Raw genomic sequence first — 68,972 nt, 5'->3', positions numbered from 1 at the left:
CCTTTTGGTGTCCCTACCTAGAATCCGGTCAACTGTTTCACTATCTAAATTGCAGGCAGCATGAATCAGAATCTGTCTGCACTATTACAGCCAGGTATATTTTTCTAATTTCAGAGAAAATATGCTTTGAAGTTGCAGATAAAGACGAGACTATCCCGGCTTCGCTCTTGCCCGACTTTTCCCAGCGCCGCAACAGATGATTGTCAGGTCTCTTGCTATAGGAGACACCTATCAATCACTTCTAGCAGGCCATAGGTGGAGCTGGACTAGCCTTGTCACCAGCTATGTTCCTCAGCTGAATCTTTAACCCCCGGGGCCATTTTCCATTTTTCTGTTTTTGTTTTTTGCTCACCATTTTTCCCAGAGCCATAACTTTTTTAAAAAGTTTTCAGTCAATATGGCCATGTGAGGGCTTGTATTTTGAACAACACCATTGATTTAACATATTGTGTACTGGAAAATGGGAAAAAAATTCCAAGTGCAGTGAAATTGCAAAGAAAATGTAATTCCACAGTTTTTTTTCATCATGTTCACTAAATGCTAAAACTGACCTGTCATTATAATTCTCCCGGACATAACGAGATCATAGACACCAAGCATGTCTAGGTTCCTTTTAATTTATGTGGCAAAAAAAAGTCCGAAATTTGCAAGGAAAAAAAAAAAAGACATTTTCCAAGACCTGTGGCATCTCCATTTTTCATGATTTGAGGCTGGTGATGGCTTATTTTTTGCGTGCCAAGCTAACATTTTTATTGATATGATTTTTGTGTAGATACGATCTTTTGATCGCCCATTATTGCATTTTATTGAAATGTAGCGGCGACCAAAAAAAGTAATTCTGGTGTTTTACAATTTTTTCTCAGTAAGCCATTTAGCTATTTGGTTAATTCTTTTTTATATTGATAGATCGGGCGATTCTGAATGCGGTGATACCAAATGTGTGTGTATGTCATTTTTTTTATTGTTTCATTTTGAATGAGGCGAAAGGGGGGTGATTTGAACTTTTATATTTTTTAAATTGTTTTATATTTTTTTAAATATTTGTTTTACTTTTTCATGCTGCAATAGTCTCCATGGGAGACTAGAAGCTGCAGTACTTTGATTGGCCATGCTACATATTAGCCCCGACCACCGGGCAGTCCTCATAGCAATCTGGCAATGACAACCACAGAGGTCCGCTGCAGACCTCTGGTTGTTATGCCGACCAATCGGTGACCCACAATCATGTGATGGGGTCACTGATGGGTGGGATTAGTGACACACTTCCTGTTTACCGCTAGTTAAAGGGAATCTGTCACCCCATTTTTGGCCTATAAGCTGCAGCCACCGCCATCAGGGGCTTATCTACAGCATTCTGTAATGCTGTAGATAAGCCCCCGATGTAACCTGAAAGATAAGAAAAACAAGTTAGATTATACTCAGTGCGCAGGCGACGGGAAAGGTCAGAGAGGCCCGGCGCCTGCGCATTGCAGTACTTTGCTCTGCCCTCAACAGGACAGACAAAGTACGCCTGCGCAGGAGCCGTGACAGGAAGTAAAGAAGAGGACGTCATCATATGAAGATGGGAGGAGTCGGACCCGGACCACGATGCCCATCAGACCGGACCGCCCCTGGGTTAGTATAATCTAACTTGTTTTTCTTATCTTTCAGGTTACATCAGGGACTTATCGACAGCATTACAGATTGCTATAGATAAGCCCATGATGCAGCTTATAGGCCAAAAATGGGGTGCCAGATTCCCTTTAAATGCCGCTCTCAGAGATTGACAACTTGCTAACAGCCGTGGGTGAATCGCGATTCTACCAGCGCCTGTTGCGGGCACGTGTCACCTGTATAGATCAGCTGACATGTGCCCAGAAAGTTGCGAGCTCGGCATCGGAGCCCACACTAAACAGGGGGATTCCGACATGTGCGTACTATTATAATAATCTTTAATAATCTTTATTTTTATATAGCGCTAACATATTCCGCAGCGCTTTACAGTTTGCACACATTATCATCACTGTCCCCGATGGGGCTCACAATCTAAATTCCCTATCAGTATGTCTTTGGAGTATGGGAGGAAACCGGAGAACCCGGAGGAAACCCACGCAAACACGGGGAGAATATACAAACTCCTTGCAAGGTGGGATTAGAACGCAGGACTCCAGCGCTGCAAGGCTGCAGTGCTATCTATTTACTATTAAAGTAAAGTGCATTTTTTCTGACGTGCCAAAGTATTTCGGAGAAAAATATAACTGTCTGCAATCGTGCTGCCAGGCTCTGATTCATGATGTCAGGTTACCTTTTTCTGAAGTGGAAATTAACTGTGTAGAGTGTTTAGCTGCTCCAGAGGACCTGACATGTATTTGCAATGCACAGACTGCTCATTGACACGAGTCTAATGCTCAATTTTCCCTGTGGCAGCACTGCAGGCAAATTGAACAGCTGATTCTTAAATAAAAGAATTAAATATTAACAACTTGTAGTTGTACTATAGTGATTAACCCCTTCCTGACATCGGACGTACTATCCCGTCGAGGTGGGGTGGGCCCGTATGACCGCCGACGGGATAGTACGTCCAGCGCGATCGGCGGCGCTCACGGGGGGGCATATCGCAGCTGACATCCGGCACTATGTGCCAGGAGCGGTCACGGACCGCTCCCGGCACATTAACCCCCGGCACACCGCGATCAAACATGATCGCGATGTGCCGGCGGTGCAGGGAAGCATCGCGCAGGGAGGGGGCTCCCTGCGGGCTTCCCTGAGCCCCCCGCAGCAACGCGATGTGATCGCGTTGCTGCGAGGGTCTTACCTCCCTCCCTGCCTGCTCCAGACCCGGATCCAAGATGGCCGCGGATCCGGGTCCTGCAGGGAGGGAGGTGGCTTCACAGAAGCCTGCTCAGAGCAGGCACTGTGAAGCAGCCTGCACTTCTCGCAGATCGGTGATCTGTCAGAGTGCTATGCAAACTGACAGATCACCGATCTGTATTGTCCCCCCCTGGGGCAAAGTAAAAAAGTTAAAAAAAAAATTTCCAAATGTGTAAAAAAAAAAAAAAAAAAAAAAAATTCCAAAATAATGAAAAAAAAATATATATATTATTCCCATAAATACATTTCTTTATCTAAATAAAATAAAAAAAACAATAAAAGTACACATATTTAGTATCGCCGCGTCCGTAACGACCCGACCTATAAAACTGGCCCACTAGTTAACCCCTTCAGTAAACACCGTAAGAAAAAAAAAAAAAAAACGAGGCAAAAAACAACGCTTTATTATCATACTGCCGAACAAAAAGTGGAATAACACGCGATCAAAAAGACTGATATAAATAACCATGGTACCGCTGAAAACGTCATCTTGTCCCGCAAAAAACGAGCCGCCATACAGCATCATCAGCAAAAAAATAAAAAAGTTATAGTCCTGAGAATAAAGCGATGCAAAAATAATTATTTTTTCTATAAAATAGTTTTTATCGTATAAAAGCGCCAAAACATAAAAAAAATGATATAAATGAGATATCGCTGTAATCGTACTGACCCGACGAATAAAACTGCTTTATCAATTTTACCAAACGCGGAACGGTATAAACGCCTCCCCAAAAAGAAATTTGGAATAGCTGGTTTTTGATCACTCTGCCTCACAAAAATCGGAATAAAAAGCGATCAAAAAATGTCACGTGTCCGAAAATGTTACCAATAAAAACGTCAACGCATCCCGCAAAAAACAAGATCTCACATGACTCTGTGGACTCAAATATGGAAAAATTACAGCTCTCAAAATGTGGTAACGCAAAAAATATTTTTTGCAATGAAAAGCGTCTTTCAGTGTGTGACGGCTGCCAATCATAAAAATCCGCTAAAAAACCCGCTATAAAAGTAAATCAAACCCCCCTTCATCACCCCCTTAGTTAGGGAAAAATAAAAAAATTAAAAAATATATTTATTTCCATTTTCCCATTAGGGTTAGGGTTAGGGCTAGAGTTAGGAATAGAGTTAGGGCTAGGGTTATTGCTAGGGTTATTGCTAGGGTTAGGGCTAGGGTTGGGGCTAGGGTTGGGGCTACAGTTAGGGTTGGGGCTAAAGATAGGGTTAGGGTTTGGATTACATTTACGGTTGGGAATAGGGTTGGGTGTGTCTGGGTTAGAGGAGTGGTTAGGGTTACTGTTGGGATTAGGGTAAGGGGTGTTTTTGGATTAGGGTTTCAGTTATAATTGGGGGGTTTCCACTGTTCGGGCACATCAGGGGCTTTCCAAACGGGATATGGCATCCGATCTGAATTCCAGCCAATTCTGCTTTGAAAAAGGAAAACAGTGCTCCTTCCCTTCCGAGCTCTCCCGTGTGCCCAAATAGGGGTTTACCCCAACATATGGGGTATCAGCGTACTCAGGACAAATTGGACATCATCTTTTGGGGTCCAATTTCTCCTGCTACCCTTGTGAAAATACAAAACTGGGGGCCAAAAAATAAGTTTTGTGGGAAAAAAAAGATTTTTTATTTTCACGGCCCTGCGTTGTAAACTGTAGTGAAACACTTGGGGGTTCAAAGTTCTCACAACACATCTAGATAAGTTCCTTGGGGGGTCTAGTTTCCGATATGGGGTCACTTGTGGGGGGTTTGTACTGTTTGCGTACATCAGGGGCTCTGCAAATGCAACGTGACGCCTGCAGACCAATCCATTTAAGTCTGCATTCCAAATGGCGCTCCTTCCCTTCCGAGCTCTGTCATGCGCCCAAACAGTGGTTCCCCCCCACATATCGGGTATCAGCATACTCAGGACAAATTGGACAACAAATTTTGGGGTCCAATTTATCCTGTTACCCTTGTGAAAATACAAAACTGGGGGCTAAAAAATCATTTTTGTGAAAAAAAAAAAAGAATTTATTTTCACGGCTCTGCGTTATAAACTGTAGTGAAACACTTGGGGGTTCAAAGTTCTCACAACACATCTAGATAAGTTCCTTGGGGGGTCTAGTTTCCGATATGGGGTCACTTGTGGGGGGTTTGTACTGTTTGCGTACATCAGGGGCTCTGCAAATGCAACGTGACGCCTGCAGACCAATCCATTTAAGTCTGCATTCCAAATGGCGCTCCTTCCCTTCCGAGCTCTGTCATGCGCCCAAACAGTGGTTCCCCCCCACATATCGGGTATCAGCATACTCAGGACAAATTGGACAACAAATTTTGGGGTCCAATTTATCCTGTTACCCTTGTGAAAATACAAAACTGGGGGCTAAAAAATCATTTTTGTGAAAAAAAAAAAAGAATTTATTTTCACGGCTCTGCGTTATAAACTGTAGTGAAACACTTGGGGGTTCAAAGTTCTCACAACACATCTAGATAAGTTCCTTGGGGGGTCTAGTTTCCAATATGGGGTCACTTGTGGGGGGTTTGTACTGTTTGGGTACATCAGGGGCTCTGCAAATGCAACGTGACGCCTGCAGACCAATCCATTTAAGTCTGCATTCCAAATGGCGCTCCTTCCCTTCCGAGCTCTGTCATGCGCCCAAACAGTGGTTCCCCCCCACATATCGGGTATCAGCATACTCAGGACAAATTGGACAACAACTTTTGAGGTCCAATTCATCCTGATACCCTTGTGAAAATACAAAACTGGGGGCTAAAAAATCATTTTTGTGAAAAAAAAAAAGAATTTTTATTTTCACGGCTCTGCGTTATAAACTGTAGTGAAACACTTGGGGGTTCAAAGCTCTCAAAACACATCTAGATAAGTTCCTTAGGGGGTCTACTTTCCAAAATGGTGTCACTTGTGGGGGTTTTTTAATGTTTAGGCACATCAGGGGCTCTGCAAACGCAACATGGCATCCCATCTTAATTCCAGTCAATTTTGCATTGAAAAGTAAAATAGCGCTCCTTCCCTTCCGAGCTCTGCTATGCGCCCAAACAGTGGTTTACCCCCACATATGGGGTATCGTCGTACTCAGGACAAATTGCACAACAACTTTTGTGCTCTAATTTCTTCTCTTACCCTTGGGGAAATAAAAAAATGGGGGCGAAAAGATCATTTTTGTGAAAAAATATGATTTTTTATTTTTACGGCTCTGCATTATAAACTTCTGTGAAGCACTTGTTGGGTCAAAGTGCTCACCACACATCTAGATAAGTTCCTTAGGGGGTCTACTTTCCAAAATGGTGTCACTTGTGGGGGGTTTCAATGTTTAGGCACATCAGGAGCTCTCCAAACGCAACATGACGTCCCATCTCAATTCCAGTCAATTTTGCATTGAAAAGTCAAATGGCGCTCCTTCCCTTCCGAGCTCTGCCCTGCGCCCAAACAATGGTTTACACCCACATATGGGGTATCAGCGTACTCAGGACAAATTGCAGAACAATTTTTGGGGTCCAATTTCTTCTCTTACCCTTGGGAAAATAAAAAATTGGGGGCGAAAATATAATTTTTGTGAAAAAATATGATTTTTTATTTTTACCGCTCTGCATTATAAACTTCTGTGAAGCACTTGTTGGGTCAAAGTGCTCACCACACATCTAGATAAGTTCCTTAGGGGGTCTACTTTCCAAAATGGTGTCACTTGTGGGGGGTTTCAATGTTTAGGCACATCAGGGGCTCTCCAAATGCAACATGGCGTCCCATCTCAATTCCAGTCAATTTTGCATTGAAAAGTCAAATGGCGCTCCTTCCCTTCCGAGCTCTGCCCTGCGCCCAAACAATGGTTTACACCCACATATGGGGTATCAGCGTACTCAGGACAAATTGCACAACAATTTTTGGGGTCCAATTTCTTCTCTTACCCTTGGGAAAATAAAAAATTGGGGGCGAAAAGATCATTTTTGTGAAAAAATATGATTTTTTATTTTTACCGCTCTGCATTATAAACTTCTGTGAAGCACTTGTTGGGTCAAAGTGCTCACCACACATCTAGATAAGTTCCTTAGGGGGTCTACTTTCCAAAATGGTGTCACTTGTGGGGGGTTTCAATGTTTAGGCACATCAGGGGCTCTCCAAATGCAACATGGCGTCCCATCTCAATTCCAGTCAATTTTGCATTGAAAAGTCAAATGGCGCTCCTTTCCTTCCGAGCTCTGCCATGCGCCCAAACAGTGGATTACCCCCACATATGGGGTATCAGCGTACTCAGGACAAATTGTACAACAAATTTTGGGGTCTATTTTCTCCTGTTACCCTTGGTAAAATAAAACAAATTGGATCTGAAATAAATTTTGTGTGAAAAAAAGTTAAATGTTCATTTTTATTTAAACATTCCAAAAATTCCTGTGAAACACCTGAAGGGTTAATAAACTTCTTGAAAGTGGTTTTGAGTACCTTGAGGGGTGCAGTTTTTAGAATGGTGTCACACTTGGGTATTTTCTATCATATAGACCCCTCAAAATGACTTCAAATGAGATGTGGTCCCTAAAAAAAAATGGTGTTGTAAAAATGAGAAATTGCTGGTCAACTTTTAACCCTTATAACTCCGTCACAAAAAAAAATTTTGGTTCCAAAATTGTGCTGATGTAAAGTAGACATGTGGTAAATGTTACTTATTAAGTATTTTGCGTGACATATGTCTGTGATTTAAGGGCATAAAAATTAAAAGTTGGAAAATTGCGAAATTTTCAAAATTTTCGCCAAATATTCGTTTTTTTCACAAATAAACGCAACTTATATCGAAGAAATTTTACCACTATCATGAAGTACAATATGTCACGAGAAAACAATGTCAGAATCGCCAAGATCCGTTGAAGCCAGAGTTATAACCTCATAAAGGGACAGTGGTCAGAATTGTAAAAATTGGCCCGGTCATTAACGTGCAAACCACCCTTGGGGGTGAAGGGGTTAAAGGGAACCTGTCACCACGTTTTTGGAAGATGGGATAAAAATAGCGTTAAATAGGGGCAAAGGTGGGCATTACATTAGTGTGTTTGTTATGCGTTTATTACCCACCTAAGTTGCCGAAATACGTTTGCAAAGTCTCCGTTTTCGCCTGTCAATCAGGCTGGTCTGGTCAAAAGGGCGTCTTGTCTTCCCCCAGATTTTGCGTAGTTTTCCGTTGGTGGCGTAGTGGTGTGCGCATGCCCAAAGTCCGGAATCCTCTGCCAGGGGATTTAAAAGAGCGCGCTGTTCGTTTTCATTGGTGATCGGTGGGCGCGGCCATCTTCCTTTGGCCGCGCGTGCGCAGAAGCGGCGCTCTGCTGGCCGCGGCTTCAGGAAAATGGCCGCGGGATGCCGCGCGTGCGCAGATGGATATCGCGGCGGCCATTTTCCTGAAGCCGCGGCCAGCAGAGCGCCGCTTCTGCGCACGCGCGGCCAAAGGAAGATGGCCGCGCCCACCGATCACCAATGAAAACGAACAGCGCGCTCTTTTAAATCCCCTGGCAGAGGATTCGGGACCTTGGGCATGCGCACACCACTACACCACCAACGGAAAACTACGCAAAATCTGGGGGAAGACAACGCCCTTTTGACCAGACCAGCCTGATTGACAGGCGAAAACGGAGACTTTGCAAACGTATTTCGGCAACTTAGGTGGGTAATAAACGCATAACAAACACACTAATGTAATGCCCACTTCTGCCCCTATTTAACGCTATTTTTATCCCATCTTCCAAAAACGTGGTGACAGGTTCCCTTTAAAGATCAGTGAATAGATTATAAACAATTTGATTTCATTATGAATTAACTTTAATGATATTACAATTAATACAATTTTTTGTTTATTCATTTATGCAATCCAGAGCAGGCCAGAGTGAGCCGTCCCCTTACCCCCACAGACGGCGTACGTGCAGGCCGTCATGACAGGGGTTTGGGAGGGGAGGAATGGAGGGGGTGGGGGGTTTATGGTGGGAGGGGGGTGTAATGCATGAGGCAAAGGTTTATAGGGAAAGGGGGGGGGGCTTACCAGTTCCCGCTCTGAAGCCTCAGGAAGATAGCGGCACCATGTCTGGAATCGATGGCGTGCTGCAGCAACTGCGGGCGGCGGCGGAACATCAGCCTCCTGGCTGGCTAGAGGCCCAGGTGGCTGGTATATTGGGCAGCGGCAGCGGAGCTGCGCTGGAGGCGTCCAGTGGTGAGCGGCACTCCTGGCGCGTGCGACCTCCAGAACGGCTGTCCCCTGATGTTATCCATCCCCAGCGACGGCGCAGGAGCCCCTCCAGGGACCCTCCGGACCGAGCGCCCGCACGTAAGCGCCCTAGCAGGGCCCGGTCCGGGAGGAATCCGGCAGCTGCACTGGGGCCTGCGGCGGTGGAGAGGCCTGCTTCCTCCTTATCCCGGGGGCGGGTGTTGTGAACTCTGTTTTTGGGCTCCCTCTTGTGGTCACAACTGGTACTGTGTGAGTGCTGTCTTTGGGCTCCCTCTGGTGGTTCTTTGGGTCATTCTGCAGGTCTGAGGCTGATCAGCTGTCTAGTTATCTGTTAGCTGGTTCCTATTTAGTTCACCTGGACTCTCAGTTGTTGCGTGCTGTCAATGTCTTCAGTGCTATTTTGGAGCTCTCCTGCAGTCCTTCGTTATCAGTCTCTTCAAGAGAAGCTAAGTTTTGCTTGGTTCATTTTTTGACCATCAGTGGTCATATGTTTCTTGGTTTATTTATGTTTCTTGTCCAGCTTGCTAAATATGTGATTTCCTTGCTTGCTGGTAGCTCTAGGGGGCTGAGTTTCTCCCCTCACACCGTTAGTTGGTGTGAGGGTTCTTGTATTCTCAGCGTGGAATTTTTGCATAGGGTTTTTTACTGACCGCACAGTTCCCTATCTGTCTTCTGCTTTCTAGTATTAGCGGGCCTCATTTGCTGAATCTGTTTTCATTTTTACGTTTGTGTTTTCCCCTTACCTCACCGTTATTATTTGTTGGGGGCTTCCTATATCTTTGGGGTGATTTCTCTTGAGGCAAGTGAGGTCTTGCTTTCCCTTCAGGAGTAGATAGTTTCTCAGGCTGCGTCGAGACGTCCAGGATTTTAGGCACGTTCACCGGCTGCCTTTAGTGTGTTGGTTAGGATCAGGTTTGCGGTCAGTCCAGTTACCACCTCCCTAGAGTTCGTGTCTATGTTCATATACTTAGCTAGTCCGTTTTGTGATCCTCAGCCACTAGGATCATAACAGGCGGGGCCTTCACGCGCCGGAGCTCTGAATGTCATTGACGTCACGGGGGGGCGCCGGGCTGCAGCTCACTCTGGGCGGCCTGCTCCTGCCTCTGCACCGAGACAGCGTGGGAGAGCCAGCGCCGCTTCTCCCTTTGGGCTGCCGGGCCCGTCCAGCACGCCGGGATCACCTGGAGGGTTGTCAGAGGGATCCAGAAGGAGTCGTGGTCGGGGGTCCATTGACCCTGGAACGGACGGTGGGCCTGCACCGGGCATTCTTCCCCACCGGGCCGCATCGGGATCTCCAGCACCAGGCCTGGACGGGGCCAGATCCTCACATTCTTCGTCACGCGGCGAGACGCAGCCTCACGGGGTTCCACGGAGCGGACCTGGAGCCGATGTCAGCGGGACGTCTGCGGCTGGGGGGACCTCAGCTCCCCTGCAGCCTGGTGAGCAAGATTCCATGTTTGTTTTCTCACCGACATTATCTTTTTCCACGGTGGTAGGGGTAAGTCAGGTGAGTGGGGTGGGGGTTGCGGGGGAGCAGGCGGGGTTTCGGTCGGTTTCAGGGAATGAAGGGGTTGGTGAGTTATTGTCCAGCGTCCGTGAGTTGCTCGCACAGTTAGGCGGTGTAAGGTCGGTGTCGTCCCCTTTGGCTGCGTGGGTTGGTCCTACGGATTTGGGTCTTGGGGCGTTTGGAGGGGGTGTATCGGTGCCCAGCGGTTCAGCTGAGCATGTGCCGGTGTCGGTGCAAACTGAAAAGGAGAAGGATGGCGGGATTCGGTTGGACGACAAAGCGCGGGGCGAAGTTTATGTCTGTTTTGAGGGGCCGCTTGGGGCCCATTTGAAAAAGGAAGTGAGGGAGAAGATCTGGAAAGATGAATACGTGGAAATATTTTCGCTTCTTCCTTTGGAAAAATTCAATTTAGATAAGAGCAAAAAGGAGGACAGTAAGAAAGAGGATGAGGAAAAGCTTATCCCGCAGACTTTTATGAATTGGTTGCAAGCGTTCGCAATTCTGGCGAGCGTAGTTGGCGAAAAGGCGCCGGAGAATTGTTCGGCACTTTTCTGCTACATGGATTCGATAGGCAAGGCGTACAGGGCGTACGGGGGTCAGGCTTGTCTCCGGTACGACGAGCAGTTTAGGCAGCAGAAAGCGGTCCGTCTGGTGATCCGGTGGGATCAGAAAGACATTGGTTTGTGGCTGCGGGTAATGGCGCCCACGAAATTCGGTCATTCCTTTCAAGGGGGTGCCGGAAATGTCAGCCAGTCCGCAGGGCAAAGCAGTTCTTCGGGATCAGGTAGTCAGTCTGGCCAATCGAGCCAAAAGCACGGCTTGTGCCGGCAGTTCAATGACGGCCAGTGCAAATTTGGGGCCACCTGTAAATTCAAGCACACATGCTCGATTTGCAGTGGATCATCCCATGGGGCCGCAAAGTGCTTCAAGAAGAAGTCTAAGCCTGACGGCAATTCAAAAGGGGGTGACGCCAGTGAGGTTGGACGCGATGGCCTTCTTTCTAAATAGGTTTCCGGATAGGCCGAAAGCGGAGTTGTTGTTTTTAGGTTTTCGTGACGGTGTATGGAATCCCGCCCCTACTTTTGCTATTCCGCAAGTTTTGAGGAACTTGAGATCGGCAATGTTACACGCGGCTGTGGTGTCGGAAAAGTTGAACAAGGAAGTGGCGATGGGTAGGATGTCCGGTCCTTTCGCTATTCCACCCCTTGATGATTTGGTTATTTCCCCGTTGGGTGTGGTTCCGAAGAAGGAGCCTAATAAGTTTAGGCTAATCCAACATTTGTCTTACCCTAGGGGGCGGTCGGTGAATGACGGAATAGATCCGGAGCTTTGCTCTGTGGTTTATACGTCTTTTGACGAGGCTACACGCTTGGTACGTAGCTGCGGCAGGGGCGCATTGTTGGCTAAGACCGACATCGAGTCGGCGTTTCGGTTACTTCCCGTTCACCCGGATAGTGTTAGACTGTTGGGTTGTTATTGGGACCAGGGGTTTTATGTTGGCAGATGTTTTCCAATGGGCTGTTCGTTGTCTTGCGCTTACTTTGAGGCTTTCAGTTCTTTTCTGGAGTGGGTCGTTCGGGATGTGTCTGGTTTGGATTCAATCATCCATTATTTGGATGATTTTTTGTGCATCGGGCCTGCTCAGTCCGGTTGTTATGAAATAGCCTTACAGACAGTAATTTGGTTGGCTGAGCGGTTTGGCGTTCCGTTGGCGCCTGGTAAAACCGAAGGGCCCAGTACGTGTATTTCATTTCTGGGCATTGTCATTGATTCTGTTGCATGGGAATTTCGGTTACCTGAGGAGAAGGTGGTTGGTTTGAGATGCGAGGTGGCTCGAGCGCGTCGCTTGAAGAAGTTGCCCTTGCGGGAAGTTCAGTCCCTTCTCGGCAAAATTGAACTTTGCGTGCAGAATTATCCCAATGGGGAGGGTGTTTTCTCAGAGGCTGGTAGGTGCTACAGCAGGGGTCAAGGCCCCCCATCATTTCGTGCGCTTGTCTGGCGAGCACAAAGCTGATCTGGAAGTGTGGGATAGTTTCTTGGCACAGTACAATGGCCGATCGTTGCTGATGGAGGAGGTGGTGGGCAACTCTGACTTAGATTTATTCACGGATGCGTCGGGTGGGGTTGGTTTTGGTGCCTTTTTTGGCAGGCGGTGGTGTGCCTCCAGGTGGCCAGATGACTGGTTCGGTGCCGGCTTGGTTAAAAACGTGACTTTGTTGGAAATTTTTCCTATTTTGGTTGCCGTTTATTTGTGGAAGGAAGATTTGCGCAATCGCAGGGTGCGGTTTAATTGCAATAACATGGTGGTCGTCTGTGTTATTAACAGTTTGATGGCATCTTCCCCCCCGGTTGTTCTGGTTTTGCGTCAGTTGGTGTTGTTCTGCATGTCTATTAATGCGTATATTTCAGCGACTCATGTGCCCGGTGATGAGAACTCCATTGCTGACTCTTTGTCTCGGTTCCAGTGGGAGCGTTTCCGTGCTTTGGCTCCGGAGGCGGAGGAGAAGGGTCGGGACTGCCCGCAGGAACTCTGGAGCATGGTATCCGGGCTGCAGGACCTTTGATTCATGTGTCTTTGGCACCCAGCACACGGGCAGCGTACCGGTCGGTATGGAGTGATTGGGAGTCTTGGTTGATGTCTTGTGGGGCTGGTAATGTAGGTGATGATCACGTGGGGGCCCTGTTGTTGTGGTTGAGATGGGGTGCTGACGACGGGTGGTCGGCGTCAGAGGTAGAGAGAGTTCGGTCGGCTTTGGCTTTCGGTTTTCAGCTGAGAGGATTGCGGGATTTGACGAAGTTGTTTTTAGTAAAGCAGGCGGTGAAGGGTTTTAGAAGGAAGGTGGGAAGGGGGGATCAGAGGCGCCCGATTTTCTTTAGCTTGCTTGAAAGAGTTGGTGTGAAGCTCGGTGAGATTTGTACATCGGGCTTTGAGGTGGCACTTTTCCGTTTAGCATTTTCCATGGCATTCTTTGGTGCGTTGCGGGTCAGTGAGATCGTGTCTCCTAACGTGTACAGGCCAGGGGGGCTCTTGGCTAGGGACGTGGTACTTACTGAAAGTGGTTTGCAATTTTGGCTGCGTAGATCAAAGACGGACCAGGATGGTAGAGGTAAACATGTGGTTTTGGGCGCTGTTGTGGGATCGCTCATGTGTCCCGTCAGTTGCTGGCAGGTTTTCAATGGTTTTCAGCCGCCTAGGGATGGACCTTTGTTGTGTCACGACGATGGGTCCTTTTTGTCTAAGTTTCAGTTCGTGGCGGTACTTAAGAAGGCAGGGGGGAGATGGGTCTGGATGCCTCTTGTTTTGCGTCTCACTCCTTCCTCATTTGGGCCGCGACTGAGGCGGCTTTGGGAGGTTTAGCACCGGAGGTTGTGCGACGGATTGGGAGATGGGAGTCGGGGCGTTACAGGAGCTATGTTAGACCCTAAAGCTTGGGTGGGGTTTTTTACGTTGTTTTGTTTTGTGGTACAGTTGTGGAATTTAAGTTAAGTTAAGTTGTTTGTATTTTCAGGTTCCCATCCCCTCTTGGTCTGGATCGTCGGCCACTCGTAAGTGTATTGGGGCGCGAGACGTGCGGACGTTCGGCGTGACGGTCGTCAGCTCGGGTTTTCCAAAGAGGTGGCCGTGGTCAGGTGGTTGGGTTTTCGGGGATTGGGTTGGAAAGGGGTTATGCGGGAAGTGCATAACAGTGCTCGTTTGGACAGACCTCCGGATATTTTGGTCCTACATGTTGGAGGAAATGGTTTAGGGGTCCGCCCTTGTCGGGAGCTGATCCGGGATATCAAGCACGACCTTCTTAGGTTATGGGTGTCCTTTAAGGACTTGCTGGTAGTATGGTCGGATATTGTCCCGAGGAGGTGTTGGAGGCACGCCAGATCGGTGGATAAGGTTAATAAAGTTAGGATTAAGGTTAATCGGGCGGTTTCTAAGTTTGTGGTCAGGAATGGAGGTTTGTTTGTCCGTCACCTTGAACTTGAACAGGGTGGGGATGATTTTCTCTTGGATGATGGTGTTCACCTGAACGCTGTGGGCATCGATTTGTGGGCCCTGGGTTTGCAAAACGGTATTGAAAGGGCCATATCGGTGAAGTGTGGGGGGGTCTCGGGTATTTGAGGTGTGCAAATACCCTCGTCGTGGTGGTGGGAGGGGTCCTTGGAGTTGGTGATAAATTGGCCTGGGGGATCCGTCGGGGTACGGATCCTTGATTTGGTGTAAACTTTGGTTTCAGGTCTGGTGGTTCGGGGGGGGGGGATCTTGGCAATGGTGGGTCGGATCCCCAGGTTTGAAGTGGACACGGTTAACCCTTCGGGGTATTTGGTGCTCCCGAGCCTGGGTGGTTACGGCTGTGGGTAAATTTATGGAGTAATTTTATGGTATGTTTCTGTCCACTCTCTTTATGGTTGACCACCAGTTTGGAGCTTCAAGGACTCCTCCCTACGGTATTTTATTATTGTTGTACATTTATAATAAAGGCCCCTGTGGCCATTTATAATCCAAGTTCTGAGTCTGTCGTTATTTGGTGAGGGGTCATCCAGCAACAAATGCCGGAATTCAAAGTATAAAGGCGGCGTAATTCCTTCTAGGGATCAACCAATAGCAATGTCATGTACAAACAAGCAAAACAGGTAGCACAGAAGTAGCAGCGTCAGGTGTGTGGATACACAAAGTAACAGTAACTGTATGAGAAACTGGTGTCATTCAGCAGAGAGAGACTGGTAATTAAAGGAATACAGTCTGCTACATTCCTGCATGGCAATGGTTAATCACTTGATCAAGAGAATAAAGTGTAGTCTTGTATGTTCTAACAGGGTAATAGTTAACAGGATCACTTTATGCACTTGGACTTCAAGCAAATAAATGGTTGACCATATGAAAGTAGTGAAGAATAGAACACTAGGAGATTTGTATAAAGAGATGTGTGACCTTGATTACAGAGGCCAGGTTTTAACAGGAACAAGAATATTTGTGAAATGTTGGTAATTTGCTTGGAGGACGGTGTGGACGAGAACATGTAAACTGGACTGAGCTTGGAAATAATGGTAATTATAGAATGGAAGTCAGGGGAAGTCAGGAGAAGCTGAGATAAACATCTGGCCAGAGCCAAGTCAATTGAAGAAGCAGCAAAACTCCTGACAAACTTAAGCTAAACTGTGGAAAAACTTGAGCAAAATTCCCAAGCACTTGGTCTCTGTCACAGTAAGCCTTAAAACGTGATGACATCAGAGTAGTTCACCAGGTTACCTAAAAAAACTGGTGTGGACTACTGAAAAGGGAGGCGGCCATTGTCCTGCATGTGTCCCATGACAGTAGATTAACAGTTGGGAAGGAGTGAACTGCCAAAGAGGAACAATTGGAGGAACGCAGAGCTATTGAGATGGGTTTGGGACAGGTGAATATAAGAGTTTCATTTTCTTAATTTAGTCTTAGCATATTAGAATACTCACCCTCTTGAATTGAGGGAGGGAGAAAGGAATTCGCCTGCATGAAATTTCAGGAGATTGGCTCAACTTTAATAAGGACAAGTCCAAGGATGGTCCAGAATTTACACCATCCAGTTTAAAAGACCCAATTTCAGACCCTCTATCTGACGCTTCTGAATTTACATATACTGTGGCTCCAGAATAAGGAGTGGTAGCAAAGAGCGTCTCTCACACTGGAGCACCTGTCCTGTCCTACATTACAAAGAAAACCCATCAATGTGCCTAAGCATGGTGCATTATTTTGTTTCCCCTGTGGGGGCAGTGCAGGTAATTTAATCACTTGTTACTAGATTTTCTCATAGATTACAGCTGATAACTGGAGATCACTTTGGGCACTTTCTAATTTGCTTATTGTCTAAGAACCCTTCTAAAATTAGTGATTATCCACAGAAAAGAACCCTTTTAATGTATCTATGTGAGCTCCTAAAATATTTGTGACAATGTGCTTCTTCCCCAACCAAAGGCATTGCAGTATTCTGTACAAATCCCAAACAGTCTTGGTCCTTTTCAAAGTCGTCAGTGGAACAATATCAAACACTGAGCAACAATATGGGGCACATACCCATGAACTAACTCATACATCTGAACCCTTCATGTGAACAAAGATTACCTCATAGACTAGAAAGCCAGTGGAGATGTAATAAAGATGCTGGACTCATCCACTAGCTTAATTTAGAGCATTGTGTTGCTCATTTTAACCATATATCACTGAATCTCATGTCCACTTTGACCAAGAGAAGATTTGGATATTGGGAGGAAGCACATATTTAGCTTTATATTGACTAATATTGACTTTCAGACAAATGTGAACCTACATCCCGTAGTTAACGTGGTTAATGATTACAGAAAACTCAGCTTACGCTACGGGATGCATCCAATGTCCTATATAAAGTCACCTGTGAAGCTATAGACATATGCAAAGTCTGGAGGATCCAAAAAATTGTGAGTATGCCTCTTCAGACTTATATTTGGATGACTGTTTTTTTTTTCGTGTTCTCTTTCTTTATCATCCAATATAAAATGATTTGATATTATGCAATGACACAATTAAATTTCCATTTATTCTGAATTGTAAAATGTATCAAAAACATTTGCCAAACTGGATAGATTTTGTCATAGTTTTGCGATTTCTACTTTCTTTACTTTTCGAGGTGTAGTCTATTTATGATAGACAGGTTCCTCTAATGAGCTAAGGGTGCCCGAAGCAATCATTCTTCATCGGTCAGGAAGCTTTGCAGAAAATGTTCAGTTATTTTCCAGTGCCACCAATTAGCCATCTGTGGAATGCATGGAAATGTCTTGTCTTCCAAAAGTAGAGATGGCACCCAACACCATATATCCTACCCAGCTACTTTCATTTGAAGAATGGTTAAAGGGGTTGTCTTCAAAAACAAATTATCACCTATCCTTTAGATAACTAAAGGGAAAGCAACAGAACTGGATATTTGAAAATGGAGGTGCACGCCTCTTTGACTTGATCCAAATGTCATCACCATTAAACAAATATGGAGAGTGTGGTGGTACATCCAGTGCAAAGAACCTTTTGTTAGCATTAGCATGGGATAATAAAAAGTTAATTTCACTGAATGGGCCACCACACTCTCCATATTTATGCTTAGGATTGGTGATAAAATGTATTGGTTGGAACCAGCACCGATCAAAATGGAGAAGTCGCATTCCTGCTGGAATGGAGCGGTATTGTGCATTCTCTGCGCCATTTAATCCCTATTGGGCTATTGAGCACCGCTCTTGTCATTTTCCGGCAACCCAATGGAAAGTGAATGGAAAGGTGGTTGGGAAAGTGCAAGGCATCGTCATTCAAATGTGAGTAAAAGTGCCTAGTCAGGGATATAAATCCCCCGTTCTGCAATCAGTATGAGTCCCCACCAATCAATATTTATAGGTGGTAACATGTTTTTTTACCATGTAACCTCTTTAAGAGCATTGACAAGGAGATCAATAGTATAGAAATAGTGCAACTTAATTTCAAAATCCGCACCAAACCTGTCTAGTTTGTCTGGATATTCAGTCTCATTCGTTATAGGTGTTATTACAATCCAAAGCCAAGAAAGCTGAATATACTGATATATAACTTTGTGCTCAATATGAGGTCCTACATCAAGACATAAAGTCTATGTTATTATTAGTTTTTTACATCGAAAAATGTTTTTTCTTTTTCTTTCAGAGACATGAGGATCCTTTTGCTTTTGGGAGTAGCTCTACTTTGCACATTGGCCTTTGCTGATCATCATAAAGGAAAACATAAACATGACAAGGATGACCATTATGACAAAGATGACCATGACCACAAAGATGACCATGATCACAAAGACGACCATGATCACAAAGACGACCATCACAAGAAAGGGAGGCACCATGGCAAGAAGCACCACCATCACCATAACGAGTCCATGCCTTGCCACAAAATAGCTCAATACAATTCCAAATTCTCCTTTGACCTGTATCGGCAGGTGGCCCTGGATCATCCTTCTGAGAACATTGTCTTCTCCCCGGTCAGTATTTCTACTGCTTTTGCTTTCCTGTCACTTGGTGCAAAGGCTCAGACCCACTCACAGATCATTGAAGGAATCGGTTTCAACACTTCTGAGATCTCAGAACAAGAAATCCATGAAGGTTTCCACCATCTTCTGCATCTTCTGAATGATGTGGACAGGGAGCTGCAGCTCAGCGGTGGAAATGCGCTCTTCATCTCCCAGGAACACAAGATTCTTCAGACGTTCTTAGATCAGGCCAAGAAGCTCTACCACTCTGAGGCATTCTCTACTGATTTCAAGAACACTGAAGAAGCAAAAAATAAGATCAACAGCTACGTGGAGAAGAACACCCATGGCAAGATAGCCGACCTGCTGGACAGTGTAGATAAGGATGCCATTTTTGTCCTCATCAACTTCATTTATTTCAGAGGTAATCACTTAAAACACATAGCTCACCACACCTGGTAAAATTTGCCTCATTTTCCTGCAGTAGTGTTCTGAGGGTTAAATTGTTGGAGACATTTCTAAAACATCTAAAATGAGAGAGATGATGTGACCTGGCCTGGAGGTATCACTTGGATGTTGGGCTTGGCTTTCAGTCAAGTTCCATATTGGGAATAGTTTCTGCCATCCAATATCATCGCTCAGCTACTGATATTTCACACATTTCTGTGATATAATATTATGTTACTTTTTCTTCGTTTCTTTCTAGGAAAATGGGAAAAACCATTTGAGGAAGAATCGACCAAAGAGGGAGATTTTCACGTCAACAAGAACACAACTGTGAAGGTGCCGTTCATGAGCAGAACAGGGATGTACAAAGTGGCCTTCACCGATGAGGCCATCGTGGTCTCCATACCTTATAAAGGAGATGCCAATGCCTTATTCATTCTGCCAAATGAGGGGAAGTTGTCCGAAATAGAACAGAATTTTGATAAAGAAATAATTATCAAGTGGAAGAATTCAATGCAGAGGCGGTAAGGAGATATCTGTCCCTTTTCCTTTTTCATCATAGAGGCTACATTAGGTCTTACTCCAAAGCTGATGAAGAAGTTGTTGCCATAGTTAGTCATTAGAGGGGTTATGGAGGACAGTCTTCAGTCACCTGGTCATCCATTTAATGTATCAATTTGTTCACAGCCTCTTCCTTACTTTCAACTTCCTCTCATAATCACATCACGACTATAAGAATTTTTCTGGGGGATATATTGTACTTTATTATAGTCATGTAGGTGTGTCCCCCTATGACTTATAGATACATCTATGCCTAGCAAAATACATATCTCTACCCCTGGGAAACTGATCTCATCAGTGAGGGCGGCTGTGTATATAAGTTTGGTCATTTTCACTTTATACAGAGTGGTGGACTTATTCCTCCCCAAATTCTCCATCACCGGAAATCTCAACCTTAAAGAAACGTTAAACAAGATGGGAGTAGTAGACGTCTTCTCAGACATCGCTGATCTATCAGGTATCACCGGAGATGCCAACGTAAAGATTTCTAAGGTAAGTTTTATCTATTTATCTATTAAGGATGAGCAAATCAAATCAAAGTTGCTTTTAATTTTTCAAAATTTATAGATTCAAGCGATTATGAATTTTTGGGAATTGGATTTGCATAAATTATGCCATAGAGCTGCCACCAAGCTACCATTTTACTGGATTCAAAGGGATAAAAATCAATAAAATATCAAACTCACCTCGACCTGCGCCTATCCCTGCCTCTGCCGGTCCTCAGCTGGCTTCTTAAGGCGCCTACTCTTCCTATGGTATCCTCTACTTTGTTAGCGACTCCAGTTAGACTTTCATGCATATTCTGACGTCAAGATTTTTTCATATTTGGAGTGCTGCCTTTTTTGTCTTCTTGAGCTATCTGATATCTGTTAGAGATGAGCAAATTGATTGGATGCAAAGGAAATTTCTATAGAATTTTTGGTAATTCCCTGAACCTTGAAAATTCCAATAATATTTGATTTGCTAAAAAGGTAAACGCTATTTTATACATTGTAGAACATTACACCATCCAGACAGCAGCCGTGTGGACTTTCCCATCATACCTTGTAGCTATCACATCACATAGTATAACAACCAATCATTAAAGACTGTCATAACCTATATAAAAGCTGAGGCAGGGAATTCAGCAGCAGTATTATAAGGAATCTGAATAGTGAGAGTCATAAAACAAATGGTGTGTGACAGCTTGTACAATATAGCAGTGAAGAACATTAGATATAACTGATAAGGAGACAGATACGGGAGGCAGAGTGTCATACACGTCTTATAAGGGCAATAGGAGGCTGTGGAGTACTTCTGATTTTTTTCCCCATGAATCAAAATTCCTGTGAAAATTCTAATTTCAAAACATTTGTTAAAGTCTAATATCTATCTGTGGATTCAACTGAACTTTAAGGTCTCGATACCAAAAATATTAATACTCTTGTTTTTCTCCACCTCTGCAGGCCGTCCATAAAGCCGTGCTCAGTGTGGATGAGAGGGGAACAGAGGCGGCTGGCACTACAGCACTTGAAGCGATCCCCATGATGCTTCCTCCTCGTGTTCATTTTAACCATCCCTTTATTTTAACATTATATGACTATAAAACCAAAAGTATTCTCTTTGCCGGAAGAGTCTTCAATCCCCAGAAATGATTCTCTGCAAAACTTTTCAATAAAATGTTACATTTTATCCGCGTATTCATTTGTTTTATGTTAATGTAATATGTATCCAATCATCTGATACTCGTATGCCCGTAGAGATCACCGTATGGGCAAATGCTGCACCACCGATGACCCCAAGGGTGGGAACAGCTGTCACTTGTCACTTGCTCTATTTCCTGTCTAATAAAGACATTGGGGTAGAAAAGGGAAAGTAAAGAAGAACTGGAGGCAACAGAGTAGTAAGTCTGAGGGTAAAGGACTACTGGACAGCAGAGGTCACTAAATTAATAGAAATTGGTCCTCACATCCTTATTACCCCCCTGTCCCGGTCCGTGTGATTTTCTTGTGCTCCAGCCTGGCGTGCTCCCATCTAGTGAACGTCCTGGGTCTTTGCATTCCTATAAGACTTATAGTAACTCTTTTAGTTTTCTGGGCACAGGTCCAGTCCGCATTCATCAGGATGTCTCCTGCTTCCCTGTGGTTTCCAATCCCTGAGTAACCTTGCTACCTACCTGTCTGTGGTTACCAGTATCGTTACCCACTGTAGTTATAAGAAACTTTACAGTTGATGGAGGACCTCACCTACTTCCCTGCAGTTTCCAGTATCACTAACTACTTGCCTGCATTTGCCAGGATTTCTGTCTGTGTGTGGCTTCCATGGTATCGGACTTTCTTGTCACTTCAGAGTTTTGTCTGTGTATCCATGATGCTTCCTTTTAGTCTACATTCTTCATTAAATGTCTGTGGTCTTCAGTAACTCTACTACCTGTCCGAGGTCTTCAGTAACTGTACAACCTGTCCCAGGTCTTCAGTAACTCTACAACCTGTCCCACGTCTTCAGTAACTCTGCAATCTGCCTGAGGTCTTCAGTAACTCTACAACCTGTCCCAGGTCTTCAGTTACTCTGCAATCTGCCCGAGGTCTTCAGTAACTCCACAACCTGTCCCAGGTCTTCGGTAACTCTACAACCTATCCCACGTCTTCAGTAACTCTGCAATCTGCCTGAGGTCTTCAGTAACTCTACAACCTGTCCCAGGTCTTCAGTTACTCTGGAATCTGCCCGAGGTCTTCAGTAACTCTACAACCTGTCCCAGGTCTTCAGTAACTCTACAACCTGTCTCACGTCTTCAGTAACTCTGCAAGCTGCCCGAGGTCTTCAGTAACTATTCAACCTGTCCCAGGTCTTCAGTTACTCTGCAATCTGCCCGAGGTCTTCAGTAACTCTACAACCTGTCCCAGGTCTTCAGTAGCTCTACAACCTGTCCCACGTCTTCAGTAACTCTGCAATCTGCCTGAGGTCTTCAGTAACTCTTCAACCTGTCCCAGGTCTTCAGTTACTCTGCAATCTGCCCGAGGTCTTCAGTAACTCTACAACCTGTCCCAGGTCTTCAGTAACTCTACAACCTGTCCCACGTCTTCAGTAATTCTGCAATCTGCCTGAGGTCTTCAGTAACTCTACAACCTGTCCCAGGTCTTCAGTTACTCTGCAATCTGCCCGAGGTCTTCAGTAACTCTACAACCTGTCCCAGGTCTTCAGTAACTCTACAACCTGTCCCACGTCTTCAGTAACTCTGCAATCTGCCTGAGGTCTTCAGTAACTCTTCAACCTGTCCCAGGTCTTCAGTTACTCTGCAATCTGCCCGAGGTCTTCAGTAACTCTACAACCTGTCCCAGGTTTTCAGTAACTCTACAACCTGTCCCAGGTCTTTAGTAACTCTGCAATCTGCCTGAGGTCTTCAGTAACTCTTCAACCTGTCCCAGGTCTTCAGTAACTCTGCAATCTGCCCGAGGCCTTCAGTAACTCTACAACCTGTCCCACGTCTTCAGTAACTCTGCAATCTGCCTGAGGTCTTCAGTAACTCTACAACCTATCCCAGGTCTTGAGTAACTCTGCAATCTGCCAGAGGTCTTCAGTAATTCTACAACCTCTCCCAGGTCTTCAGTAACTCTGCAACCTGTCAGAGGTCTTCAGTAACTCTGCAATCTGCTTGAGGTCTTCAATAACTCTACAACCTGTCCCAGGTTTTCAGTAACTCTACAATCTGCCTGCAATCTGCAATCTGCCCGTGGTCTTCAGTAACTCTACAATCTGTCCCAGGTCTTCAGTAACTCTGCAACCTGTCCGAGGTCTTCAGTAACTCTACAACCTCTCCCAGGTCTTCAGTAACTCTACAACCTGTCCGAAGTCTTCAGGAACTCTGCAATCTGCCTGAGGTCTTCAGTAACTCTACAATCTGTCCAAGGTCTTCAGTAATTCTACAGTCTGCCCGAGGTCTTCAGTAACTCCACAACCTCTCCCAGGTCTTCAGTAACTCTACAACCTGTCTGAGGTCTTCAGTAACTCTGCAATCTGCTCGATGTCTTCAATAACTCTGCAACTTGTCCCAGGTTTTCAGTAACTCTACAATCTGCCTGAGGTCTTCAGTAACTCTGCAATCTGCCCATCATCTTCAGTAACTATACAACCTGTCCGAGGTCTTCAGTAACTCTGCAATCTGCCTGAATTGTTCAGTAACCAAATACACCAAATATTGGTGTCATTAAGATTTCTTTTTTATTCATTCATTTTGCTAGTTGATACAAATGAACACTTCTATTTTTCAAAACATTTTTACTTTGCAGCATTTTTTCCCCTTACACCTGCCTGAAACTCTTGCACAATGCTGTAAGGTTGAGCATAACACGACAAAATGTGTACTAAAGGTAAGTATTTTAGTAATTAAATTATTTTATGCAGGAGGTATATAGCTCCAGGGCTGGACTAGCCATCTAGCAATTCTGGCAAATGCCAGAAGGGCATGTCTGGTTTTGGGCTGCCTTGTCTGCTACGTTGTTAACAGAATCAGTGTTCTCAAGACACCCATACTGTTAACAGTTGTGATGGAGAACAAAGTCGCTGATTCTGTCACTTACCCCAGCAGGCCACAGGTATTATTAGAAATACTGGTCTTGTAGTAAGTCTTGCTTTTCTCCATCCAGGGTAATATTAGTAATCTATCCCATCTGTTCATGGGGATGGGGACAACATGGGCCTGTGTGATTCCAAATGCCAGGGCTGAATTTCAGTCCCAGTCTGTACCTGTATAGCTCCATGTGAATGATTAGTGATAAACATATAAAACTCAGTGCTAAACTTGCATAAGTGCTACGATCTCCAGCCTTCTACATCCATGATGTTCTCGCCCACCAGCCGCACCTGCAGGATGTAATAGAAGGACTCCAATGTTATAACATTTTAAAATTTGAATGACTCGCAGAAAAGTATTTTTGCCTTTTTCATGATATATCTCTGCATCTCTTGCCCCAGAAAATCTCCAATAAGGGAGGCACAGAGTTTGTTGTACGCTGACACAAGTCAAAACAAATAATTTCAATTGACTTTGGCACAGATGATCCCGCAGCGCACAGGTTACCAGTTAATGATTGGAGAATGACATTTTCACATTAGGATGAAGCCGTTGTCCTATATAAAGTCATCTGTGACACTGAAGCCACCTGCAAAGTCTGGAGGGACCAATAACTCTGTGAGTACAGAGATGGTTTATATAGATGCTTTTTACTCTTACCACATTGTTGAGTTTGAGAATTTTCTCATTTTTCTCTTTATATCCACCTATTATATCGTTGCATAGTTATATATAGTTACTAGTGTTGAGCGATACCTTCCGATATGCATTGGTATCGGTATCGGATAGTATCGGCCGATACCGGCAAAATATCGGATCTCACCGATACCGATACCCGATACCAATGCATTTCAATGGGACGCAAAGTATCGGAATGGTTCCCAGGGTCTGAAGGAGAGGAAACTCTCCTTCAGGCCCTGGGATCCATATTCATGTGTAAAATAAAGAATGAAAATAAAAAATATGGATATACTCACCTCTCCGGCGGCCCCTGGACTTTACCGCCGTAACTGGGAGCCTCCGTTCCTAAGAATGAGAGCGTGAAGGACCTGCGATGACGTCGCGGCTTGTGATTGGTCGCGTGAGCGGTCACATGAGCGCTCACGCGACCAATCAGAAGCCGTGACGTCATCGAAGGCCCTTCACGCGCTCATTCTTAGGAACGGAGGCTGCCGGTTACAGCGGTAAGATCCAGGGGCCGCCGGAGAGGTGAGTATATCCATATTTTTTATTTTAATTCTTTATTTTACACATGAATATGGTTCCGATACCGATTCCCGATATCACAAAAGTATCGGAACTTGGTATCGGAATTCCGATACCGCAAGTATCGGCCGATACCCGATACTTGCGGTATTGGAATGCTCAACACTAATAGTGACTTAAAAAAGTATTCATACCCCGTGAACTTTTCCCCTGTTTTTCACTTTATACACATGAACATAAATGCACTTTATTTATTTATTGTATGTGATACAAACACTAAGTAGCAAGTATTTGTGAGGTGTAAAGAAAAATTATACAACATTTAAAAAATATAAGGCTACTTTCACACTAGCGTTAACTGCAAACCGTCACAAATCGTCTTTTTGCCGAAAAAACGGATGCGTCAAAAAAAGTGAAAAACGTATACAATGCATACAGCATTTCGATGGATCCGTCGCAAATCCGCTAAATGTTTCCGTCAAAATACTGGATGCGTTGCATCCGTTGCATCCGTTTTTACCATTCGTTGCATCCGTTTTTACGACGGATCCATTTTTAAAATGGGAGGCTCCCAAATTTGATTGGCTACTGGAAAATATGGAAAACTATATAGTTACTGTTTTTACAGCCCATCTTTGAGGGTTTTAGTTTAGTGGCAGAGATGGAAGGTGTTCTTGTGAGGATTGCGAGTTTGGTTACTGACTAGTGTTGAGCGATACCGTCCGATACTTGAAAGTATCGGTATCGGAAAGTATCGGCCGATACCGGCAAAGTATCGGATCTAATCTGATACCGATACCCGATACCAATACAAGTCAATGGGACACCAAGTATCGGACGGTATCCTGTATGGTTCCCAGGGTCTGAAGGAGAGGAAACTCTCCTTCAGGCCCTGGGATCCATATCAATGTGTAAAAGAAAGAATTAAAATAAAAAATAGGGATATACTCACCTCTCCGACGCAGCCTGGACTTTACCGCCGTAACCGGGAGCCGTTGTACCTAAGATTGCGCGCTTGAAGGGCCTTAGATGAGGTCACGGCGCTCTGATTGGTCCGTAGCGGTTGCGTGACCGCTACGCGACCAATCACAAAGCAGTGACGTCACCTAAGGTCTTTCAAGCGCTTGAAATACCTTAGAAGACGTCCGCAGCTTCTGATTGGTCGCGTAGCGGTCGCGTGACCGCTACGCGACCAATCACAAAGCAGTGACGTCACCTAAGGTCTTTCAAGCGCTTGAAAGACCTTAGGTGACGTCACTGCTTTGTGATTGGTCCGTAGCGGTCACGCAACCGCTACGGACCAATCAGAGCGCCGTGACGTCATCTAAGGCCCTTCAAGCGCGCATTTTTAGGTACAACGGCTCCCGGTTATGGCGGTAAAGTCCAGGCTGCGTCGGAGAGGTGAGTATATCCCTATTTTTTATTTTAATTCTTTCTTTTACACATTGATATTAATCCCGATACCGATTCCCGATACCACAAAAGTATCGGATCTCGGTATCGGAATTCCGATACCCACAAGTATCGGCCGATACCCGATACTTGCGGTATCGGAATGCTCAACACTATTACTGACGTGATATTTGAGACGAATCGCCTGGATGTCATAGTGCGGGAGAAGGAGGCGGCAGCGGAAAGACGGAGGATGCTTCTGCAGGAACGGAGACGGAGAAGACTATGGAACCATCCGATAAATGAACTGCGGATGTCCCGGGGTGTCCAGTCCACTCTGTACCTGGAGTTGCGGCACAACCCACACAAATTCTACAATTACGTACGGATGAGGATGGAACATTTTGACTATTTGCTTGAAAAACTAGGGGATGTCATCCAAAGGCAGGACACAAGGATGAGGCTTGCCATCACACCGGCGGAGCGGCTGATGGTGACCCTGCGGTAAGCCTCTTTTTTTTATGTCATTGCTCATATTGAATGTCATATAACATACTGCAGAAAATACTGCGCTGACATATTGCGCACTATTTTCTGCAGCATGTAATTTTTATATTGTTTGCGGCCATTCCACTGCTTTTTTTTTAATATCATTGCTCATATTGAATGTCCTATAAGGGTATGTGTCCACGTTCAGGATTGCTTCAGGCTTTGGTCAGGATTTTATGCAAGTAAAATCCTGACCAAAACTGCACCTGAGGTCACTGGCAGGTCACCTGCGGTGTTCCTGCGTGTTTTGCTCATTGTAGCAACATGCTGCGTTTTGAAAAAACGCACCGCATGTGCGTTTTCGCGGCAAAAACGCATGCGTTTTTTAACGCATAGTGGAGTCGGGATTTCATGAAATCCCCTCCACTATGCTGTAACATCTGGACGCTGCGTTTTTGACGCTGCGGAAAAACACAGCGTCAAAAACTCAGCGTTTCCTGAACGTGGATACATACCCTAACAGACTGCAGAAAATACTGCGCTGAAACATTGCGTTGCATTTTCTGCAGAATGTTTTTTTTTTTGTTTGTTGGCATGCAACTGCTTTTTTTTATGGCATTGCTCATATTTAATGTTATATTACATGCTGCAGACAATACTGCGCTGACATATTGCGTACTATTTTCTGCAGCATGTAATTTTTGTTTTGTTTGCGGCCATTCCACTGCTTTTTTTTAATGTCATTGCTCATATTGAATGTCCTATAACAGACTGCAGAAAATACTGTGCTGAAACATTGCGTTGCATTTTCTGCAGAATGTTTTTTTTTTTGTTTGTTTGTTGACATTCAACTGCTTTTTTTATGTCATTGCTCATATTTAATGTTATATTACATGCTGCAGACAATACTGCGCTGACACATTGCGTACCATTTTCGGCAGCATGTAATTTTTGTATTGTTTGAGGCCATTCCACTATTTTACACCGGTTTCATGCAGGTTTTATTGTGTGTCCCGTCCTAAAAAAATTTTTCACAGTGCCATTTATTGAAACTTTACCAGGAAACCAAAAAAAAAAAAAAAGGCGTTGGTCTGTGCAATTTTTTCTAACATTTTTTTTTTTTTCCCAGCTTCTTAGCTACGGGTGAATCTCTGACTTCGCTCCATTACCAATTCCGGCTGGGCATTTCCACTATTTCCGGAATAGTGAAGGAGACATGTCGGGCTATTTGAGACACTTTACAGCCGGAGTACAGGTCCTTCTCAAAAAATTAGCATATAGTGTTAAATTTCATTATTTACCATAATGTAATGATTACAATTAAACTTTCATATATTATAGATTCATTATCCACCAACTGAAATTTGTCAGGTCTTTTATTGTTTTAATACTGATGATTTTGGCATACAACTCCTGATAACCCAAAAAACCTGTCTCAATAAATTAGCATATCAAGAAAAGGTTCTCTAAATGACCTATTACCCTAATCTTCTGAATCAACTAATTAACTCTAAACACATGCAAAAGATACCCGAGGCTTTTAAAAACTCCCTGCCTGGTTCATTACTCAAAACCCCCATCATGGGTAAGACTAGCGACCTGACAGATGTCAAGAAGGCCATCATTGACACCCTCAAGCAAGACGGTACGACCCAGAAAGAAATTTCTCAACAAATAGGCTGTTCCCAGAGTGCTGTATCAAGGCACCTCAATGGTAAGTCTGTTGGAAGGAAACAATGTGGCAGAAAACGCTGTACAACGAGAAGAGGTGACCGGACCCTGAGGAAGATTGTGGAGAAGGACCGATTCCAGACCTTGGGGAACCTGAGGAAGCAGTGGACTGAGTCTGGCGTGTGCAGGAAATGGGCTACAGGTGCCGCATTCCCCAGGTAAAGCCACTTTTGAACCATAAACAGCGGCAGAAGCGCCTGACCTGGGCTACAGAGAAGCAGCACTGGACTGTTGCTAAGTGGTCCCAAGTACTTTTTTCTGATGAAAGCAAATTTTGCATGTCATTCGGAAATCAAGGTGCCAGAGTCTGGAGGAAGACTGGGGAGAAGGAAATGCCAAAATGCCTGAAGTCCAGTGTCAAGTACCCACAGTCAGTGATGGTGTGGGGTGCCATGTCAGCTGCTGGTGTTGGTCCACTGTGTTTCATCAAGGGCAGGGTCAATGCAGCTAGCTATCAGGAGATTTTGGAGCACTTCATGCTTCCATCGGCTGAAATGCTTTATGGAGATGAAGATTTCATTTTTCAGCACGACCTGGCACCTGCTCACAGTGCCAAAACCACTGGTAAATGGTTTACTGACCATGGTATTACTGTGCTCAATTGGCCTGCCAACTCTCCTGACCTGAACCCCATAGAGAATCTGTGGGATATTGTGAAGAGAAAGTTGAGAGACGCAAGACCCAACACTCTGGATGAGCTTAAGGCCGCTATTGAAGCATCCTGGGCCTCCATAACATCTCAGCAGTGTCACAGGCTGATTGCCTCCATGCCACGCCGCATTGAAGCAGTCATTTCTGCCAAAGGATTCCCGACCAAGTATTGAGTGCATAACTGAACATTATTATTTGATGGTTTTTTTGTTTGGTATTAAAAAACACTTTTATTTGATTGGTCGGGTGAAATATGCTAATTTATTGAGACAGGTTTTTTGGGTTATCAGGAGTTGTATGCCAAAATCATCAGTATTAAAACAATAAAAGACCTGACAAATTTCAGTTGGTGGATAATGAATCTATAATATATGAAAGTTTAATTGTAATCATTACATTATGGTAAATAATGAAATTTAACACTATATGCTAATTTTTTGAGAAGGACCTGTATATCCCCCAACCATCCATGGACATCTGGCTGACAAGTGCAGAACAGTTTCAGCAAATTTGCCATTTCCCAAATTGTGTTGGTGCCGTTGACGGGAAACATATAAGGATTGCTAAACCGGCAGGAACAGGCTCGGAGTACTACAATTACAAGAAATACTTCTCAATCGTACTCATGGCTATTGCAGACACCAACTGCAAGTTCCTTGCTGTGGACATAGGAGCGTATGGACGGTCCAACGATTCTCAAGTTTTTAAAAACTCTCCAATGGGTCGTTGCCTGTATGGAGAGACATACGATTTCCCGCCAGCCAGACCACTCCCAGGAACAAGTGAACCAGCCATGGAATATGTTTGTGTAGGTGATGAAGCGTTTCAACTCTCGCCGCACCTACTGAAACCATATAGTAGCCGGAACTTAAACAGTGCCAAACGGGTATTTAATTACCGCCTTACTAGAGCAAGAAGAGTAGTAGAGTGTTCTTTTGGTATATTGACGGCAAAGTGGAGAGTTCTGCTGACGGCAATCAAACTGCAAACCACAACTGTAGACGAGGTTGTTAAGGCATGTGTGGTGCTCCACAACTTTGTCCTTTCAAAGGAGCCCGTTTCCTTGGATGACGAAGAATTGGAGACAACCTTGTGGGACTACCGCAGCAGCTCTGTTCGCTCCACAGATTCTGTTACCAGGATGAGGGACCAGTTTGCCGATTATTTTGTGTCACCTGTCGGGCGGATTCCATGGCAAGACATCATTGTGTGACATGTTTTCCATGTGTTTTGTTTATGTAAAAAATGTGTTTCTCCCCCCCAAAAAAAGGTCCAAAAGCGTGGTTTTCTTGGTAATAAAACCAATATGTTATACCTTTCACACGTCTGGTGTATATTTTTATTTTACCTTTTTTATTAGTTACCATATTACCTTAATGAATCCACACACAAAGAGTAGAATTTAAATCATACTTAATTTTATTTTAACTTTTTTTATTTTATTTTTTTGCCAAAAAAACAGAAATATATTTGTTATTTTCAAATTTTTTTTAATAAAATTAACAAACTTTAACATTCTTAAATAGCATGTTACAAATCTTCAAACTGTGGGGTGGAGATACAAGGGGAGGAGGGGCTGGAAGGTTGGACCACGTCGATAGGTGGGGAAACCCTACTTGGTTGGGGTGCAGTGGAAGGGGGGGTAAAAGCAGGAGGCTGACCAGAGGGGGGTGGTGTTGGGGTAGGGGGAATACTTACTGGGGAAGAAAAGCTGGGCAAGGAAGAAAACATTGGGGAAGAAATTTGGTTTGCGGGCCGGGATGGGTATGGGGACTGGGTTGGATATTGGGACTGGGTTGGGTATTGGGACTGGGTTGGGTATTGGGACTGGGTTGGGTATTGGGACTGGCGTGGGTATTGGGGCTGGGTTTGGTATTGGGGCTGGCGTGGGGTTTGGGGCTGGGTTTGGTATTGGGGCTGGTGAGGGTATTGGGGCTGGGTTTGGTAATGGGGGGGTATGGTGTGGAAATGGGGCCTGGGGTGGGGCATGGTATGGACTTGGTGTGTAACTTACCGATACACGCTGTTGCTGTGGAGGAGGGCTGTCAGAAGAGGACATTGTTGCGGTCGCAAGGCCGGCGGCTGTGGTCCTGGTGTCTCTGTAAGTTAAAAGACACTTGCACTCTGCTCTACACATTGAAGTAGCAGATTTGGGGTCTTCAAAACTTACTTTTAAAGATTTGTGGCTGTGGTCCTGGTGGGCTGGTCCTGGTGGGGAAGACAGGCGGCGGCTGTGGTCCTGGTGTCTCTGTAAGTTAAAAGACACTTGCAATCTGCTCTACACATTGAAGTAGCAGATTTGGGGTCTTCAAAACTTACTTTTAAAGAGTTGTGGATGTGGTCCTGGTGGGCTGCTGAGTGGATATGGTCCCTGGTGTATCTGTAATAAGTATAATGGATTTATAGTTAGACCACCCCCTGAACTAGGTAATGTTTAACGATAAACACCCTGCTAAAATGATGTGAGAAATGTTCATTAAAGGTGAACACCAAAACCCAAAAACAGGTGCACGTTATACCATTCATTTCCATGTCCCAAAAAAAAATATTTTGAAATGTGAACCCACCATGTAAAAATATATTTACCACATTTTATTTTCAAAAATCACCTCCCCCAAAAAACCTTTAAAGTATAACCTTTATTAAAAAATGAGCCCTCAACCAACTCTGTATTGCATGTGTAACCATTGGTACATACACCAGTTTTAAATTTACCTTTCTGAAATGATACTACGGACATTTTTTTAATAAACATTTTATTATTTTATTTTTTTTTTATTTTTTTTTTTTACATCACAATTAGGAGCTGAAATGCTCTTTATTTTAAATACAAGTACATCAACTGGGAATGGTTTCAACAGTAATAAGAAAATCAACACTTTTAAATAGAAAAAAAAGAAACCCACGCTCACACATTCAAACCACAAGCTGCAGACCACTAGACTTTGCAAAAATACATCCGATTTAAAAAAAAAAAATAAAAAAAAATTAAGAGAAAAAAAACAAACCACACATTTAAACCACATGTTGCACAGACCACTATACTTAGTAAATACATCAGAAAAAGGCAATTAACCAATTAAGGCATGGACAAATGCATATGCAATCAACAAGACGCACACAAACATGCCTGGTATGTGTCCACGTTCAGGATTGCATCAGGATTTGGTCAGGATTTTCCATCAGTATGTGTAAGCCAAAACCAGGAGTGTAACAATTAGAGGAAAAGTATAATAGAAAAACATGCACCACTTCTGCATTTATCACCCACTCCTGGTTTTGGCTTACAAATACTGATGGAAAATCCTGACCAAATCCTGATGCAATTCTGAACGTGGACACATACCCTCCCACATGAACAGGCATAAGATTGGCTAAGGCATAATAAGGTGCAGGCACATGAAGACATACTTACAAAAGCACACAGCCATACAAAAATACACACACACACACACACAAAAGCACATAAGCTTTATGCAAATACACATATGTACAACAAAGGCACAAAGGTGGACCCAAACAGAAGAAGCATACGCACACACACGTAAAAAAGGCTGACAGTCCTCTGGCTGGAGCTGCATGTCTTCACAGTGGCTGGCATCAGGGTGGATCTGGACTCTAGCATGGCACTGGCTGTTGCAGGACGATGGCAGGCCTCTGGTTCTCTTCAGGTTTTAAGCTCTTGCTGTAGTCAGTACCTCATACACACACAAATGCACAGGCACACAGACGCACACAAAAATGGCAATACTCACACTGGCTCTATGGTGGCTGGAGTCTTGCTGGCAGCCTGGAGTCTTGCTGGCAGCCTGGAGTCTTGCTGGCAGCCTGGTGTCTTGTTGGCAGCCTGGAGTCTTGTTGGCAGTCTGGAGTCTTGCTGGCAGTCTGGAGTCTTGCTGGCAGTCTGGAGTCTTGGTGGCAGGCTTCTTTTTTATGATCCTTAGTGGTTGAGGATCACAAATTACTCCAGCTAAGTAACATACATAGGACAAGCTCTAGGGAGGTGGCAAACTGGACTGACCGCAAATCTGAACCTATCCAAACACACTAGAAGTAGCCGGTGAACGTGCCTAAAAATCCTAGACGTCTCGAGCCAGCCTGAGGAACTAACTACCCCTAGAGAGAAAGAAAGATCTCTCTTGCCTCCAGAGAAATAATCCCCAAAGATATAGAAGACCCCAACATATGATAACGGTGAGGTAAGAGGAAGGCACATACACAGGGGTGAAAACAGATTTAGCAAATGAGGCCCACTAATACTAGATAGCAGAAAATAGTAAAGGGGTCTGTGCGGTCAGTAAAAAACCCTTACAAAATATCCACACTGAGATTTCAAGAACCCCCGCACCAACTAACGGTGTGGGGGGAGAAACTCAGTCCCCTAGAGCAACCAGCAAGCGAGGAAATCACATTTTAGCGAGCTGGACTGAAAACATAATAAATGCTGATAATCAAAAAATGATCAAACAAAAACTTAGCTTGTCTTGGAGAGACTGGGAGCAAGGTAGTCACAAGGAATCTGAAGAGCACTGAATACATTGAGAGCAGGCAAGGAACTGAGTATCCAGGTGAGCTAAATAGGAAACCAACCAAGGATAACGAACCAGCTGATGCTGCCAACCTGCAGAAAGACAACACTACACAGTACCGCTTGTGACCACTAGAGGGAGCCCAAAAACAGAGTTCACAACACTTCTTCTCCCTTGGTCTTCTTGCTGGCATATGTGGGGTTGAAGGCCCAGGCCAGGTTTATATAGATTTGGGGGTGTCTGGCCAATTGGCAACAAAATCCAGCTTCTGAGCATGCTCAGTGTAAAAAAACGTATTGCAGCGCTGCATTGCGTCGTTCGCCGTGTCCCAACGCATCCGTCGCTCATAGGCTTCCATTGTAGCCAACGAAGCATGCCGCAGGATGCGTCGCGACACGTTTTTTAGGCGGAGGCAAAAAACGTTACAACCAACGTTTTTTGCCGATGACGTGTCGCCAAATTTTGACGCATACGTCGTACGACGGATACGACGTATGACAATCCGTCGCAATGCGGCGCCAATACAAGTCTATGGGGAAAAAACGCATCCTGCAAACACTTTTGCAGGATGCGTTTTTTCTGCAAAACGACGCATTTTAACGTATTGCAGTTAACGCTAGTGTGAAAGTAGCCTAAGTCTGAAAATTGTGCTATGCATTTGTATTCAGCCCCCGAGTCAGTATTTTGTAGGACCACCTTTTTGTGCTGCAGTCTTTTGCGGTCTTTCTCTCCAGCTTTGCACATCTAGAGGTGACATTTTGCACCTTCTTCTTTGCACACTTGCTCTCGTTCAATGAGATTGGATGGAGAAGTCTGTGATCAGTAATTTTCACTTTTTGTCACAGATTCTCTGGGATTTGGGTCTGGACGGTGACTTGGCAGACATGAATATTGTATCCATTGTGGCTCTGGCAGGATGTTTTGGGTCACTGTCCATCTGGAATGTGAACCTATGCCCCAGTCTCAAGTCTTTTCCATCCTCTAATAGGTTTTCTTCCAGGATTACCCTGTGTTTAGCTCCATCCATTTTCCCATCATCTCTGACCAATTTCCCTGCCCCTGCTGAAAAAAAGCTTCCCCACAGCAAGATGCTGCCACCACCATGTGTTACAGTGTGGATGATGATTTCAGAGTGATGTGCCGTGTTAGTTTTCTGCCACACAGGATTTTATTTAGGTCTATCAGACTACAGGGGGCTGAATACAAATGTACATGAAAATTTCAGATTTACATTTTTAAATAGAAAACCATGTATCGTTTTCTTTGTTTTACTTCTGAAAAAATTACTACTTTGTATTAGTATCCCATAAAATCCCAATGAAATACATTAAAGTTTGTGCATGTAATGTAGAAAAGTTCACATGATATTAATACATTTTCAAGGCACTGTAGGGTGAAAAAAACATGAGTTCATCAAGTTCAGCCATTCTCCACCAGATATATAGCTCTGGCAAAAATTAAGAGACCACGACATCAAAACCCTTTCATGATCAGCCCAATCTCCAGACCTGAACCCCATTGAAAACCTCTGGAATGTAATCAAGAGGATGATGGATAGTCACAAGCCATCAAACAAAAGAAAAACTTCTTACATTTTTGCGCCAGAAGCAGTGTGAAAGACAGGTGGAAAGCATGCCAAGACGCATGAAATCTGTGATTAAAAATCATGGTTATTCCACAAAATATTGATTTCTGAACTCTTCATGAGTTAAAACATTAGTATTGTTGTTTCTAAATTATTATGAACTTGTTTTCTTTGTGTTATTTGAGGTCTGAAAGCACTGGGTTTTTTTTTTTTTTAAATTGACCCTTTCTCCTATTCAGAAAAAAAGTGCTAAATTTATTGCTTGGAACTTCGGAGACATGTTTTCAGAAGGTAATAGAATCCATGAACAATATTTCCTGTAGAATAAATGAACAATTTATATTTTACACTAAAATATACCTATAAAGAAAAAAATCAGACAACTGAATATTTTGCAGTGGTCTCTTAATTTTTGCCAGAGCTGTACATTCTCTATCACTAGATTATAACCCATAATGCCATTTGTTGTGAAAAAAAGCATCCAGCCCTTTTTTATAAAAGCGGCTATGATGTCTGCCATGACTACCTCTTGTGGTTGGGCATTCCACAGTCTGACTGTTCTACCTGTAAAGAACCCTTTCCTATTTAGCTGCCAAAATTGATTTTTTTCTGTACTAGTAATTAGCGTCCCCTGGTCCTTTGTAAGGTCTTTGGAAGGAATAAGTCATGTGCTAGTCATTTGTATTGACCAAACATGCATTAATGAAATTTGAGATGTATTTTTACTAACCTAAACAAGCCCAACTTTTCCAACATGTCATCATAGAAGAGGCCTCCATCCCATGTAATAATCTAGTTGCCACCTTTGAACTCACTTTAACTTTCAAATAACCTTTCTTGTACCAGAATACCCAAGTCCTTCTCCTGTTCTGTAATCTGTTGTATATTTCCATTTAATGTATTGCATCCTCGATATTAATAATAAGTGATATCAATGGTCTTCTAATGGGTCAGATTGTGAAATATGAAAGATTAATTGAATTTTCAGATAATCTGCAGTCTAAACACATCAAAAGCATGTGCTGACTGAATCCCAAAGCCATTAGTAGTAGATTTACTTGAGCTGATTGTGTCATTGAACCATTTGATAGGTTATTACAATAACTATTTTATCTAAAAGTTTTTTCTTGATCAATGCTTTTCTATTAGTAGGTAGTAATCAATAAACCAGCAGTTTCCATTGAAATTAACCAATAGACAGTTATGAAGCTATTTCTGGATGAAAGCAGCCATGTTTTCATATTTCATTGGGTAGTTGTGGGCGTTGTATAGATGACATAATTTTTTACTGACATTTAGCATAATCTGACAGTGAAATGTTCTTTGTCTTGCAGAAACATGAGGGTCTTTCTGTTTTTGGGAGTGGCTCTACTTTTTACATTGGCTTTGGCTGACCATCATGAGGGCGATCATCATGACAAGGATGACCACCATGATCACAAAAAAGGCCATCACAAGAAAGGGGAACACCATGGCAAAGAGCACCACCAACACCAGAACGAGTCCATGCCTTGTCACAAAATATCTCACTACAATTCCAAATTCTCCTTTGACCTGTATCGGCAGGTGGCTCTAGATCATCCTACTGAGAACATTGTCTTCTCCCCAATCAGTATTTCTACTGCATTTGCTTTCCTGTCACTTGGTGCTAAGGCCCAGACCTTCTCACAAATCATTGAAGGAATCGGATTCAACACTTCTGAGATATCAGAACAAGAAATCCATGAAGGTTTCCACCATCTTCTAGTTCTCCTGAATGATGTGAACAGAGAGCTGCAGCTCAGTGGAGGGAACGCGCTCTTCATCTCCCAGGAGTACAAGATTCTCCAGACGTTCTTAGATGAGGCCAAGAAGCTCTACCACTCCGAGGCATTTTCTATTGATTTTGAGAATGATGAAGAAGCCAAAAATCAAATCAATGGTTATGTGAAGAAGAACACCCATGGCAAGATCGCCGAGCTGCTGGACAGTGTTAACAAGGATGCCATATTTGTCCTCATCAACTACATTTATTTTAAAGGTAATCACTTACATTGTAACACATAGTAATTCAAGATTGGATAACTTCACCCTTTGTACTTCCTTAAGAACTCAGTTTAGAAATTTTCTAAGACATAAGGGGCAAGCTACTAAAATATGACTTTTGTTAGTAGTAATGACTGACCAGAATGTTTACCTTCAGTGTTGGACATAGATGGGTGCACTAGTTGATGAGTAAAGCTTTGCAATACTGCATAGTTAGGCCATTATTGGGTGTCAATAATATCAGCGACATAATATCACAGCTCAGTCGATATCCCTCCATATGAGACATAATAGAATAACTTATTGCTAATGTTTTTTATTTTTTTTATAGCAAAATGGGAAAATCCATTTGACAAGGAATGGACAAACGAGGGAGATTTTCACGTCAATGAGAAAAAAACTGTGAAGGTCCCGTTCATGTCCAGGACAGGATTTTACAAGGCAGCCATCACTGATGAGGCCACGGTGATCTCCATACCCTACAAAGGAGATGCCAGTGCTTTATTTATCTTGCCGGAGATTGGGAAGTTGTCCGAAATAGAACAGAATTTTGATAAAGATTCAATTCATAAGTGGAAGAAATTAATGCACAAGAGGTGAGGAAGCATCAGCCTATCCAAAACTCCAAAATATAAAGCAGCACCAATGTAATAAAGTCTGGGTGTAAAATAAGAAAATTAAGAAAATTTGAAAAAGACAGCACTACAGTATATATTCTATATAAATGAAAAGGCTGTCTATACTCCCTGCCCATGTACACTTATTATTCATCCTATCTATCCATTTATTATATCAATTGTATTTGTTTATTTTCTCTCTTTTTGGAAGATTGCATCAGAGCTTTTATATTAGCCATAAATGAGAGGAGGTTGCAAGCCATAGTCAGCCATTATGGAGGCTATTGAGGACGGTCTTTAGTCACCCGGTCACTTTGTGTCTAAATGTGTACACCACCTCTTCTCTACTCTCTCATTCACTCTCCTCTTTGTTCTGTCACTTTGTGCATTAATAACTCATATTCTCAATCCTATGCCTACTTTTCCATTTTGTAGATTATGTGGGCAATACTACAGCGAGGTAGTGATTCTCACATGTACTATAAGATGTAACAAAAAAAGTCTTCATTTTCAACAAAAGGGGTAACATCCCAGGAGAACCAGACTATACAGTACATATAAGGCAATTCATAAATATAGTTCATTATCTACAGTATTAATATAACCCCAATGTGTGACCCACCACCCCATGAAAGACCACCATTGTGGATATACAGTGGGGGGAAATAATTATTTGATCCCTTGCTGATTTTGTAAGTTTGCCCACTGACAAAGACATGAACAGTCTATAATTTTAAGGGTAGGTTAACCCCTTTACCCCAAGGGTGGTTTGCACGTTAATGACCGGGCCAATTTTTACAATTCTGACCACTGTCCATTTATGAGGTTATAACTCTGGAACGCTTCAGCAGATACCAATGATTCTGACATTGTTTTCTCATGACATATTGTACTTCATGAAAGTGGTAAACTTTCTTTGACATTACTTGAGTTTATTTGTGAAAAAAATGGAAATTTGGCAAAAATTGTGAAAATTTCGCAATTTTTCAACTTTGAATTTTCATGCCCTTAAATCACAGAGATATGTCACACAAAATACTTAATAAGTAACATTTCCCACATGACTACTTTACATCAGCACAATTTTGGAACCAACATTTTTTTTTGTTAGGGAGTTATAAGGGTTAAAAATTGACCAGCAATTTCTCATTTTTACAACACCATTTATTTTTATGGACCACATCACATTTGAAGTCACTTTGAGGGGTCTATATGATATAAAATACCCAAGTGTGACACCATTCTAAAAACGACACCCCTCAAGGTGCTCAAAACCACATTTAACCCTTCAGGTGTTTCACAGGAATTTTTGGAATATTTAAAAAAATGAACATTTAACTTTTTTTCACAAAAAATGTATTTCTGATCCAATTTGTTTTATTTTACCAAGGGTAACAGGAGAAATTGGACCCTAAAAGTTGTTGTACAATTTGTCCTGAGTACGCCGATACCCCATATGTGGGGGTAAACCACTGATTGGGTGCATGGCAGAGCTCGGAAGGGAAGGAGCGCCATTTGACTTTTCAATGCAAAATTAGCTGGAATTGAGATGGGACGCCATGTTGTGTTTGGAGAGCCCCTGATGTGCCTAAACAGTAAAAACCCCCACAAGTGACCCCATTTTGGAAACTAGGTCCCCCAAGGAACTTATCTAGATGTGTGTGGTGAGCACTTTGAATCCCCAAAAGTTTTGTAACGCAGAGCCGTGAAAATATAAAATCTTTTTTTTTTCCACAAAAATAATTTTTTAGCCCCCAGTATTGTATTTTTCCAAGGGTAACAGGAGAAATTGGACCCGAAAATTTGTTGTCCAATTTGTCCTAAGTACGCTGATATCCCATATGTGGGAGTAAACCACTGTTTGGGCGCACGGCAGAGCTCGGAAGGGAAGGAGCACCGTTTTACTTTTTCAATGCAGAATTGCATGAATTGAGATCGTACATCATGTTGCGTTTGCAGAGCCCCTGGTGTGCCTAAACAGTGGAAACCTCCCAACTCTAACTCCAACCCTAACCCCAATGCACCCCTAAGCTTTATGCCAACCCTAACCACACCCCTAACCCCAACACACCCTTAACCCCAGCACACCCCTAACCCTAATCCCAACCCTAGCCACACCCCTAACCCTAACACACCCCTAACCCTAATCCCAACCCCAACACACCCCTAACTCCAACACGCCCCTAACCCTAATCCCAACCCTAACCACACCCCTAACCCTGACACACCCCTAACCCAACCGTAATTGTAATCCAAACCCTAACCTCAACTCTAACCCCAACACTAACTTTAGCCCCAACCCTAACTTTAGCCCCAGCTCTAACCCTAACTTTAGCCCTAACCCTAACCCTAATTTTAGAATTTTAGCCCCAACCCTAACTGTAACTTTAGCCCCAGCCCTAAATTTAGCCCCAACCCTAACCCTAACCCTATTGGGAAAATTGAAATAAATACTTTTTTTATTTTATTATTTTTCACTAACTAAGGTGGTGATAATGGGGTTTTTATTTATTATTTATAGCAGGTTTTTATAGCGTGTTTTTATGTTTGGCAGCTGTCACACACTAAAAGACGCTTTTTATTGCAAAAATAAAAAATATATATTTTTTGCGTTACCACATTCTGAGATCTATAATTTTTCCATACTTTGGTCCACAGAGTCATATGAGGCCTTGTTTTTTGGGGGACGAGTTGACGTTTTTATTGGTATCATTTTCGGGCACGTGACTTTTGATCGCTTTTTATTCCGATTTTTGTTAGGCCGAAAGAACAAAAACCAGCAATTCGTGAATTTCTTTTGGGGGGACGTTTATACCGTTCTGCGTTTGTTAAAATTGATAAAGCAATTTTATTCTTCAGGTCAGTACGATTACAGCGATTCCTCATTTATATCTTTTTTTATGTTTTGGCGCTTTTATACAAAAGAAAAAATAGAAAAAATAATTATTTTTGCATCGCTTTATTCTGAGGGCTATAACTTTTTTATTTTTTTGCTGATGACTCTGTATGGCAGCTCGTTTTTTGCGGGAGAAGATGATGTTTTCGGCGGTACAATGTTCAATTTTGATCGCGTGTTATTCCACTTTTTGTTCGGCGGTATGATGATAAAGCATTGTTTTTTGCCTAGTTTTTTATTTTTACGGTGTTCACTGAAGGGGTTAACTAGTGGGATAGTTTTATAGGTCAGGTCGTTATGGATGCGGCGATAGTAAATATGTGTACTTTTATTGCTTTTTTTTATTTACATAAAGAAATGTATTTATTGGAACAATATATATATATATATAATTTTTTATTTATTTAGGGTTTTTTTTAACATATGTAAATATATATTTTTTTTACTTTTTTACTTTGTCCCAGTGTGAGACATCATAGTAAAGTTCAGATCGCTGATCTGACACTTTGCAATGCACTGTGTCAGATTAGCGATCTGACAGGCACTGCAGGAGGCTTGCTGGCGCCTGCTCTGAGCAGGCGCTTGCAAACCACCTCCCTGCAGGACCTGGAAGGATCCCCACAGCCATTTTGGATCCAGGGCCTGTAGGGAGGAGGATGGAGAAGATGCTCGGAGCAACGTGTTCACATCGCGTTGCTCCGAGGGTCTCAGGGAAGCACGCAGGGAGTCCCCTCCCTACGCGATGCTTCCATATGCCGCCAGAACGCTGCGTGGCACATAGTGCCGGATGTCAGCTGTGATAGTCAGCTGACACCCGGCCGTGATCGGCCGCGCTCCCCCCGAGAGCGTAGCTGATCGCCTTAGACGTACTATCCCATTGGTGGTCATACGGGCCCATACCACCTCGACGGGATAGTACGTCTAATGTCAGAAAGGGGTAAATTTTAACATTGAGAGACAAAATATCAAAAATAAATCCAGAAAATCACATTGCATAAATTATAGAAATTTATTTGCATTTTGCAGAAATAAGTATTTGATCCCCTACCAACCATTAAGAGTTCTGGCTCCTAAAGACCAGTTAGATGATGCTAATCAACTCTTTATCTACATTAAACACAGCTGTCTTACATAGTCACCTTTATAAAAGACTCCTGTCCACAGACTCAATTAATCACTCAGACTATAACATCTACAACATGGGCAATACCAAAGAGCTTTATAAGGATGTCAGGGAGAAGATCATAGACCTGCAAAAAGCTGGAATGGGCTACAAAACCTTTAGCAAGACGCTGGGTGAGAAGGAGACAACTGTTGCTGCAATAGTAAGAAAATAGAAGAAATACAAAATTACATCAATTCATGTCAATCAACATCAATCTGGGGCACCATGCAAAATCTCACCTAGTGGTGTATGCTTGATCATGAAGAAGGTGAGAGATCAGCCTAAAACTACATGGGGGAACTTGTTAATGATCTCAAGGCAGCTGGGACCACAGTCACCAAGAAACCTATTGGTAAGCTATATTACGACATAAAGGTTCAAAATCCTGCAGTACCGAACACAAGGTCCCCCTGCTCAAGAAGGCATATGTGCAGACCCGTCTGAAGTTTGCCAACAAACACCTGGATGATTCTGTGAGTGATTGGGAGAAGGTGCTGTGGTCAGATGACACAAAAATTTAGGTCTTTGGCATTAAGTCAACTCACCGTGTTTGGAGGAAGAGAAATGCTGCCTATGACCCAAAGAACATTGTCCCCACTATCAAGCACGGGGGAGGAAACATGGTTTGGAGGTGTTTCTCTGCTAAGGGCACAGGACTACTTCACCAAATCAATGGGAGAATGGACGGAGCCATGTACCATAAAATCCTGAGTGACAACCTCCTTCCCTCCTCCAGAATAATAAAAATAGGTTGTGGCTGGGTCTTTCAGCAAGACAATGACCCAAAACATACAGGCAAGGCAACAAAGCAGTGGCTCTAAAAGAAGCACATTAAGGTCATGGAGTGGCCTAGCCAGTCTCCAGACCTTAATCCCATAGAAAACTTATGGAGAGAGTTGAAGCTCCAAGTTGCCAAGCGACAGCTTCAAAATCTTAATGATCTAGAGATGATCTGCAAAGAGGAGTTGACCAAAATTCCTCCTGACATGTGCACAAACCTCATCATCAACTACAAAACACGTCTGACTGCTGTGCTTGCCAACAAGGGTTTTGCCACCAAGTATTAAGTCTTGTTTGCCAGAGATCAAATACTTCTTTCTCATTGCAAAATGCAAATACATTTATATAATTTATACTATGTGATTTTCTGGAAATTATTTTTGATATTCTATCTCTCAATGTTAAAATTAACCTACCCTTAAAATTATAGACTGTTCATGTCTTTGTCAGTGGGCAAACTTACAAAATCAGCAAGGGATCAAAAACTTATTCACCCACTATATGTAAGCATAGGCAGAGAGGTTAGACAGGTGTAGGGACATGTACCAGAGAGGACAGGGATATTGTATTATTACAGAAGAGGTCCATGCTAAGAGGTTTCCATGCTATGAAGCATCTGCACATTATCTCATGAGGTGCACAGGCCATATATCATCTGTAATTCTGTTTCTCTTCATTTTATATAGTTTTGTGGACCTACAACTCCCAAAATTCTCCATCACTGGTACGGTCGACCTCAAAGAAACGTTAAGCAAGATGGGCGTAGTTGACGTTTTCTCTGACAGCGCTGATCTATCAGGTATCACCGAAGGAGCCAATGTAAAGATTTCTAAGGTAAGTTTTATCTATTAATAAACCTATATATTAAAGAGGAAGTGTCAATTGCTCAAAAAATTTAGTTAAATAATTTGTAAAATTCCTGTGCCCTCTGCCACATTTTCCTGTTTTGTGATGCGTTGCTCTATTGAAAAGATATTCACATTTTTTTTGCTTCTGGAGCTCAATATGTGAATTCTCTGCTTGCAGTTAAACTGGGAATTTCATTATAGAAAGGGTTCACCCCTCAATCCCAGATTCTGCTAATCACATCTCATCTAGCTGTCTCAGATGCTACCTAGCTGTGATTGGCAGCATCTTGGAGGGAGAAGACTTTAGAGAAAAGTCCAGTTGCACTGGAAGCAGAGATTTCACATACTGGGCTCCAAAAGCAAAAAATGTGAATATCTACAGTGGGTATGGAAAGTTTTCAAACCCTTTTAAATTTTTTACTCTTTGTTTCATTGCAGCCATTTAATTTTTTTTCTCATTAATGTACACTGTGCACCCCATCTTGACTGAAAAAAATAGAAATGTAGTATTTTTTGCAAATTTATTAAAAAAGAAAAACTGAAATATCACATGGTCATAAGTATAAAGACCCTTTGCTCAGTATTGAGTAGAAACACCCATTGGACCTAGTACAGCCATGAGTCTTCTTGGGAATGATGCAACAAATTTTTCACACCTGGATTTGGGGATCCTCTGCCATTCTTCCTTGCAGATCCTCTCCAGTTCCATTAGGTTGGATGGTGAACGTTGGTGGACAGCCATTTTCAGGTCTCCCCAGAGATGCACTTGGGTATAGGTCAGGGTTCTGGCTGGACCAGTCAAGAATGGTCACAGAGTTGTTCTGAAGCCACTCCTTTGTTATTTTAGCTGTGTGCTTGGGGTCATTGTCATTATTCTTATTGGAAGGTGAAACTTTGGCCAAGTCTGAGGTCCAGAGCACTGTGGAAGAGGTTTTCATCCAGGATATCTCACATTCATGTTTTCTTCAATGATAACTAGTCCTCCTGTCCATGCAGCTGAAAAACACCCCATAGCATGATGTTGCCATCACCATGTTTCACTGTTGGGATTGTATTGGGCAGGTGATGAGCATTGCCTAGCTTTCTACACACATGCCCCTTAGAATTATCACCAAAAAGGTCTATATTCATTTCATCAGACCAGAGAATCTTATTTCTCATAGTCGGGGAGTCCTTCAAGTGTTTTTTTTTAGAAAACTCTATGCGGTGTTTCATATGTCTTGCATTGAGCAGAGGCTTCCGTCGGGCCACTCTGCCATAAAGGCCCGACTGGTGGAGGGCTTCAGTGATAGTTTACTTTGTGGAACTTTCTCCCATCTCCCTATTGCATCTCTGGAGCTCAGCCACAGTGATCTTGGGGTTCTTCTTTACCTCTCTCAGCAAGGTTCTTCTCCCATGATTGCTCAGTTTGGTCCCAAACTTCTTCTATTTAAGGATTATGGAAGCTACTGTGCTCTTAGAAACCTTGAGTACTGCAGAAATTCTTTTATAACCTTGGATCTGTGCCTTGCCACAATTCTGTCTCTGAGCTCCTTGACCAGTTCCTTTGACCTCATGATTAGTGTTGAGCATTCCGATACTGCAATATCGGGTATCGACCGATATTCGCGGTATCAGAGTTCCGTTACTGAGTTCCGATAGTTTTAGAATATCGAATACCGGAATCGGAAGTTCCCATAATGCAATGAGCCAGTTTGATTTTATTCAGCCAATGAGGAATCCTAAGAAGTGTGGGCACATCCTATTATGCATGTTAGGCATGTTAACTAATGGCATGGCTGTGATTGGCTTCTGAAATGATGTCATGATGTACTATAAAAGCCGCCACCGCCATTTTGGGTTCACTCTGCTGTGAATTTACTTAGGGACAGGACGCTGCTGTTCTGACTCTGAGGGACAGTTTGAGCTAGCGATTTGCTTTATTGTGCTTTACTGTTGTGAATTCTGCTCTTGAGCTCCCTCCGGTGGTTGTTGGTGGTAGTACAGTTGTCTTGGGGTTGTAATCCAGGCAGGTGTTTCTGCTGATTGCAGCTCTATTAGGTATTTAGGTGTGCAGGATCCATGAGTCCATGCCAGTTGTCCATTGTACTTGGAGGGATTGCATCTCTCTCTGGCTCCTCATGCCCTGCTGCCAATTCAGCTAAGATAAGTGTCTGGTTTTTGTCTCTGTGCACACATGCAGTGTGCTTTGCAATTCAGTGCAATTCATTGTGTTTTTGTCCAGCTTAGACTTTGTTTGGATTTTTCAGTCATGCTGGATTCTCAGGAGATGCAGATATACTTTCTATGTCTTTAGTTAGATATAGAATATTTGTATTATCTGCTGTGGATATTTTTAGGATTTTAATACTGACCGCTTAGAATTCTGTCCTATCCTTTTCTATTTAGCTAGAAGTGCCTCTTTTGCTAAATCCTGTTTTTCTGCCTGTGTGTGTTTTTCCTCTTATACTCACAGTCAATATTTGTGGGGGGCTGCCTATCCTTTGGGGTTCTGCTCTGAGGCAAGATAGAATTCCCATTTCCATCTATAGGGGTATTTAGTCCTCCGGCTGTGTCGAAGTGTCTAGGACGTGTTAGGTACATCCCACGGCTACTTCTAGTTGTGGTGTTAGTTTAGGGTTTGCGGTCAGTACAGGTACCACCTACTCCTGAGAAAGTCTCTCATGCGGCTCCAAGGTCACCGGATCATAACACTTTACCCAGGCTACTTTAGCAACCGCTGTGTGAGAAGCTTTCTTTTGCCTTGCAGCGCTGTTCACGGCTGTCTGTGAGGTCTGTGTGAGTGCAGCTCACGCTGTAGTGTGTTCTGCAGCCACCTCCAGTTGTAGTCCGCTCAGCGTGCGTCACTGCCTCATACATTGTCCTTTTTACCATTAGTGCTGCTTATTTTTCCTGATTTCTCCTATTAGTGTGGTTCCATCCGTACCCAGCTAGATTGCTTGAAAACACTATATAGGAGTAGATAGAGGAGCCTTTCTGCAGCCTTGCAGCGACAGTGCACAGTTCTCTGCACTGTTCACGGGTGTCGGCGACGACTCTTTGTGTGAGTGCAGCTCACGCTGTAGTGTGTTCTGCAGCCGCCTCCGGTTGTAGTCCGCTGAGTGTGCGTCACTGCCTCATACATTGTCCTTTTTCGTATTAGTGCTGCTCATTTTTCCTGATTTCTCCTATTAGTGTGGTTCCATCCATATCTAGCTAGATTGCTTTCAAACACTATGAAGGAGTAGATAGAGGAGCCTTTCTGCAGCCTTGCAGCGATAGTGCACAGTTCTCTGCACTGTCCATGACTGTCTGTGAGGTCTCTGTGTGTGAGTGCAGCTCACGCTGTAGTGTGTTCTGCAGCCACCTCCGGTTGTAGTCTGCTCAGCGTGCATCACTGCCTCATACATTGTCCTTTTTTGCATTAGTGCTGCTCATTTTTCCTGATTTCTCCTATTAGTGTGGTTCCATCTGTATCCAGCTAGATTGCTTGCAAACACTATATAGGAGTAGATAGCGGAGCCTTTCTGCTGGCTTGTGCCCTGCAGTCCCAGCCAGATTATTATTAGCCTATTTTTTGGAGCCTCATCTATTGCATTGTAGGTTACCTTCCTGCATTGTAATAGCTACAAAAAGTTTGTGATACTATCGGTTTTACATCTTTGGGCACATCCATTGTCTTTTTGTGAAAAAAAAAAAGTTAATAAAGTTCACCAAGCACTACACTTTACAGTTGTGTAGGCCACATTAGCTCATATTAAAGTCTAGTCCACAATTTCTAAAATTGGTGCTTCTTATACCTGTTAGCAGCTGTTCAGGAATAAGCACACTAATCCCTTTTCTGCCTATCTTTATCAGTCTACCAAGATGAAGAAGGCAGGGAGTAAGGCACGTGGTCGTGGGCGTGGAGTTTCTGCAGGGAGAAGACGTGGGGATTCTGTGCCTGCTGCAGGCACCAGTGACTCAGCATCCCCCAGTTTTACCAGGGAACAGTCCTTTATGTGCATATTTGTAGGAGCTTGTCGTACCCCACTGCTGCGGGACGAACAAATTGAAGCCATTGTCGGATGAATGGCAGCTAACGCATCGAGTTCAATTAGTTCCAGATCCTCTCAGGTCCAGAACACTGAAGAGCACCCTTCTGTCTCTTCACCACCTGCCAAATTGCCCAGGTAGTCAGAGAGCCCTGGACAGGAGCCATCTCTGCTTCTGTTCTCTGAATCTGTTGGCTTGGATAGAGGGGGCCAGCCAAGCAGCATTCGAGAATTTGAAGAAGAGGTTGTATGCAGTGATGCGCAACAGCTTTGTCTCTCTGAATCTGAAGAGGCGGGTGGGCCAGGCCTATGGTCAGCACACCTCAGTACGCATCTGATGATGAGACGCAGGTGCCACTTTCTGGTGCGTACTGTGCTGTCGAGACTACCCAGGAGAAGCAGTTGTTTGAAGAGGGTAGTGTAGATGATGAGGTCCTTGACCCATCATGGCGTGAGGTACAGGAAGGTGGTGGGAGCAGCTCTGAGGAAGAGATTCCCCGAATGGCCAAAAAAGGAGGGAGAGGGAGGGGGCAGACTCGGTTGCCTGTAGCCTCCACTTCGGCACCCATTAGGAGCATGCCTCTTCCAAAACCCAAAACGGGCACTCCCAAGACTTGCAGTGCCTGGTCCTTTTTTGACACAGTTGCAGATGACATTTGCTTTGTCAAATGCAAGCTGTGTAATCAGAAAGTGAAAAGAGGGAAAAGTGTCAGCAACCTCAATACCACAAATATGTGGAAACATGTGCGGACTGTTGTGAATTCCATTTCTCGGACTCCCTCCTGTGGTCATTAATGGCACTTTGGTTAGTTCTGCTCTTGGACTCCCTCTGGTGGCTTTGAGCGGAACTGCTGGTCTCTGAGGTTTGCTTTCCCAGCTGCCCTCGTTTATTGTTAGTCTGGCTTCCCTATTTAACTCTACTCAGATCGTTACTTCATGCCAGCTGTCAATGTATCAGTATTGGTTCAGATCTCTCTTGGACTTCTCTGAGGACCTGTCTACTCCAGCAGAAGCTAAGTCCCTGCTAGTTCATTTGTTGTTACTACTGCCTGAATATATTTCTTAGTACTGCTAAATTCTAGCCCAGCTTGCTATCATGATATTTCCTTGCTAGCTGGAAGCTCTGGGGTGCAGTGTTGCACCTCCACACCGTGAGTCGGTGTGGGGGTCTTTTTGCATACTCTGCGTGGTTTTTGTAGTTTTTTGTGCTGACCGCATAGTTTCCTTTTCTATCCTCTGACTATTTAGTGAAGTCTGGCCTCTTTTGCTAAAACCTGTTTCATTCCTGTGTTTGTGACTTTCCTCTTAACTCACAGTCAATATATGTGGGGGGCTGCCTTTACCTTTGGGGAATTTCTCTGAGGCAAGGTTAGGCTTCTATTTCTATCTTTAGGGGTAGTTAGCTCTTAGGCTGTGAAGAGGCGTCTAGGGAGAGTTAGGTACGCTCCACGGCTATTTCTAGTGTGTTGTGATAGGAGTAGGGTTTGCGGTCAGCAGAGTTCCCACTTTCCCAGAGCTTGTTCCAATTTCTAGTTTACTCATCAGGTCATTCCGGGTGCTCCTAACCACCAGGTCCATAACAGCAGACCAAGCATGTGGTGGAGTTACAAAGACACACTGAAGACCTAGGCCAACCTATAGCGCCACCTACCACCTCTTCAGCTTGTGTTGTAGCCTCTTCCTCCAGCTCACACACAGCTGGTTTGGCTTCCTCACAGGATCGCCATGGAAGAACCTCTGGCACTGTTGCACAGAGACACAGTGTCATTCCACCCACAGCACCACGTTCCCTGTCATCCTCACACTCCCAGGCCAGTCTACAGCCATCGGTAGCACAGGCATGGGAGAAAAGGCGCCCATACTCGGCAAACCACCCCCGAGCACAGGCTCTGAATGCTGGCATTGAAAAACTACTGTCCCTTGAAATGCTCTCATTCAGGCTCGTGGAGACTGACACCGTCTGTAACTTCATGGCATTGGAAGTCACACAATACAACGTGCCCAGCCGCTTTTATTTCAGCAGGCAAGCCGTCCCTGCCCTGCAATAGCATGTGGAGGGAAAAATTATACATGCGCCACTAAACGCAGTCAGTAGCAAGGTCCACCTGACCACCGATGCTTGGACCAGTGACCATGGACAAGGACTATATCTTTCCCTCACTGCCCATAGGGTAAATGTTGTGGAGCCGGGTACAGATCTTGAGAGTGGCATTGTACGTGTTCTGCCAACTCCAAGGATTGCAGGAATCCAGTCTGTACACATTGACTCCTCCTCATACTCCAGTTCCTCTGAATCAGCGCTGCAGGAGCCGTCACAGTCTACCTCCACATGGACCCGTGAACGATTACCTGTTATGACCGATATGAGCACAGCCGTGTTCAAACGTCAACAGGCCGTATTGAAATTAATTTCTTTGGGGAATCGAAGCCACACAGCGCAGGAGCTCTGGAATGCCATCAAGCAGCACAGCGACGTGTGGTTTGTGCCAGCAAATCTCCAGCCAGGCATGGTAGTGTGTGACAATGGCCGAAATCTGGTGGCAGCTCTGGGCCTAGGCAACCTCACTCACATCCCATGTCTGGCACATGTGCTCAACTTGGTCATGCAGAGTTTTTTGAGGGACTATGCGGATCTTGATGCACTGCTGCACAAGGTCTGCATAGAGTGCGCTCACTTGCGGTGTTCCAGAATGGCAAGATCGCGCTTTGCAGCCCTGCAACGCCGATTCCGCCTTCCGGAACATCGCATCATATGTGACTTACCCACCAGGTGGAAGTCAACATTACATATGTTGGAGAGGTTGTGTGAGCAGCAGGCAGCAGTAATGGAGTACCAGCTGCATCAGGCACAAACAAGTCGCACTGTGCACCGTTCACACTTCAGTTGGCCTTTATGAAGGACATCTGCCACGATTCGCGTGCCTTCGATTATTCCATGCGGATGCCGAGTGCAGATGATGAACTAGTCAGAATGACTATCCCCCTTATCTGCCTGCTTGAAAAAACACTGCAAGCTCTAAGGGAGAAGGTTGTGGAAGAGGTGGAGGATGAGGAGTCACAAATGCCATCTGCTTCTGGACAGTCTGCGCAACGTGGTTCCTCACAAAGGCCTAGGCAAGAGACCCTTTGTGAGGAGGATGAGGAGGAGTCAATGGAGGGGGAAGACATCTGTCCAGAGGAGGGAGGTACACAATGCTCTACAGTAGTAGTCAGTTTGTAGAGCGAGGGTGGGGTGATTCAGAGTAGGCAGAGATGACGCCTCAAGCAGGGGACAGCGTTTCTTTGCCAGTTGGCAGTCTGCAGCACATGGTTGATTTCATGCTGCAGTGCCTGAGAAACAACCGCCGCATTGCCCACATTCTCAACATGGCTGATTATTGGGTGTACATCCTCCTAGATCCTCGCTACCGGGACAACTTACAAAGCCTCCTAACACCGTTGAACCAGGAGCATAAAATGCGGGAGTACCAAAACACACTGGTGCATTCCATCATGTTTTCCATTCCACCTGAGAGCTGTGCTGCTAGTGCTTTACAAAGGAGCTCAGTGCGTCGAGGCAGTAGAGGAAGCTCTGCAAGTAAAAAAAGGGAGCAGAAGCAGCGCCGCAGCACAAGGCAAGACCAGTATGGCCCAAATGTGGCAAAGTTTTGTGTCCCCGCCACAAATGTCTACACCATCACAGACGGCTCCAGTCAGCAGGAGGCAACGTTTACATCAGATGGTGACAGACTACATGTCTTGGCCTCTCAGTGTTTTCCCAGACGACTCTTCCCCCTTCAAGTTTTGGGTCTCTAAGCTGGATACATGTCCAGTGCATAGCCAGCATGCATTGGAGGTGCTAGCTTGCCCTGCTGCTAGTGTATTATCGGAACGTGTCTTTAGTGCCGCAGATAGTGTACTAAAAGACCGTCGCATGCGACTATCCTCCGATAACATTGAGCGGCTTACTTTCCTGAAAATGAACAAGGCCTGGATCTCGCAGGAATTTGCCAGTCCTCTTCCAGATTAAATAACTGGTTGATAACAGTATCCAGGTCTCCTGTTGTGTTCCTGTTTCTACCACCTGAACTGTAATCCCTGGGCTCCAACACCACCAGTTGCTGCTCAAAAGTGCTGTCTGCACAGTCAACACATGCTCCAGTGTTATTGGGGTTCAGTAACGTCAGCTGATCCCCTGCTGTGTGTCCGGCAATTTCTCCTGCTCTGTCCACATTCACACTACTACAGATTTTAAACTTGGTCCAATTAGGCCTCTGGCTACACTCTGTTTCTACTGTAATCCCTGGGCTCCAACACCGCCAGTTGCTGCTCAGAAGTGCCGTCTGCACAGTCAACACATGGTCCAGTGTTATTGGGGTTCAGCAACATCAGCTGATCCCCTGCTGTGTGTCCGACAATTTCTCCTGCTCTGTCCACATTCACACTACTACTGATTTTAAACTTGCTCCAATTAGGCCTCTGGCTACACTCTGTTTCTAGCCAGTTGCTGCTCAGAATTGCCGTCTGCACAGTCAACCCTTGCTCCTGTGTTATTGGGGTTCAGTAACGTCAGCTTATCCCTTGCTGTGTGTCAGGCAATTTCTCCTGTTCTGTCCACATTCACATTACTACAGATTTTAAACTTGCTCCAATTAGGCCTCTGCCTCCACTCTGTTTCTAGTATTTACCCTGGGCTCCAACACCGCCAGTTGCTGCTCAGAAGTGCCGTCTGCACAGTCAAAACTTGCTCCTGTGTTATTGGGCTTCAGTAACATCAGCTGATCCCCTGCTGTGTGTCGGGCAATTTCTCCTGCTCTGTCCACATTCACACTACTACAGATTTTAAACTTGCTCCAATTAGGCCTCTGCCTCCACTCTGTTTCTAGCATTTACCCTGGGCTCCAACACCGCCAGTTGCTGCTCAGAAGTGCCGTCTGCACAGTCAACACTTGCTCCTGTGTTATTGGGGTTCAGTAAGGTCAGCTGATCCCCTGCTGTGTGTCTGGCAATTTCTCCTGCTCTGTCCACATTCACACTACTACAGATTTTAAACTTGCTCCAATTACGCTTCTGGCTACACTCTGTTTCTAGTATTTATCCTGGGCTCGAACACCTCCAGTTGCTGCTCAGAAGTGCCATCTGCACAGTCAACACTTGCTCCTGTGTTATTGGGGTTCAGTAACGTCATCTGATCCCTTGCTGTGTGTCTGGCAATTTCTCCTGCTCTGTCCACATTCACACTACTACTGATTTTAAACTTGCTCCAATTAGGCCTCTGCCTCCACTCTGTTTCAAGTATTTACCCTGGGCTCCAACACCGCCAGTTGCTGCTCAGAAGTGCCGTCTGCATAGTCAAAACTTGCTCCTGTGTTATTGGGGTTCAGTAACATCAGCTGATCCCCTGCTGTGTGTCTGGCAATTTCTCCTGCTCTGTCCACATTCACACTACTACAAATTTTAAACTTGCTCCAATTAGGCCTCTGGCTACACTCTGTTTCTAGTATTTACTCTGAGCTCCAGCACTGCCAGTTGCTGCTCAGAAGTGTCTTTGGCCCGGGTACTCCCTCCTGCCCAGCCTGGTTCCAGCACGCCAGCTGTTTCCGGGTAGTGTCAACATCACTTTGCCTCCAATACAATGTTGCGGTCGGGTTAGCCAACTCTATGGTGCCTGCATTTTAGTTGCTTCCTATGTGGGCTGCGGGATCTGGTAATGAAGGCTGCTTCCATAGTGCCAATAGAACAAGCACCCCCTGTAGGACTGTGGGTTTCGGTAACTCCGGCCGGCTCGCGGCCTTGCAATTTTTTTTTTCATGTGTACCTTCTGCTGCCTATCTGAGTTCCAGTACCATTAGCTGGTTATTTGGAAGTCAATCTTGAATATGTCCCCCTGGGTTCTAGTAACATCAGCTTGGTTCCAGGCAGAGCCTTTGGCTTAGGTTCCTCCTTCTCGGTATCCGAGTTCCACCAAAGTCTGCTGATCCTTGGTAGTGCTTTCTGGCACAGGTACCTCCTGCTTAGTAACCGGGTTCCAGTACCATCAGCTGGTCCTCGGTAGTTCCATTGGCTCTTGTACCTTCTACTACCCATCCGGGTTCCAGCACTGCCAGCTGTTTCCCGGCTGTGCCTTTGCACGGGTACTCCCTGCTGCCCAGACTGGTTCCAGCACGCCAGCTTTTTCCGGGTAGTGTCAACATCACTTTGCCTCCAATACGTTGTCCTGTTGTGTTGCGGTCGGGTTAGGCAACTCTATGGTGCCTGCAGTTTAGTTGCTTCCTATGTGGGCTGCAGGATCCGGCAATGAAGGCTGGTTCCGTAGTGCCAATAGGACAAGCACCCCCTGTAGGACTGTGGGTTTCGGTAACTCCGGCCGGCTCGAGGCCTTGCAACTTTTTTTTTCATGTGTACCACCTGCTGCCAATATGAGTTCCAGTACCATTAGCTGGTTCTTTGGAAGTCAATCTTGAATATGTCCCCCTGGGTTCCAGTAACATCAGCTGGTTCCAGGCAGTGCCTTTGGATTAGGTGCCTCCTTCTCGGTATCCGAGTTCCACCAACGTCTGCTGGTCCTTGGTAGTGCTTTCTGGCACAGGTACCTCCTTCTTAGTAACCGGGTTCCAGTACCATCAGCTGGTCCTCGGTAGTTCCATTGGCTCTTGTACCTTCGGCTACCCATCCGGGTTCCAGCACCGTCAGCTGGTTCTCGGCAGTTCCTCAGCCTTCTTGTACCTTCTGCTACATTTCCAAGTTCAAGCTTTTTGAAATGGTTTTTGGTAATCACTCTGGATCTTCCTGACAATGACCCTAAAGACGATGACCCTGAAGACAACCCTGAAGAAGACGAAGACCCCGAAAATGACGACCCTGAAGACCACCCCGAAGAAGGCGACGACCCCGAAGACAACAACCCTGAAGACCACCCCGAAGAAGACCAAGAAGATGACCAAAAGGACAAAAAACAAGGAGACAATCACCAAGATACAGAAGAACAAGACACAGAAGACCAAGAAGCAGAAGAACAAGAAGCTGCAGAACAAAAAGCAGAAGAACATTAAGCATAAGACTAAAAAACAGAGCAAAAGATATTATCTAAATTATAAGCAGAAGACTAAGCAATGTATGGAGGTGAGTCCATTCCTCCTCGTGGTGCCCCTGGAAAAAACCTGCTGCTGCAGGCAAAACTGAACGCGGACAAATCCTATTGTAAATCTTTTGTGACAGGCAGAATGGAAGGTGTAATCTTCAAACTTTTATAGATAACAACTACAGGAATGCCTGTCACAAATAAGAATATGATGAAGAAGAAGAATATGAAGAAGATGAAGAAGTAGAATATGAAGAAGAATAATAGTTGAATAAGAAGAATATGAAGAATGTAAGAAAAAAAATAATAGGAAGAAGGTGAAGAAGATTTTGAGGTCTAAGGGGTAACGTTTCTCCTTATGGAGAGTGACATACCAGCTGGCTTGTCAAGGTAAGGAGGCTTATTCGCCGTGCAATGCTCCTCTGGGAATTTAAATATGCAAATTGCCTCTGCTGAAAAAAAGAGGACTTAACTCTATAGCGCCACCTATTGGAAGTAGCGATCCTACAAGTCACAATCAACCCTTTAACGAATCGTGCAATATGACTTAGGATAAAAGCCAAATCAGTATCTCAATTTGGAGACACGGTGTTTCGGGCTGTTGGCCCTCGTCAGTGCGAAGCGTGAGAACTGATTTGGCTAGGTGAGAGGCTCTGGAGTGGGGTCTAAGGGGTAATGTTTCTCCTTATGGAGAGTGACATACCAGCTGGCTTGTCAAGGTATTTAGCTTTTATTATTTATTTATTTATTATTTATTATTTATTTATTATTTATTATTATTATTTATTATTATTAGTATTTGGCTTTTATCCTAAGTCATATTGCACGACTCGTTAAAGGGTTGATTGTGACTTGTAGGATCGCTACTTCCAATAGGTGGCGCTATAGAGTTAAGTCCTCTTTTTTTCAGCAGAGGCAATTTGCATATTTAAATTCCCAGAGGAGCATTGCACGGCGAATAAGCCTCCTTACCTTGACAAGCCAGCTGGTATGTCACTCTCCATAAGGAGAAACGTTACCCCTTAGACCCCACTCCAGAGCCTCTCACCTAGCCAAATCAGTTCTCATGCTTCGCACTGACGAGGGCCAACAGCCTGAAACACCGTGTCTGCGAATTGAGATACTGATTTGGCTTTTATCCTAAGTCATATTGCACGACTCGTTAAAGGGTTGATTGTGACTTGTAGGATCGCTACTTCCAATAGGTGGCGCTATAGAGTTAAGTCCTCTTTTTTTCAGCAGAGGCAATTTGCATATAAGAAGAAGATGAATAAGGTGAAGAAGAAGTTGATGAAAAAGATGCTGCTGCTGAGGATGATGAAGGAGAAAGTGTGGGAGAAGTAAAAAAGAAGGTGAAGAGCATGGAAGTAGTGAAACATAAATATCTGACAAAATATAAAAAAGCTTAACATGGGCAATATCTTTGCAACTCCGAACGTCTTAAAAAAAAAATGTAATTCCTGCTATTCCATTTGATTGGGCTAAACCTCTATGCCTTTAATATCTCCACCTCCCCCAATACATCCTACATTATTCTTAGTTGCTTTCCTTCATGTAGAATTAACCTACAAGGAAAGAAAGGGTTTATTTTCATTCCGATATTTGTGTCCCATTGACTTGTATTGGTTTCCGGTATCGGAACTGGCGATATCCGATATTTTTTGGGTATCGGTCCGATCCTATCCAATCCGATATTTCCCGATATCGGAAGGTATCTCTCAACACTACTCATGATTCTCCTTTGGTCTGAAATGCACTGTGAGGTCTTATATAGACAGGTGTGTGTCTTTCCAAATCAAGTCCTATCAGTTTAATTTAACACAGCTGGTCTCCAATGAAGGTGTAGAATCATCTTAAGGAGGATCACAAGGAAAGGGACAGCATGTGACTTACATATGAGTGTCTGAGCAAAGGGTCTGAATACTTAAGACCATGTGATATTTCAATTTTTGTTTTTATTAAATTTGCAAAAATTGCTACATTTCTGTATTTTTCAGTCAAGATGGGGTGTAGAGTGTACATTAATGTGAAAAAAAAATTAACTTTTTTGAATTTACCAAATGGCTGCAATGAAACAAAGAGTGAAGAATATAAAGGGGCCTGAATACTTTCCGTACCCACTGTATGTAATGGAGCAAAGCAGCACAAAACGGAAAAGGGCAGAATAATCAGGAGAGAGCAGGGATTTTTTACAAGGTATTTAATGCCATTATTTTTAGCAAGTGACAGATTCTCTTTAAGTCTATGTGCAACAATAAGTTTCTTCTTCTCAACCTCCGCAGGCTGTTCATAAAGCTGTGCTCAATGTCAATGAGCATGGAACGGAAGCGGCCGGCGTCACAGCGCTTGAGGGAGTTCCCATGATGCTTCCCACTGAAGTGAAATATAACCGTCCCTTTATTTTTTCATTGTATGATCACAAAGCCAAAAGTGTTCTCTTCACTGGAAGAGTCTTGAACCCCCAAGAATGATTCTCTGCCAAACATTTCTTCAATAAAGTATTACATTTTCTATATGTTGTCACATATTTTATTTAACGGTTATATTTATCTGACCACTTCCGGTCCGTCCACCCCAGGAGATGACCGGAGAGGCAAACACTGCATCACTGCTGATCCCAAGGAAGGGAACAGCTGTCACTTGACTGTCGCACCTCTATTTCCCGTTCTCTAATTAAGGTATAAATGTAGAAAATGGAAAGTAAAGAAGAACATGAGACTGACACTGTGAACCTCCAAACAACAGAATGGTAATCCGAAAAATAAAAGGCCTACTGGACCCCAGAGTGTTGGCCATTAGTCCAGTGGAGACCCAATTAGTCTTCTTCTCCTATTTTCTCATCCATGAAATTACATACATAAGTCTTAATTGGACAATCCATGTAGGTAACCACTAGTGCTCTCCATCTTCTCATGATGCATATACAGGTCATAACTGGAGGAGCAGAGAGCCCTTTAGCTCCCTACTCCACCACTAACTCTGATGTGCCGCCAGCTGCTTAAAGCTAGCGTCCTACTGGAGCTCGAAGTGCGTGGCGGAAGTAAGGTGCCGCAATGATGCCTGATGGCTGCAGTTGGAAGAAGGAGGATTTTACAGCTCATCGTGGGAGCAAGGTTAGTTTTTTTTTTTTTTTTAAACTGATAACTGGTGCACAGGAGGGCAATAATGAGCCATCATTAATATGACACAGTGAAGGCAGAAAGGGGAAAATGCGTTTGTGTGGGGGCAAAGAGGGGTATTATTATATTGACCCAAAGAGGGCATGATTATTACTGTATGGAAGCAATAAGATGGTATTATTATTGTATTGGTGCATAAAAGGAGACTTAATTATTGTATGGGGCCTAAAGGGTGACATTATTTTTTTATGGGAGCAAAAATGGGGATGTATTTATTGTAAGGCAGCGCAGAGGGGTACATCATTTTTGTAATGAGGCACAAAAGGGACATAAATTCTGCAGGGGTTACAAAGGAGGCATTTATTGTATGACGGCATAGAGAGAGAGAGTACTATAACTGTTTGGAAATCTAGAGTTACTAAAACAGTTTGTAGGTAGAACGTGGGTGGTATTAGTTTGGGGACACAAAATTGGCATGTGGCAATGGGGAGTGGCATTATTACAGTGCAGTGTGCTATTTGGTTTGTTTAGAGTTGGGTAAAAACCATCAGCCAAAACTGTCTATATGCTACAATCTGCAGAAACAAAGTGCAGGTGGAAGAAGTAATCATGGTGGTCAGGGCCAGATATAGATGAAAGGGGGAGTTAATGATTTTGGTCACCTGTGATTTACGGGATTTACAAAACTGACATTTATAGTGTTCAGAGCTCATTGTACAACTGGTATTTGACCACTCTGCGATCACTGTATGAGGGCAAAATTGCTGATCATTATGGTGGTATTATTCAGTCGAAGTGTAGTTGTAATGTGTGGCCAAAGTGTGGAAGCATTATGATTTCCTCTGGTAGTGTTATTGTTGGTAGTACTGGTGCTATTATAGTGGGTTTAATTCAGTAACAGTACGGTGATATAGTTACTTGTATAGATGCATCATATTATAATTGTAAGCCTATGTAATTGATACATTTGTTTTATTTATGTATTTTATTTTGGAGGTGGAAACATGTATCATTAAAGACCTTAGTAGAGTCACGGGGATCTACACATCAGAGCAACATCCTTAAAGAAGTTGTCCACTACAATATATATATATTTTTTTCATAAATCTTTCTATTATGCGCCACTGAAAACATCTACTGTGTTTATTTTAGCAATATTACCTTTTATCATGCTGTAGCAGCACATCTTCAGTGCTGGATCCAGCTCTCATGGGGTTAATCGACAACTTCCTTTCTCCTGAGTTATTGCGCTCTAATACTACAAGTTCCATGATGCATTGCACTGCCACTAAGCCCGTACCTACCACACCCACTCCAAAACACACCCCAACCCCTCCGTCCTCTCCCTCCTCTAGCTTCGAAAAGATTTGTGATGTCATTTCTGTCCAACCTCCTCTTTTACATTTGTCCAACCCACACTCCATTGCACATAGATAGATGGATAGATAGATAGATAGATAGATGAATACATACAGATATATCTATATATCTATGTCTATTTACATAGATATGTCCATATCCATGTTTCTAAACCCCTTCACCCCTGGAGCTTTTTTCTTTTATCGCTCCCCTTCTTTCCAGAGCCATAATTTTTCTGTCAATATGGCCATGTGAGGGCTTGTCTTTTGTGGGACAAGTTCTACTTTTGAATGGCACCATTGGTTTTACCATGTCGTATAACAAAAAAATGTGAAAAAATTCAAAGTGCGATGAAATTGCAAAAAAAGTGCAATCCCACACTTGTTTTTTGCTTGGCTTTTTTGCTAGGTTCACTACATGCTAAGGCTGTATGCACACGGTGCGGATTTGATTGCAGATCCGCAGCTTTTTTTGCCGCACGGAATTGCATCAAATCCGCAGTGTAGTGCACAACCAATGTAAGTCTATGGGAGCCGAAGACTTGTTGTGCACATGCTGCGGAAAAAGCCGCACCGAAACGCAGCTTTTTTTTCCGCAGCATGTCACTTCTTTTGTGCCGAACTGCAGCGTTTCTGCACCCTTAGACTTTCATTGAGTCGGGCACATCTGCAGCAAAACCGCAGATGTAAAAAAGATCTGCAGTTTAGCTGCGGATGTGGGTCTGTGAAACGCTGCAGTTCGGGAGGAGGGAAGTGTGTGGGCGGTGACTGTGTGAGTGTATGTGTGTGCGGGCGGGGTCTACGGGCTGCTCAGGTGTGTGCAGGGCTGTGCGGGGGGTCTTTTGGGGTGTGTGTGCAGGCATCATCCGATGGTACAAGTACGCAGCTGTCATGTCGGACGCTGTTCACACTAGGGCGTCCGACAGACAGCGGTAATTCCTCATTCGTCCACTATATGCTCAGTGGCACCGGCTAGATTGATCCAGATTGTCCGGGGTTAATCTGGCTGGTACTCGGGTTGGAGGCTTAGTCACGCCCATTGCCTTTAAATAGTTTTGCTGGGCTTTGGGCGTCACCGATTATAGCTTGTGTCTTGTGCCTGGTGATCTCGGTCTGGAGTGGTGGTCTAGGAGAGGAAATATCATATCTGGTGGTGTATTATTCTTAGTTATATTTCTCCTTCCTATATTTGTATTGTTTTGCCCAGTGAACATTATAGTGTTTTCCTGTGTGTCTGCGGCGTGGTGCATTTTTTAGTTTTCCCTGTCTGTGCTTTCTGTAGGGGTTGGTGAGAGGTCTTATCACTGGGTGGCGGGTGGAGGTTTCAGCTTAGTACTGAAACAGGACTCAGGGTCAGGCCTGGCGGCCCAGACATGCACACCTTCAGTGTAAACTCTGGGAGAGGGACAGACAGGGTTTCCCTAGTTTGAGGGATATTGCAGGGGCCCGGGTGATCAGCTGTAGTCTACCCAGTACCCCCGTGACAGCAGCATCCAATCTGCAGCTAATTCGGATGTAAGGCTACTTTCACACTTCCGTCGGTACGGGGCCATCGCAAACCGTCGGCCCGACGTACCGATGGACGATGTGCTAAATTTAGCACAACGTGGGCAGCGGATGCAGTTTTACAATGCATCCGCTGCCCATTGTGATGAGCGGGGAGGAGGGGGCGGAGTTCCGGCCGCGCATGCGCGATCGGAAATGGCGGACACGTCGCACAAAAATGGTTACATTGAATGTTTTTTGTGCGTTGCATCCGCCAAAACACGACGGATCCGTCGCGCGATGGATGCGACGTGTGCCCATCCGTCGCGATCCGTCGCTAATACAAGTCTATGGGCAAAAAAGCGCAAACTGCAAGCACATTTGCAGTATCCGTTTTTTGCCCATAATGACGGATTGCGACGGAGCCCAGAAGACGGAAGTGTGAAAGTTGCCTAATCCGGACAGTGGACACGCACCCTACACTATCCATACATCTATCAATAGATATATCTATCCAAATATATCTATAGATAGATATATGAATAGATAGATGTATGCATCTATAGATTGATATGTAGATCTGTCTATCCATTTCATCTATCATCTATCTGTCTATCTGTGTGTAATTGAGTGTGGGTTGGACAAATGTAAGGGAGGAGGTTGGACAATAATGACATCACAAATCTTTTTTTTTTGTTCAATAATATATCTTTATTTAGCTTTCAAAAACGCATACAAAAACGCACAAAAACTGCGCAAAAACCGCACCAAAAAAAAAATAAAAAATGCATCAAAACCGTGCAAACAAATGCACCAAAAACGCATCAAAACTGCACCAAAAACTGCATCAAAACCACAGCAAAAACTGCACCAAAAACTGCATCAAAACCGCACCACAAACTGCATCAAAGCAGCACCAAAAACTGCATGAAAACCGCACTAAAAGCTGCATCAAAACTGCACCAAAAACGCATCAAAACTGCATCAAAAACACATCAAAACTGCATCAAAAACGCATCAAAACTGCACCACAAACTGCATCAAAACTGTACCAATAACTGCATCAAAACTGCATGAAAACTGCATTAACAACTGCATCAAAACTGCACCAAAAATGCATCAAAACTGCACCAAAAACTGCATCAAAAACGCATCAAAACTGCATCAAAACTGCACCAAAACCGCATCAAAACTGCATAAAAAATGCATCAAAACTGCACCAAAAACTGCATCAAAACCGCAGCAAAAACTGCAGCAAAAACGCATGAAAACCACACCAAAAACTGCATCAAAACCTCACGAAGAACTGCATCAAAAACTGCATCGAAACCGCACCAAAAACTGCATCAAAACCGCACCAAAAATGCATCAAAACTGCACCAAAAATTCCATCAAAACTTCACCAAAAACTGCATAAAAAAAGCATAAAAAACCTGAATCAAAATCGTGAAAAAAAAGCACCGAAAACCACACCAAGAACTGATTCAAAACCGCACAAAAAACCGGCATCAAAACCGCGCAAAAACTGAAAAAAACGTGAAAAAATGCATCAAAAGCGCAGCTGCGTTTTCTGCAAAAAATTCTGCACCCAAATCTGCAACGTGTGCACACAGCATAAAACTGACCTACCATTATGATTCTCCAGGTCATTATGAGCTCATAGACACCAAACACGTCTAGGTTATTTTTTATCTAAGTGGTGAAACAAAATTCCAAACTTTGCTAAAAAGAAATAAAATAATTGCACCATTTTCCGATACGTGTAGCGTCTATATTTTCTGAGATATCGGGTCGGGTGAGGGCTAATTTTGCGTGCCAAGCTGATGTTTTTAATGATACCACTTTTGTGCAGATACGTTCTTTTGATCGCCCGTTATTGCAGTTTAAAGCAATGACACAGTGACCAAAAATACATAATTTTGGCTTTTGATGTTTTTTTCTCGCTACGCCGTTTAGCGATCATATAAATTTTTTTTGTTGTATTGAAAAGAGCTGACATGTTGCGGCTTTGAAGTGGGCTCACCGCCGAAGCCCACCTCAAAGCGGGGGATACTGCCAGCTGACGTACTATTCCGTCAGCTGTCAGAAAGGGGTTAATGAACAATATGTTTCAGTAAAAAAAACTGAAAAAAAAAAATGTCGAGGGCTCTCGTGCAATTTTCTGCGCCAGAGGGGGAAAGCCGGCGTCCGGGGCCAATATTTGTAGCCTGGGAAGGGGGTAATACCCATGGCCCCTCTCTAGGCTATGAATATCAGCCCGCAGCTGTCTGCGTAGCCTTTACTGGCTATTAAAATGGGGGCCCCCAAAAAAAATGACGTGGGGTCCCCCTATATTTTATAGCCAGAAAGGCTACGCAGACAGCTGCGGGCTGATATTCATAGCCTAGAGAGGGGCCATGGATATTGGCCCCCCGGCTACAAATACCAGTCTGCAGCCACCACAGAAATGGCACATCTTACAGATGCGCCAATTCTGGCACTTAGCCTCTCTCTTCCCACTCCCGTGTAGTGGTGGGATATAGGGTAATAAGGGGTTAATGTCACCTTGCTATTGTAAGGTGACATTAATCTGGGTTAATAATGGAGAGGCGTCAATAAGACGCCTATCCATTATTAATCCTATAGTAGTGAAAGAGTTAAAAAAAAAAAAGACACAGCTAGAAAAAAGTATTTTAATATTCTTCATTTAACCATACTTATCATACTTCAGCGCCTGCAAAAAACTTAAAATAATAAACCGTATACTACCTGTCTGCAGTAGTCATATTAATAACGAGGGTCCCATGACGATCTCCCCTATAGAACAGTGACATCGGGTGATGTCACTGCTCTATAGGACCTTCATTGACACACTGACAGGAGACAATGGCTCCTGCAGTGCATCACTGAGAGGTTACCATAGTTCACTGATCTCACTTTTTGGCATTTGCTGCGTGGGAACTTTCTCACACAGCAATGCCAAAAGTGAGACTAGGGACTATTTTCTCACAGGGGTGTAGGAATACATTGTGAGGAATACATTGTGGAAGGATGCCTTCCATCATTGTATTCCTGGAGCCCCTGGAGAGCGGTCGCATCAGCTGAAGCTGCTATTCTCCACAGGAGATCGTCATGGGACACTCGTTTTAATTGGATTTCTGCGGACCAGGGAGTATAGTGTTTATTATTTTAATATTTTTTACAGGTGACACTGGCTTCGGAGATCAAAGTGACAAGTGATGGTGAGTATATAATCTATGTTATATGTACTGTATGTCTATATGTATGTTGTATGTATGTACTGTATGTATGTACTGTATGTGGCATGTTGCATGTCGTATGTTGCATGTCGCATGCTGTATGTCGCATGTTGTATGTCGTCGCATGTTGCATGTCGCATGTTGCATGTAGTCACATGTTGCATGTCTCATGTTATCGCATGTTGCATGTCGCATGGTGCATGTCACATGTTGCATGTCATCGCATGCTGCATGTCATCGCATGTTGCATGTAGTATGTTGCATGTCACATGTTGCATGTCGTCACATGTCGCATGGCGCATGCTGCATGGCGCATGTAATCGCATGTTGCATGTCGTATGTTGCATGTCGCGTGGTGCATGTCACATGTTGCATGTCATCGCATGTCACATGCTGCATGTCGCAAGTCATCGCATGTTGCATGTTGTATGTTGCATGTCGCATGGTGCATGTCGCATGTTGTCACATGTTGCATGCTGCATGTCATCGCATGTTGCATGTCGCATGTCATCGCATGTTGCATGTCGTCGCATGTTGTCACATGTCGCATGTTGTCACATGTCGCATGTCATCGCATGTTGCATGTCGCATGCCGCATGTCGTTGCATGCCGCATGTCAATGCATGTTGCATGCTGCATATCGCATGCAGACCCTCAGCGCCCGCACATCCCGGTGCCAGCACGCAGACCTCTGGCGCCCTCACATCCCTGACTAGCCCCGCCCACCCCCAGCACAGCCCTGCAGCCCCCTGCGCCTCCCACAGCCCAGTCACTCTTGATGAGTGACTGCTGACTGTGAGGCTTGGTCACGCCTGCTCAAGACGTCACGTCAATTTCCAGAGTCTGGAAATTGACGTGACGTCGGCGGAAATTAGCGGCAGCTGCAGCCTGGGGGTTACGTGACTCGGACTCAGCCGCCAGTATATCGCCGCTCACAGGCGAAAACGGCAACGGAAGGTATTTACACAATTCATTAGGGGCCCCGGGGGGATACATTGGGGGGTTAATTGAAAGTAGTGGACAACCCCTTTAAAGAGATGGGGGGGCTCAGGTCTAAAAGTTGCCCAAAGGCCAATAGAACTCTACTTACACCCCTGCACATGGCAAACAATTGCATTAGCCAGACAAAGCTCACATGACTTTGGGCACAGTCAGGCGGGCTTCCACATAATAACTTGCAGCTATCACATCACAGGATAAAAGAGTCAATAAGAAGGTATCATCATAACCTCTACAAAAGCTCAGGCAGACAATGCAGCAGCCATTTTGGGGTGAATTTTGATAGTAACATGTAATAGCAATATGATGAAATCTCAACTTTCTGGAGAGTGACAAAACAGCAGTGAAGAATGGTTACCATCTGTTCATCAAAAGCCATATTTGTAGCAGAGACAGTATTATAGCAGTTATAGTAATTACATTCTTGTTCATAAGAGCAGTATTATAGTAGTTACATTCTTGTACATAGGGGGTAGTATTATAGTAGTTATATTCCTGTACATAAGGGCAGAATTATAATAACTATAGTCTTGTACACAGGGACAATATTATAGCAGTTATAATCGTGTGCATAGGGGGCAGTATTATAGTAGTTACCTTCTTGTACGTAGGAGCAGTATTATAGTAGAAAAAGCAGAAGTCCAGCGTGGGTGATGTCCATAAAAAATACCTTTTATTCCATTTTTGTTAAAAGCACATAAATCCAAAGTCCATCTTCATATCCATAGACACAAAAACGGGTGATTCATACCAGTGACAGTCACAGGCTTAAAGTGCATTAAAATCAAACGCGTTTCAACGGTCGTGCCGCCTTACTCATTGTGTAATCACAATGAGTAAGGCGGCACGACCGTTGAAACGCGTTTGATTTTAATGCACTTTAAGCCTGTGACTGTCACTGGTATGAATCACCCGTTTTTGTGTCTATGGATATGAAGATGGACTTTGGATTTATGTGCTTTTAACAAAAATGGAATAAAAGGTATTTTTTATGGACATCACCCACGCTGGACTTCTGCTTTTTCTTCGTACTACTTGCAGCACTGCATGATCCGTGCGCTGGGACTGAGAGGAGGTGAGCTGATCTTCGTTGCTTTTTCTTTTCCAGTATTATAGTAGTTATAGTCTTGTACATAGAGCCAGTATTATAGTAAAAATATTCTTGTACACAGGGACAGTATTAAAGTAGTTATATTGTTGTACATAGGGATAGTATTATAGTAGTTATAATCTTCTAAGTAGGAGCAGTATTATAGTAGTTATATTCTTGTACGTATTCCTGTATGTAGGGGCAGTATTATAGCAGTTAAATTCTTGTACGCAGGAGCAGTATTATAGTAGTTACATGTCAGGGAGAGACTTGGTGAGCGAGAGCTAATAACCCGGGCTCCTGCAATTTCCCTAAGACTAGGGAAATCCTGACTGACCCTCTACCTGAAGTTTACACTGATGGTGTGCATGTTCAGGCCTCGAACCTCACCCTAACTCCTGAGCTCAGCCCTAGGCTGAAACCTCCACCCACCACCCAATGAAAAGGTAATACTTAAATACCCACAGTTAGCACAGACAAGGATAAAGGAAAATATACACCACGCCGCAGACACTCAGGAATACACTATAAATGTGCAGGGCAAAATAAACACAAATATAGGGAGGAGTAAATAAGACGAAGGAATATACACCACCAGCAACGAATCTCCAACCACCAGCTCTCCACTCCAGACCGAGATAACAACGCAAGACAGAAGCTATAATCGGCGACGCCCAATGATCAGGAGAACTATTTAAAGGCCATGGAAATGGCCCAGCTTCCAATCCGAGGATCAGGTAAATTAACCCCGGAACAGCTAGACAAAATCTAGCAGACGCCAATGAGTAAATAGTGGTCAAAAGCGGAATTACCGCTGTCTGTCGGACGACCTGGTCTGAACAGCGTCCGACATGACAGTACCCCGCCTTCTACGAGGGACCCCAGGGCCCTCACGGCTTATAGGACCCGGCTTGTCCGGATGACGGCGGTGAAACAACCTGACCAGCCGGTCAGCATGAATGTCCGAGGCTGGTACCCAGGACCTCTCCTCAGGCCCATAACCACGCCAGTGAACCAAGTACTGTAAAGTGCGACGCACTACACGAGAGTCAACCACCTTGGAGACTTCAAACTCCAAATTACCATCCACCAAGACTGGAAGTGGCATAGGCGCCGCGTCCACAGAACCCACCACCTTCTTTAGAAGAGACCTGTGGAACACGTTGTGTATCTTATACACCGTAGGGAGCTCCAATCGGTACGCAACTGGGTTAATGACGGCGGTGACCCTAAATGGACCAATAAACCGTGAACTGTTGTGAATTCTGTTGTGGGTTCTGCTCTTGGCCTTCCTCCGGTGGTTATAAGTGGTAGTGCTGCTGTTTGTCCTTCACAGCAGTCATCAGGTGCGTCCACTTCAGACGGGGCTATTTAGTCTGGCTTCACCCTTTAGTGAGTGCCAGTTGTTCATTGTTTCTGGAGGATTCATCCCTTCCTGGTCGCTCCTGCTTGCAGTTCATTTCTACAAGATAAGTTCTGCTTGTTTTTCTGCCCACATGTTGTGGGCCTCATTTTTCAGTGTTTTGCATGGTTTTTCTTGTCCAGCTTTATCTGTGTAAGGATTTATGCAGCCAAGCTGGAAACTCTGGAGAGGCAGATTTACCCTCCATATCTTTAGTTAGATGTGGAGTTTTTTGTATTATCTGTGGTGAACATTTCATAGTATTTTAATACTGACCGCATAGTTCTCTGTCCTATCTTTTCTATCTAGCTAGATTGACCTCCTTTGCTAAATTCTGTTTTCAGCCTGTGTATGTTTTTTCCTCTCCTCTCACAGTCAATATTTGTGGGTGGCTGCCTATCCTTTGGGAATTTTCTCTGAGGCAAGATAGTTTTCCCTTTTCTATCTGTAGGGTTAATTAGTCCTCCGGCTGTGTCGAGGTGTCTAGGATCAGTAGGTACATCCCACGGCTACTTCTAGTTGCGGTGTTAAGTCCAGGGTCTGTGGTCAGTACAGTTAACACATTCTCCAGAGTACGTCTCATGCCGCTCCTAGGCCACCAGATCATAACAGTGGACCCAATTTAAGGGATGGTATTTTGAGTCTTATGTTTTTTGTGGATAACCACACCCAGTCATCCACACTCAGGTCCGGACCTGGCACACGCCTACTGTCAGCCACACATTTGTACCTAGCACCCACACTCAACAGGCACTGTTTAACTCTCCTCCAGACTGATGACAATTGTGTTCCTAACTGGTCCTCCTCCGGAACGCCGGAAGAGCCCCTCTGACTCAAGGTACAAAATTGAGGATGTAGCCCGTAAACACAAAAAAACGGAGACTCCCCAGATGACTCCTGGCGGTGATTATTGATGGCAAACTCAGCCAAAGGAAGAAAGGTAGACCACTCCTCCTGGTTATCAGAGACAAAGCAGCGTAAGTACTGTTCCAAATTTTGGTTCATACGCTCAGTCTGACCATTTGACTGAGGATGAAACGCCGAAGAATGAGACAACTTGATCCCCAGCCGTGAGCAAAATGCTCTCCAAAATTTTGCCACAAACTGAGACCCCCTATCAGACATGATGTCAGACGGAACCCCATGAAGTCTGACCACCTCCTGCACAAATACCTGAGCCAGAGTCTTAGCGTTAGGCAACGCAGGCAA

At 44.1% G+C, this 68,972-nt stretch overlaps 2 protein-coding genes across 2 annotated transcripts; both read left to right on the top strand.

Annotated features, from left to right (window-relative positions):
• The first annotated feature begins 15,524 nt into the window (after nt 1-15,524).
• Nucleotides 15,525-21,220, top strand: LOC143781799 (alpha-1-antitrypsin-like). Its single transcript, XM_077268643.1, has 6 exons — nt 15,525-15,585; nt 16,873-16,968; nt 18,212-18,951; nt 19,234-19,498; nt 19,880-20,027; nt 20,981-21,220. Exons 3-6 carry the CDS (start codon nt 18,216-18,218, stop codon nt 21,167-21,169), a joined length of 1,338 nt encoding a protein of 445 aa, XP_077124758.1. The 5' UTR covers nt 15,525-15,585; nt 16,873-16,968; nt 18,212-18,215; the 3' UTR covers nt 21,170-21,220.
• A 3,265-nt stretch (nt 21,221-24,485) lies between these two features.
• LOC143764306 (alpha-1-antitrypsin-like) lies at nt 24,486-57,584 on the top strand. The gene is made up of 5 exons (XM_077249779.1): nt 24,486-24,702; nt 37,002-37,687; nt 38,024-38,288; nt 43,837-43,984; nt 57,354-57,584. The coding sequence occupies exons 2-5, from the start codon at nt 37,006-37,008 to the stop codon at nt 57,540-57,542; spliced, it is 1,284 nt and encodes a 427-aa protein (XP_077105894.1). The 5' UTR covers nt 24,486-24,702; nt 37,002-37,005; the 3' UTR covers nt 57,543-57,584.
• The last annotated feature ends 11,388 nt before the right edge of the window (nt 57,585-68,972 follow it).

The sequence above is a fragment of the Ranitomeya variabilis genome, chromosome 1, assembly GCF_051348905.1.
Source record: "Ranitomeya variabilis isolate aRanVar5 chromosome 1, aRanVar5.hap1, whole genome shotgun sequence".
In the NCBI taxonomy this organism is placed as follows: domain Eukaryota; kingdom Metazoa; phylum Chordata; class Amphibia; order Anura; family Dendrobatidae; genus Ranitomeya; species Ranitomeya variabilis.
This window is presented reverse-complemented; position numbering and strand designations above follow the sequence as displayed.

Coding starts and splice junctions, on each gene's coding strand:
- LOC143781799 (XM_077268643.1), top strand. CDS start 18,216: ATGAGGATCCTTTTGCTTTTGGGAGTAGCTCTACTTTGCACATTGGCC. Junction 18,952..19,233: donor CAACTTCATTTATTTCAGAG/GTAATCACTTAA, acceptor GTTTCTTTCTAG/GAAAATGGGAAAAACCATTT. Junction 20,028..20,980: donor CCAACGTAAAGATTTCTAAG/GTAAGTTTTATC, acceptor CCACCTCTGCAG/GCCGTCCATAAAGCCGTGCT.
- LOC143764306 (XM_077249779.1), top strand. CDS start 37,006: ATGAGGGTCTTTCTGTTTTTGGGAGTGGCTCTACTTTTTACATTGGCT. Junction 38,289..43,836: donor AAGAAATTAATGCACAAGAG/GTGAGGAAGCAT, acceptor CATTTTATATAG/TTTTGTGGACCTACAACTCC. Junction 43,985..57,353: donor CCAATGTAAAGATTTCTAAG/GTAAGTTTTATC, acceptor CAACCTCCGCAG/GCTGTTCATAAAGCTGTGCT.